This window comes from Rhinolophus sinicus, chromosome 1, assembly GCF_057876585.1.
Source record: "Rhinolophus sinicus isolate RSI-liver-muscle chromosome 1, RSI-T2T, whole genome shotgun sequence".
NCBI classification, from domain to species: Eukaryota; Metazoa; Chordata; class Mammalia; order Chiroptera; family Rhinolophidae; genus Rhinolophus; species Rhinolophus sinicus.
In genome coordinates, this window is record NC_142501.1 from 22358766 (window position 1) to 22420337 (window position 61572).

General features: G+C 38.6%; 1 long non-coding RNA gene across 1 annotated transcript; it reads right to left on the reverse strand.

The window, feature by feature from the left end:
- Nucleotides 1–31730: 31730 nt before the first annotated feature.
- On the reverse strand, nt 31731–58652 carry LOC148759019 (uncharacterized). Its single transcript, XR_016020367.1, has 3 exons — nt 58392–58652; nt 33393–33542; nt 31731–31804 (listed from the first exon to the last, which is right to left on the reverse strand). It is a non-coding gene; the product is annotated as an uncharacterized LOC148759019 (long non-coding RNA).
- Between the last annotated feature and the right edge of the window lie 2920 nt (nt 58653–61572).

The window sequence follows — 61572 nt, forward strand, 5'->3', positions numbered from 1 at the left end:
ATCTATAAAGAGAAATAATACCCTATACCTGATTCTCACTAACCCCTGGGAATCACTTTCAATTTTTGTTTAGTTGTTCGTTATTTATCTCCATTTAAAAAAAAAAAAAAAAAAAAAAAAGCATGCTCTTTAGGAGACTGGCCAGGTCAAGTCTCTATAGGTCCTATGGCTCAGTTTGTAGGGTGACATGTAATCCTATTTTCTATATGACTCTTCACTTCATATCTTCTCCCCAGCTATCGAGCTACGTTTAAGTGTTCCCAACTATAGAATCTCATATTTCAGACTTCCCGAGAGTGAACTTCTTGTCTTATCCTGGGTGGGGAGAGCTATGTAAGCTGTTGAAAGGTTCTAATGATCCAAATTGGAGTTTGCCAACTATGGCCTGTGGACCAAATCTGACCTGCTACTTGCTCTCGTAAATAAAGTTTTATTGAAATATAGTCATGCCCATTCACTTAACTATTATCGGCAGCTGCTTTTGCACTATAACTGTAGAGTTAAATAATTGTGACACAACCCATATGAAGCACAAACACGATATTTACTAACTGGCCCTTTACAGATAAAAGTTTTCCCATCCCTAACTACATTTATACAGACTTTCAACCAATCAATCTATTTCTAACTCATCTTGTACTAACAACCTCAAAATTACCTGGTGCTATCTATTCCTGAAACTTTCCAGGAATCTGTAGTACAATATTAATCATCCTATTCCTTATCATCTTTTCACCACTATAAGTAGTTGAGTTTATTTTTCCCATCTGATATACAAGTTACTACTTACTCATCTGAATTCTACGTTCCAAAAAATTGTTGGTATCTTGGCTGTTCTAACTTACATTCTTAAAGGTTTATGCTTCTTTTCTTATCCTACCATTATTTTTGTGGGTTTTAGGAATTATTTATTATTATTATTTTTATTAGTTTCAGGTATACAAAACAATGTAAGTTAGACATTTATACCCCTCACAAAGTGATAACCCCCATCTCCCAATCTACTAACCCTATGACATAATATATAGCTGTTACAATTCCATTGGTTTGAGGAATTTATCAGTTAGTACTTCTCAGAAAATGAACCACTCAAGGTATCTCAAGCAGGAAGAAATTTATTTCAGGGAATAGAGATGTTTAGAATACTGTGCTGAGGGCTGGAGTTTCAATGATCATGTAAAGTCTTTGCTTGTTCTCAGTTCACCATTAGCTTTCACAAAGGCAGGAAGTACAGGAACCACCTGACGTGATCACTGATGCTTACAACTGTGAGTTAGGTGCAACACTGAAAACCATCCAGAGGCAGCTGCAAAACCTCAGACCCACTGAAGCTACACCTCTGCACATTCCTGAGACAAGGCCAATAACATCATGTCTGCCTCTCTGCAAAGGAAATGCTCTGGCAAAGGATTCTGGGAAATGTGTTCCCAGGTTAGAGACACAGAAGGAGAATGGTGATGTATTGCCAATAGTCTAGCACAAGGAGTTAGCAAACAAGTGATTTTAATCTTCCATATTTAACGTTCCATCCCCACATTTTCCTCTCCATCATCAAGGTTTCTGTAAAGCCACTGCTGCCCACTGGGTGGACATTGTGCTCTGGGTCCACAGATGTGGGTAGGAGACTTATTGTGGTGTGATGTTAGGCAAATCATTCAGCCTTGGATTCCACTGGTCAAATGGAAAGAAAAGAAAAATACACCTACTTTATGAATGCTGTAAAGAGATAGTGCATGTTAAATGTTTAATAAACTGTAAAGTGCCACATGAAATCAAAGTAGATCTATACAGATAAATTAATTTTGGCTCATGTTTCTGACTCCAAAGAATAGCAATGTATGTCTCCAGGGAATGAATCTACCTGTCAATCTTGTCTCAGACTTCTTTTCATCACTCTCTTTTTTTTTTTTCATTAAAAAAAAAAATACTATTTCAAACCCTAAATGTAGCAAAATGTCACTACACTTATTTCATTCGTCATCAGCCTATGGCTGCTATGGCAGATGTTCTGACAGATAATGAGAACCCTGGACAGCTCTAAGACTTGAGGAAAAGTAGCTCAGAGTCTACTTTCTATTACAAAGCCTTGTTTTTATGCAGAAGCCTCAAGGTTATAACATGTCATTTTTATTTTTATAATTCCAACTAAGGTTTCTTATTGCCAATATCAATCTCAAATCTTAAGTGTATGCTACAGCCAAAAATAAAATCTGTTACTATCTATAGTGAAATAATAAAAATTCGTGTTTCTACTGATTTCAAAATGGTCCCATTCTTCTCTTATTCAATGCTAATCTTCTGCCTTGAATATGACTGCTAGAAAATTGAAGTGTATTAAAATATGTAGCACAATTGTCCCCAATGGAGATGGAATTTCTGTTATGTGTTCACTCTTCTTTAGATGGATGGGGCCAGAGAGCCACGTTGGAATCATACAAGGTGGATTTTCTTGAAAGGGTGAAGATAAAGGGCTTATAAATCAGTGAAAGTAACTTTATTCAGAAGTGTAGACATAGGGACAGCTCTCCATTATCAAAAAGAAGTTTGTATTCGAAGCTTGTGTGTTTTGAGAATTTTAAAGGAAAACTTCCCAAACCCTGGGAAGATCCTTGGACAGGAGGAAATGAGAATAATAATTCTAGGCTCACAAAGGGGCAGACGCTTGAACCAATTCTTACACAGAGTCTCCAGCAATTATTATGTTCTGATACAGGACTTCTCAAAGTATAGTTTGTAGACCCTTGAGGATAGTCAGTCCATGAGATCAAAACTGTTTTCATAATATTGTAAGATACTATTTATCCTTTTATTTTTTTTATTGTGTTGACTTTTTTACCCATGTGGTGTAAAAGCCATGGTATTGTATATCAAACTGCTGACTCCTAAACATGAATCGCAAGGCAGTGGCACCAAACTACTGGTAGTTATGATAATCTTCACAGCCACACACACATTAAAAAGAAAAGCCAGCTTTACTTAAGAATGCTTTTAATGATACAGTAGAAATTAATCTATTTATTAAACATTGACCTTGAATGCATGTCTTTTTAATATTCTGTGTGACAATATGGAAAATACCCACAAAGCTTATCTGCTTTGAGCAAAGAGTGACGATTATCTGAGGGAAAAGCATTCAAGTGGTTATGTGAGTTGCTAGCTGAACTAGGTACTTCTGCTTTGGAACACCATTTTTTTGCTGGGAAGAATGACTGACAAACTAGAATTGCCCTATCTTGAGTATTTGATGGATATTTTCTTAAAAATAAATGAACCTAGGGTGATTCATCCAGTTTTGCCAGGGACTTTCCTGGTTTTAGTGTTGAAGCTCTAGCACTTTCCCAGGAGCTCCTCAATCTTGAGCAAAATGAATAGTTGGTCACCTAAATGCACCTGTCATTTCAACCTCTCAGGAAAACATGGAGAGTATTTGTTGTCAATGATAAAATTTGAGATTTCAAGCAAACAGTATAATTTTGGAAAACTTGAGTTGGAAACTGTGAGCTTGACAGATTCTTAAAATATAAAGACTTTTCTGAGAAGGTGAATGAGATATTAATGAGTGTAATATTTATTAATGAAATGTTATAAACATTTGGAAGATCTGCATATCTCAATGAACTAGTAATTTCCAAATGGTCAATGCATGATGTTACAAAGTACTGCTTGGAGAAGAGATTCATTTAAAGTATGAGATGGATCAATGAATTTTAATCTTATAGAATACCAAGAATTCATGAATATGGTTTCAGGTTCTACATTACAACTAACCATTAAAAACTACCACTTTTTTGATTTTTGATATTGTATCAAAGAAGAATGTCCACAATTATCTGAAAAAGTAATTAAATGCTTCATTCATCCTTTTCCAATTATGTGTCTGTGTGAAGCAGAATTTTCTTCAATGAAAATAACAGATCATGACAAAGTGACTCCAGAAACTGGTATGAAATGCTGATGTCTCCCATTAAACAGCCATTAAAGAGATTTGCAAATAATGCAAAACAATGACACTCACTAATTTTTATTTTACTTTGGAAAATGTACATATTTTTTCACACAAAAAATATATATGTTAACGTACTGGATTTATTGTTTCTACTTTGAAATAATTAATAAATGAATATTTTAAATTCTTTTGTTTTCATCTCAAATACAGTAAATATAGAGGGCTGTAACTTACATAAACAAAAGCTTTTTGGGGGCCTTAATAATTTTTAAGAGTGTAGTAAGTCCTGACACCTAAGAGTTTAAGGACTCCCCTAGAAAGTGGTGTGCTTACTACCCGAACCAAGACCTGCCGCTAGAGGGTGCTGTTCTTTTGGGCGCAGCAGTAGAGAACACCCAGCTGTAGAGAACACCCAGCTGTAACCATTGCCTTCTGAGCCATGCCTCCGCTTCTCTTTCAAGAGACCCACACTCCAACACTCCTCAGTTGCCCATGCGAATTGCCTTTCTTAACCAGCTTCTGTGCATTAGCCACAACTGAGTAAGTCCATCTACCCAGCCACCCACGCCTGAGATGCCAATAAGCTAGAATGGAAACCTTCCATATCAAGATATGCATATGCCTCGTAGACCCCTGAATGTACTGTAAATACTAGGAATAACGGCATAGGTATGTGGCATTAGTGCTTTGGAAGTTTTATTATATCCCTAATGGGAATGTGTGAGGGTCACCAAATTAATTTAGAGAGAGAGAGTCATCTTTCTCTCAAAACTTATGGATACGTGTTTTTCTGTCTTCTTTGTCAAGTTATTTAAAGATTGTGCAATGTGAAAAAAAGCGTGACGATGCCATTATTGTCTTATCCTTTTAAAATATTAATAGTAAATTCGTGTTCTCCCTTCTTCTACTTCATCTGCCTTGCCAGTTTTCAATCCTGGATAAACACGAACTTTCATTTGTCTGCCCCTACTCTACAATGGCTGAGCATAGCTACAGATCACTCCATAACCATGCCAATAGGCATTATCACCAATGGATGGTTTTCCAGACCAGCTGCATTCACAAGCTCTTCAGTAATTTCTTTGCCACTGGTCAGAACCCTTTCTCATTCTCATTTAGCTGTTGTCAGATCACTATCTTTCTACTCCATGCCAAGTTTCTTCAAAGATAAAATCTACAACAGTGTTTCAGAGAGACACTATATTCAGCAGAACTCAATTATGTTGGTGAAAAAGGATCCTGAGGACAAATACTTTTGGGAAACACTGGACCAAACAAAAGGAGATACAGATCTTTTTTGTAGGACTTCTAAGTAGGACTTTACCAGGCTAGCATACATTAAGACTCTAAAAAGGGTCAAGATGTTTCCCAAACATCTGACCACATAATTCGTTCTTTAACAGAGCATCTAGGAGATTTGTGTTCCATGGAACACACTTAGGGGAATATCTAGTTCTTTTGGCCATCCCTACTTCTATTTCTTCCTAATTATTTGCTTTCTAAAAACAGTAATGACTTTCTAATCACCCTTAGTTAAGTAATTGTAGCCCTAATATTCAATATAGCATAATGGTAAAACACATGGATGGTGGAATCAGACATCGCAGGTTGGAATCCTGGCTCAGCTACTTACTAGCTGTGTGACCTTGGGTAAAGTACTTAACCTCTCTTTGTGTTAATATTTTCATTTTAAATGGAAACAATAATTGTACTTATTTCTACTGTAAAGATTAAATGAAACATACACAGTATTCAGAACATAGGGAATAATATAAAAATTGTTAGCTATTATAATTAACTAATATAGGTTAGCTTTTGGAGGGAAGAGACTAGTCTTATTCATTTTTGTGTCTTTCGTCTATTGTACAGTTCCTGGTACAAATAAGAACAAAATAAATGCCTGATGAATTGTAATACCTACTGTACTTACAGAGTTTTACAATTTACAGCATACTTTTGCATATATTAACTCATCAGATTCTGACAAAATCTTACTAGAGAACCAGCGTAAGAATTAACATTTCTTTTTTTCTCTACAAGAATAAAAAGAAACAGCAAAATGAAATTATACAGTTTCCCCAAGATTACATAGGTCAGTAAGTGACAGAATTAGAACTAGGACTTTGATTTTGGACAATTATCTAAGAGTCCATCTAGTATATTTGAAAAAAATATATAGAAAGTATTGAGACATCCCAATTTTTGACAAAACGATGTTCTGCCTAAAAGAAAATTATTTTAATAACATGACTTTAATGATATGACTTTATATTCTTAAATGTGTATTATTTATTTGATTGAAGAACCATCTAGAATCAAAATTTAAACAATAAGAATAAACAATTTCATGATGTTATTTGGTTCTGAAGAAAGAATGACAATTTGAGTTTTATTTGTCATGCAAAGCAGAGAGGCATAAAAGATGAACGACAATTTCATTCTCTGAGAAGAAATGAAATGTCCCAAATCAAACTGCTCTTTTGAATTCTATGAAGAAATTTAAAAACAAATTAACCATGCAAAATATCAGTAAATACACTTGTGGTGAGGGAGATGGAGACATATGAGAAATCACTGCATTTTAAAATGGGCAGGATGCTCTAACACAAGCACCATTTTGCTTGTGAAGCAGTGTCCAGCCAATATCATACCCAGCAGCCCCTATCTGTCCATAGAGAAGGGTGCTTAACTATAAGTCCATATAGTTCACTTGGTTATATGCTGTTTTCCCTTTGAACCAAATTAGTCCTTTCTCCTCCTTACCAGCTCCTTATGTATTCACCTTGAGGTATTTCCCTGCTCTTCATCTTCATCTTCACTCATCTTCTCTTGGCATGTCTGAACTTTGAACCAGGAGTTCTAATGAAGGTCAGACACAGTAGCTGTCTGGGCTATCCTGCCCAATCTTGATACCTTGATCCTGATTCTGTAAGTGTTTGTTGGCTGGGATTTGCTGAACCTGGCCTTGGTTCCATTTTCTTTCTTTTTTTTTTTTTTCTTTTCTTTTTTTTTTATTATACCAGCAAGGTACTTTGTTTTATAACAGGGTTGGGCAAATGATAGGCGAATCTGGCTTATAGATTGTTTTTGTAAATTAAGTCTTATTGGAATACAAACATGCTCATTCATTTTTGTCTTGTCTGTGGCTGCTTTCACACTACAATAACACAGTTTATTCTTTGCAATAGAGATCATATGGCTCACACAACCTGAAATATTTAATATGTGGACGTTTAAAGAAAAATTTTGATGACCACTGTACTATACTAACAGAAGCCCCAGATGTGGTATTTTGTTTATATTGCTACTCCCTCTGTTCTGACCTTCCAGCCAGGCCCAATACCATCCATAGCTCTCCAACTTGCCCTAGCATGGGATGACGACCCATCAATTTGCTACCAATGATTACCAGCTAGCAGAAGCCAATTAGCAGCATCTATGTTGACTTTCTTTTTTTTTTCAAGATCATGACTCTAAGTAGAGAAGTATCTTGGCAATTACTTCTTCTATGTTCTTCCAATAGAGATTTTTCTGCAAACTTTTGTTTATGTCCCATTTCTATTTTCTTTAACTTTCCAATCTACCTCTGCCCAGTCTTATCAATGTGTTCTCTCTTTATGGAATAGGCCTTCCTGAGATACCCAACTAAGGATATCCCTCAGGCAATACCCTGGACATCTACATTTTTTTCTCAGTCCTCTTCTTTTTTCTGAAAACTCTTGACTTTAGAGAAACTGCTCTCAGAAGAAAAGCATTATATTATACCAAACATCAGTATAACTGTGAACTATTGAAGGCCAGTTTAATATGTGAACTTTTCTAAGGTAGTTGTGCTTAAAGAAAGTTTATTGCCTACGCAAAGTTATGGTCCATTTCAAAGATGTTCTTAGTTCAAGTGGGAATCTTCTTAGCATCTTTCAGATTTCATTAGAAAGCAGCTCTATGGTTGCCCTACCCTTCACCAAGACTTCTACCAACATCCTCAGTCTGGCCATCCAAGCTGCTAACATCTGACCTCTAATCTTTCCCAAACTTCATCTCCTACCAAGGGAATGTACTAAGTCGTTATACATACTTTCCACTTAACAATCCTTTTCTTGGAGGAAAGAGCAACTCATTGCTTTCTACCAACGGATGCACCTCATCTCTTTAAAATTGTTCATAATTTACTTCTCCCAGATGACACACACAAGATGTATGATTCTTATGGGTCAGAACCCTTTAGGATTCAGCTTTGAATCTTAATAGGCCAATACAATGCCCAGGAATAAAAATAAATAACCTTCACCAATTCAACATACTCATCTCTGCCCTTGAACATGTTCAAGCACATCATTACACACATCCTCAGCTCCCCCTGCTTCACCGTCACCATTCAGCGCTGTCCTTCACAATCCAAAATTTGCAATGGAAGAACCACATCTATTTGCACTTACAAGGTGAATTATTTCAGAAGTGTTTTGCAATCATTTTGAACATCTTATGAATATGTTATATATGTTTCCTCAAAGACTCTTTCCAAGCATTTTTTTCCTTTTTATCACACTTTACCTTACACAATGCCTGAAACACAGTTCATGTTCTTCTAGCTTACGATCTTCAAAATTACACGTTTGATTGAGATATTTCTAAGATGTCTCTTCTATCAAAAAGTAACTCATTCCATGCCACTTCTGATGGCATCTCACACTCTCTGTATAGCGTTATTTTTTTATATCTTGTAGGGTCCATCTCAGAACTCTGACAACTGCCTCTTAATTTCCTCTGGTTACCTCAAGGCTTCAATACATTCTCCACATGGCCACCAGAGCTAGCTTCTTAAACTTGAAATACGTTGGAATGCCCTCACCGTTTGTACCCACTTAACCAAATTCTAACCCACTCTTTAAGAATTACCTGATATCTCCACTAATCCTTCCTAGATATCCTCTCAAAATTAATTTCTTTGTCCCCGAAAGCATCACAGCACTGTACATCTTTATGATAGAAGATTTGAAATTCTGAAGGAATACACATACAAACATATGCAAGGACCACTAGCCAAATAGGAAAGAAGGTGTTCAATCATTAATTGGGCCAAAGCCTTTATGCTTCCAAATCAGAACTACGGTAATTCTTGGTCGGATCTTGTGACTTAGGCCTCTTTGGGCCTACGGAGAGCCTTTTTCAACTAAGTCTCACTAGAACTCCCAAGTAGGTCTTGAGGAGAAAGACTACCAGCAAGACAGTGGGGATTTTTTGTGGCAGATCTTGGCTCAAAACCCCTCCCACCTAATCCCCAGCCACATAGAGAAATGAGAAAGAAGAAAAGGCTCTGAGGTATATGAATGACAATTCAACAGAAAACAAACCTACCATTTAATGGGATCTAATTAAAATCCTGTGATCCTACCAATGGGATCAGCATTTTCTCCTCTTAGGGAGAATTGGGAAGAAGTGGGCACATAGCCCTGGAAAAGAACAGAAATTTAACCCTTGCTCTTTTATTCTCCATCTTTTTATTCTGTTAACCTTGGAGATTTATGGCCAAAGTCCATTGTCCATGAGAGGCTTGACTGTCTCCTTGGAGAAAATAAAACAATATCAGGGAAGCTGGGCTCCCATGATATTTAACTCTGTGTTTTCATGCTCCAGGAACCAAAACCATGGGGGTTTTACTTGTTGTTCTCACAGTTGCTAAAATTGGGAGGAACAAGACAGTAATTAAGTTAACTCTAAGATTATACTATATCCTGGGCAATATTTAACTCCCATTCTATTTCCCATTTCAGGATATACTAACTACCCACAAGCTTTGGCATTTAACCAGGTCTACAGGATTTACACAATGACCATCATATTGGACACATTGGATTGCATCATTGGACAGCATGACCAAAATCATACAATGTCAGCAATATAACAATATCTCAGATTTGAACTCCCTCCTATTCAACTTCCCTCAGAACAATTCAGTCCCCTCAGTGAAAAACACCTCTTCTGGTTGTTTCATCTTCCAGTTATCAGATCCTTATAGAAAAGAACTTCCCCAAACTTTCCTTTCTCATAGTCATTTACTTAGAAGTAGCCAGAGAGTACTTCACTCAGATGTTTGCTCCACCTTCATATTCCCATTATTTATGGATGTGTCTGTCTCTCTGATTATACTGGGCATTGTTAGATGGCTGAACCTGAAACTGTTTAATTTATTTTGGTATTCCTCAGAGACCTGGCATGGAGCCTTCCATTTGGTGGGCAAGATACATGGCTTGTCAAGGAGGTAATGCAGGTAGTATTCAATTGTTGCGTTACTATTGCTGAGTTGAACTCCATGGATCCAGCCTAATTCCTTTACCACTATGAAACTGCATCAAATTCTTGAGAGCTTTGAGATTGAGATGTTTTACCATCTGTAGTAACTGTTCTCCATCACCATGACCCATATGATCATTTGCCCCGTCAGTCATCAAAAAGCTCCAGAGGACTGAAGGATCAAATCCAACACCACGAAGATCAGAATCAGACCCTAGCCAAGTGGAGTGCCTGACAGTGCCAAGAAAAAAAAGAAAAAAGAGGTGCCCAGTTATAGACAACATTGTTGTTGTTGTTTTTATCCTTTGAAAACAGGAATAGTGAGGCTGGAGCCATTCTGGAAGTGAAGCCTGATTTGATAAAACTTGCAGTTCTCTGTTATATTCTTTATCAATTCCAGTGTAAAAAATTGCGCCAAGACTTAGTGGCTTAGAACAATATGCATTATCTCATAGTGCATGTGAGTCAGGGATCCAGGTGCAGCTTAGCTGGGTCCTCTGGCTCAGGATCTTACAGGAGGTCATCAAAATGTCAGCCTGAGTTGTAGTCATCTCAAGTCTCTACTAGGGAAACAGCTGCTTCCAAGCTCAGTCACATGGTGGTCGGCAGGATTCAGTTCCTTGCTGGTTGTTGGAATGAGGGCCTCGGTTCCTCCTTGGGTGTTGGCTGGAGGCCACTCTCAGTTCCTTGACACTTGAGCCCCTCCAAAGAGAATCCCAACATGGTAGCTGGCTGAATCAGAGCAAACAAGCAGGCAGCACCAGAGAGAGAGAGTGCAAGCGGGGCTGAAGTTACCATCTCTTTGTAAACCCATCTTGGAAGTAACATCCCATTCTTTCTGCCATATTCTATTCATTAGAATTGAGTCATTGTACTCAAGGGAAGGAGATTACACAAGGGCATGAAAACCAGGAGGTGGAGATAATTAGGGACCATTTCAGAAACTATCTACCATATGCCCATTCAAGTATAAGTATGTGCCTGCAGCATTTAGCCTTCTTCCAGTCTCCTACCCCTTTATTGCTCTTCTTAGGCTGCTTAGGCCCAAGATCACATACCTGGCGCTCTTAATATCCATGCTGGAGCCTCTTCTACTTCCATGGGCTACGGTCAGGCTAACACTTCATTCCATCAGCCAAACCATCATGCCAAAAAACTGTCATGTGTTATTTCCCTTTAGATTTTGGAGAACTTTAAATGTTTTAGCCTGCAGCTAAAAGCAAATTCATTGTTCCCTTTGGAGAACAGAGTTACAAACACTGCTAAAATATAGGCTTAAACAATACTAATCATTTTTATTACGTATTTTTCTTTGTGAGCAAGAGTAGGTAGTAATGATTTTTCATTATGCATATCTTCTTGCATTTTTATTGCATATATTGGATTGCTTCTTATTCGTGACAAACTCAACAATTTCCGTATGTGGATATATGTCTCCACCAAAACAAAGATTTTATTCCAAAATGTTCTTGTGAAGAAATTAATGCTTTTGATAGAGGCATTTGTGTCTGCTTCCTGTCGTTAGCACAATGAAATGAAGATTAATTTTACTACAACTTAAGCCAAAAGTAATACTAATATTCCTTCCATGCATTGCTTCCACCAAAACCATGCAATAAACACCCCTAGAGTCCACAATCCTTCATGATAACTCACAGCAGACTTTAAGGGCTCATATCAATTCAGCTTCCAATTTGTAGGCCACCTCTAATACTCTTCTTATGATGCATTAGTCCTTCTACTACAGCCCAAAAAAGCCGAGGAGTAAATGGAAGTCAGCTCTGGGCTATAAGGAAGAGCTTCCAAAACATCTTGACTCACCTAATGAAAGATTATTTGGGGAGAATAAATGATGATTGCAATAAGCCAGTTCGCTTCTTCACAGATCAGTCCCTTCATTGTCCCAACCTAATTAGAGTAATTTGTGTTTAAGGAGATATTGATTTTGCATAATAGTTTTCTCTTGTATTACACACATGACAACACTCTCCTTACTTAACCTGAAAAACAATCTTGTTGACTAATATGCAGAAAGTCTTGCTCAGAAGTCTACCCCTGGCATCCACATCTCAAAGAGAGAAGAGTTCAAGTTGCTGTTGATGGTGTTATTGAATATATAAATAAACCAAGGAAATAGCAGAGGGCCAGGGAAGGAAGGGATGCATCTGTCTGACCTTGTTAGAACTGCTGTGCAGTGGTACTCCACTGCTCAATTAAAACAAATTTTGTAGGATTTCTTTGGCTGGGCCTCCTGTGCTCTCTGAGTGATAACTCTGGCCCATCCTGGGGATAGGTAATATTGAAAAGTCTTTTTATTTCCACAAGCTTAAGCCAAACTCCTCAAAACAAGCTATTGCAGAGCTGGGCTAATGCCTTGGATGGCAGCTCATGCGTGGATTCCTCCTTGGTGAGTCCAGCCACTGCTCTTACCCAGTTGATCTGTCTTTTAAAAGCCTGCTTCTCACAAAAGACAGAGCTGGTCTCCAGGGTCTGGGAAAATAGAAAATTTTAATACTGTGATGGGAAACACTGTCAAGACCTGGAACTCTATAGTGAAGCATCAAACACCAGTGTGTAATCACAGATAAAGTGAAGGAATAGGGCTGTGAGGGAGCAGCAACAACTACAAAATTAAAATAGACCAGTAAGCTGGAATTAAAAATGATGGAGAAGGAATCAGACCCAATTCACTCTTCAGCGAGTGATCAGCCAATGTTCTAGTCATTTTTGAACTAGGCAGCCATTTCTCCTCCACAGGGCCTCACATGGAGTCTTGGGGTGGGTGTGTGAGCTTTAGGCCTGATGCTCTTGACATTTTTGCTAGGGCTCAGAAAGTAGATTGACTTGCTTACTGAGAAGATTATATTAAATGCAAAATGTTGGCAGTTCTTATATGGATTGTTCCTTGTGTTCAGTTTTCGGATTTGGAGGGGTGCTGCATTTCATCAAAGCCATAGCTTTAAGAAAATACACCGCTGGAAAGAGTTGTATCATATTCTTTTAGGTATTCATATTTATCTTCCTCTTGAGAGACTGACAGTTTTCACCTATCCACCTTTGTATTTGTGTAGTTCTTATCACCAAACTACCTTGAAACTCAAAGGATGAAGATAATATATTCTACCCACACCACGTGATTAGAATGAGTTGTCCCTGCTGATGGTGAAAAAATGAGAAATACCATAGGCAATGCCTTATTTTGGGGCAAATGCTCTTTAAATAGACATTAAATTATATATATAAGCAGGTTTCAAAAGCATATTAATATATCTGACGATGCACCACATAGCAAAGAGCGTTTTTGAGTTTTCAAATGTTCTGGGACTGCATCTTCCAACAGAAATTGAGATTTCATTAGCATTTAGGACTAGCCTTCCAGGGATGTTTACCAAAGGGATGAAAGCAGTAAAAAAAAAACACACACACACAAAAAAAAAAACCCACAGCAGCCTGTCCACAGCCCTGCACAAAGGTGCTAATTAGCAATTGTTTTCCTCTGTGGGCAGTGGCCCAGTGTGCAGGCTGTGTGACCATAGACCTCTTTCCACTATGCCTAGGAAAACAAACAGAGAAAGGAAAAGTACTGAACCATAAAACCAGAATTTCTTTGGGGGAGCGAGTGATAAGAAGTCAGGGAACATCCTTAAGTTAATAATTGCATTTCTTTATAACAGCATGCAAGATAAATCCCAAAACAGAAAATGCAAGATTTGAGGCTACTCTTCTAGGCATAATTGACCCCAGTGAATCCCTGGACAATGAAACTTATTAACTATTCCAGGAACAGCCTCTAGAGCCAATGAAACCAAGTGATTGCTACCTCCTCCCCCCCATGGAAATGTAACTAAAATCATGGAATGTTTTCAAATCTGGGACCGTCACCATTGAAATGGTCAGCTTTAGGATTTTGAGATGACCAGTGTTGACCTTCACACAGAGGTCTTCTGACCTCAAGTGCTCTAAAGCAAAGCCCAACGTGAACCCAGTGTGAACATGGGTTCACAGGAATAAGCAGTTCTTGAGTCAACATAGAAGCTTCTGTGCAGTTAAAAAGGTGATGAAGTCATCACAGAAGAATGTGGTGAAATCACCAAGGAATAGTATTCTGTTTTTATAGAGAAATGCTTTCCAGTTAAATGTTCATGATCCCTATATAATAAACTATAAGCATACTAATTTAGATGAAGTTTACTGTCATCCCTGGTGGGGAGGGAAGGAATCCGTGTTCAGTGCAGTAATTTAACAGCACACTGTGCTAATCTCATTACTTTTGCATATTCTTTAGTAATGACCTAACCAAATAAGAAGCACTTGTATGTTGACTCTATGGGCTCTCTAAAACTGATGTCTATTTAATAAGCGACCCTTTCCACATCTATGGTGCCAGAGTATGGTTGAGTAATATCAACAAGGGCATATCTCCTCAAAGCATGGCTCTATGCTACAGCTTAAAAGGCAGACATTGAATGGCTTAAAAAACATTCATTGATTGATTGATTCATTCATTCATTCATTTGCCAGCCACAGCACTAGGTAAAGTACCAGGCAGTCTCCACCACTGAGGTTTCTTTGTTTTAGAGATCTTGGTTGATTTCAATAACTGACCATTTAGGCTACTTGTTTATTTTCTCTTCTCATGCTTTAAATTTCTTCTTACATTTTAAATTCACCAATAAAGAGTGAGCCTAGAAACCCCCAACCCTGGTCTCGATTCTAATAAAAGCAGAACCGCAGTCCCAGACCTGAGAGTCTCAGGCCTCTCTCTATACATATCCACGACCTCACTGTGTGGTGCTAGGTGTGATATATAATTCCCAGATCTTGTAAGTAATAAGCCTGTATCTTTTCAAAGTTTCCTGATGATTATCGTTAAAGGGCATCTTACAATCACCCAGCTACAACATTGATTATTGGTTGGCTGAGACGAGTACAAAAGAGCCTTCTCTAAATATGCCCTAAGCTGGGTACATGACATACAATGAAGAGCAGATACTCGTGCCCATTAGCCGCATCAGACTAACAGTCTATCTGGGAAGACAACCACTGAGTGAGTAACCAGTTCTCTGATTACCATCATCTAGAGGGCAAAGGTCAGGTTATGCAGTGTTAGTCTGGGGGCTCAGGAAACCCTAGCCCCCAAAGGAAGGTCCATGTAAGTTGAACTTAAATGGAGACCATGAGTGTGGGCAAGAGGGTTCCAGGCAGAAGGTCTATCTAGCACGTTGCTCTTCTGTGAGACATTTACTCTTCTGTAATGCTTCCTTGGGACTAACACAAAAGGCTTTTAAGGGGTAGGGGGCTCATGGGAGACAGACAATTCTTTCGCAAGGCAGCTAGGATGCACATTCCAAATGAAATCTTTGCCAGTATCTTTCCCTTTGTACTTTAATTAATGTGTGCCAAACACTTTCTATCTTCTCAGATCTGTGTCCATATCCACTGTTTCTGGAGAGCTGACAAAAATAGTTGTTTTGGGTTTTTTCCCCCCTCCTTTTCCATTAGCCATGGCCTCTTGCCACGTTGAGTCTCACAAATGGACACAAACCAATCAATCACCTTTATAACAATGTCAGAATTCATTCTTCCCTACTGTGAAATGAATACACTGACCTTAACACAAATGTAGAAATAAATAAATAAAATCTATCCCCACCATGGACTCCTGGCTGCCACACAGATTTCCACACATTTCAGTTTGACAAGGCTGACATTGCTGAGAATTTCTTGCTTCCTTTTTTTTTTTTAAAAGCTGGAAGCAGATAAATATGCCCCCATATTTACTAATAAGAACTCATTTGCATAGAGGCTCTGCCTGTCAAGAAGTGTAGATGGGAAGAGCCATTATCTGTCCAGAAGGAAGAAATGAGAGAGATGGATCAAACATAGTGAAGAGGGAAGGAATTCTCATTTTATATTGTCTTTAGAAACAAGCAAAAATGAGTTTTCTTAATCTACAGACTGTTTAATACTTAACTGCTTCATTCAGTGTCAACCTCTAGTTTGTGTAGCATAACCCTGCATAAGAGTAGAAGTCCTGAAATTGGCAGATGTCAGCTCAAGTCCTGGCTCTGTCATTCTCCAGCTCTGTGGCCTTGAGCAAATCACTTAATCTCTTTAAGCCTCAATTTCTTCATCTGTAAAACAAGGGCAATAATTCTTACCTCTTAGAGTGCTGCAGTGGACTTCTCTTGTTTTTACCAGCTTGAGCATCCATTTCTACTCTTTTGATAACAAAACTTTTGTTATCTTTGGAGAAGTACGCTTTCCAATTCAAATCTGCATCTGAACTCCAAGAGCACTGCAACCCTTGGCCATGGGAGCTGTTTTAAGGTCATGCATGTGACAGGCTAGGATAATGAGACTCCTATTAAATATATTTCAGGGAATTATTAGGAAAAATGATAGCTGGGTGCTGGAATAACTAAGCTGATAGGAAGTAGACCTGAAGCTGCTGGATGCCTTGGAGAAAGCCTGCCTAAGCACGAACCTAACAGACAGTAAGGGAAGGGAACTGGAGAAAGACAGATTTAACTCCCTGGATCCTGCTATAACTCTAGACTTTCTGGTGCCGTAAGTCAATGAATTCTCCTTTTTGTATTGAGTTGTTTGAATTAGATTTCTGAAAATTTTAATTGAAATAAACTTAATATATTCTTGAGTTATGAGAATTAAATTATAATGTGTGTCACTACCTGATATATAAAAGGGCTCAATAAATGCAGTCATACATCATGTTGCGACACACACGTGTGTGTGCGTGCATGTGTCTATATTTGTATATGTTTCTCCCTTTTGCATTTGAAAGAAGCCCAAAGAGACAAGAAGCAGGAAAATACCCAAGGCTTCAATACATGGCTCTGCTCACAGCTACCGTATCCAATAACCCCATGACACTTCCAATCCTGTGTTCAGGGAACAGATCATTTTTTTGGAATTCTCACTCACTTCTTTGTACAATTTGGCCACATGATGTGCAACATTAAAATTTAAAAAGAAAGAGGAAGGAAGGAAGGAAGGAAGGAAGGAAGGAAGGAAGGAAGGAAGGAAGGGAGGAAGGAAGGAAGGAAGGAAGGAAGGAAGGGAGAAAGGAAAGAAGGAAGGAAAGAAGACAGGAAGGAAGGAAGGAGAAGAGGAGAGAAGTAGGGAGGAAGGAAGTACCAGGCATTGATATGTTTTTAAAGGAGATATGGTTGTCTTGAGGCTCCTGGTCTCATGATTCTGTAATTCTTCCACACTCCAGAGTCGTCTTCTCCCAAGGATTCCACACTTGTATCCATCACATTCCATGTACCCTCCATCTCCTCTATCAAAACCTGTATTCAGAAAAAAATATTCTGAAACACATTCAGGAGCACATGACTAATAATAGTTTAAAAAATTACCCTTTTCATGGAGGTTTGCTTTTTTCAAGCTCACAACAAAAACAAAAGTATCATCTTCAGGTGTCAAGAAGAAAGGAGCTATCAATTGTGGAGTAGCTACTATGTGCTGGGCAATTTATACCTTGTGCTATATTCATAACTACATTGTGAGACAGGGGTTATGATACATATTTTACAGATGGGGAAACATGCTCAGAGAAGTTCAAAAATTTGCCCAAAGCCACCTAACTCAAAAGGGATGGATCTGAATTTGACTGACCCAAAGCTCATGTTTTTGGTTAAGATTAATACTCTGGTTTCTCTTCAGATCGCATAAATCTCTTGCCTTTGGTTAAGATTATTCCTGGTGACTCTGGAATTGTGACTGTCACTAGCTGAGCATCACAGTGACTCTGGCTATGGAGGTAACAGACAGACTCGGAGACTGTTGACTCAACGTCAGGATGACTTGGAAACAGGACAGGGGGCAGCAGAGAGACAAAGCAGATTCTATATGAGGAGATGAATTTTAAAATCTAATCACACGAAATATCACAGCACTTTTAAAAAAAATCTTCAGTTAAACTGATTTTCTAAACTGCATACCAGCACATAATCAGTTTGATTCTTTTCTTTCTCTTTCCTGTTAATTTTATTTTAGCTTCAAGCCTTGGGGAGGGGGTGGGGGACAGGAAGAATTCTCTGTATTCTGTAGTTTCCTTTCTGCTGTACTCTGCTTTCTCAACATTGTAGTCTTAATTTGATCAGCAGTTATGAAAAGGGAACATTAATCCTGGGGAAAGGGACATTGTTAGGGGCCAGACAGTTTCGGTATTGCTTCTAAAGTGAAGTGTTTTGTGCTCAGATATGAGTTTTGCCTCTTGGGACACTGTAACTCCTTGATGTGACAATGGAAAGAGAGACAAAGTTGCTAAGAATTGGACAGATGACATCTGGTACTGGGGAGGCCTGTCACAGACTTTAGCAAATTCTAGACTGCAGCGCAGCTCTGGGGCGCGAGGGAGCCAGAAGATGCTGCCGTGTGTGTGTGTGTGTGTGTGTGTGTGTGTGTGTGTGTGTGTGTGTGTGTGTGTGTGTGGTCATGAGGGGATTGGTGGTGAGGGGCAAGTGGAGAGGGATGGAAGAAAGGAGCACAAAAACGACTGAACTCCCCCCATCCATTGTGACAGGGCAGTCTCCTGTGCCTGAGAATGTAAGCCTAAGTAATTTATCAATTATGATTATAGCTGTCATTTATATAGCACTTAATAGATCCTAGGTACCTTCCTAAGTGTATTATGTATCTTCTTTTTATCCTTACAGTAAACATAGGGGTAGGTATTATTTAACAGATGAGAAAAATGAGCTTTAAGGCTTAAGCAACTTGTGTAGAACTTGCCAAACTCTTAATCACCACACTATACCATCTCCTGTGTATCTATTATGTACCAGGCCCTGAGCTTAGCCCCAAGGATATAGACATGAATAGAAAAAAGTCACAACACTCTTAGTCTAGTGGAGGAAATAGGTGAATGAATCAACTGTATGACTTCAGTACTTAGCACAGTGCCTGGCCCATGAGAGACATGCAATAGATATTTACTGAGTAATGGAAGGATGAATGGATAGATAGATGGGCGGAGGGATGGAGTACAATGTCATATGATAGCTGCATGAATAGAGGTAAGTGTGGGGTGCTGTGAGTGCATAGAGAAGAGGGAACCAAACCCATATATAATAGGTGATGCTTGAGCTGAGTTTAGAGGCGGGGTAGAAGTTCATCTGGTAGTGAATACCAGCATGTAAGAGTGATGCTATATTGTGACTTCACCCTCCCCCTGCTCCAGCAAAGCAGCTCTAAGCTTTTTCCTGTCATCTGAGAGCCATAGACTGTAACGCAAAGGCCAGATCCAAACCTACTACTAAGTCTCCATTCACTCTTTTTCCCAGGGCACTTCCAAGCCATTTCCTGACTCTGGCTTTCTCCCTTCTCTTCAACACGGTGGGCTAATTCCCAGAAGTGACATGTATTGGCTATGAACCAGACATCTGTATTTCTTAGACTACGGATCATTAACCTTTTAAAAGCAGAGTATTAAGTTTCAAGTCTCCATAAATAGTCATGATAAGAATCACAACAATCATTAACAAATAAACAACAAAAAAATCTTGCTTACATTGTACAGTGCTTTATATCTTTCAATGTACATTATTTGATACTTATAGCCCTGTGAGAGATAAGGCAAATAATCCTTCTACCATTTGACATGGATGAGATTCATGCTCAGAAGAGATGAGATAAAGTACCTGTTGATCACCTCTCTGTGCTGAGTCAATACTGGCAATTCAACAACCTTATCTCATTGAGACTTATGGTAGCCTGGTAGGTAGGTGTTTGTGTTCCCATGTTTACCATTGAGTAAACTGAGGCTCAGGGAAGATAAACAACTTATCTAAGAGCACCCAAGTAATAAATGGGAAAGGTGTGACTGAACACCAATGTGTCTTAGCCTCAGTGTAGTCCTCTTTCATTTCAGTATCTTCCTTCCTCATTTCTCAAGAAAGTCAAAGAAACAGGACTATTCGCTAAGAATCCTAACTCCTTAGAGGGTTGTCACATAGCCTGCTACAAATGTTAGACATCTCTGCAGTCACTGATCCAGAGGCCACCAAAACCCAACCAACTCTGGCTATTGACCACAACTGCCTGGGCCCAGGGCCAGTTCTTGATTAAACTGTGAAGTATTCAAAGCTTCCAAGTTTGTCTTGGTCTCTTCAATTACCTTCCAGGGCCATTCTCTCCCATCTTCTTTTTTCAACACTCCCTCACTCCATTTAATATTCTCTTCCTATTGCTGCCCTATGTATTTTAAATAATGCTTTGGTTCTTAAGAATCAGGGTGTATGTGTGTGTGTGTATTGGGAAGATACTTATTAATGCTTCTAAGAATCATACCACATGTAAAAGTAGCATCCATTGCCACTTGCTGGTTATATCATTACAACCATCCACAGCCAATCTGATTTCTTATGTTGAGGGCAGAAGCACCTTGAATGGTGAGAAGCCACTTATAAGTGTGCTAACGGCAATTGAACTCTTTGGCTATATGCACCACGCAGAAATTCTGCTCCCTAAGAGCTGGGGCAAATAGAAGCAAAGTGAGAATTCTGGGCTCAGAGGTCCCCCGAGGGGCTGGAGTGTCTCCCTGCTCCCACTGCAATGAAAATGGTATCATCTACTCTCAAAGGCAAGGGGAAACAATACATCTGCTAATCTTGGGGAAGAAGAATGAGGAGTAAGACCGAGGGAACTATAGGAAGTTGGCAGACTTAGTCCCATAAGGACCCAGTGGGCAAAGAGAAGACATGGGAGGGCTGGAGCAAGGGAGAAGCATGATCGGATTTGTGCCCTTGTAGGGTCTCTTGCTATAGTATGAAGTTAGAGTGAAGAGAACCAAGGGAGGATGGGAGACCAGTTAGGAACCCATTGCTGCTGTCACTCAGGTAAAAGATTATGGGGAATATGAACTGGGGTAACAGCAAAAGAGCCTGAAAGAATAGGAGATGGTAGGGAGAGGATGTTCAGCCCAGATACAGTCCTAGGAGCAAGACTGAATAAGGACACTCAGCCCCAGAGAAATGAAGGTGGCCACCAGCGTCAGTTGGGAAGACAGGCCCCGTGACCCACTTAACTGAATTCACCAATTACTCCATGTTTGCAGGCATGTCTATGAATGACACAGAGTGAAATAGGAGGGAGGTCTCCGGCTCTCTCACCAGTTTTCTTTGCTATCCTGTCCTGATGATGTTAACACCTCTGGTCTCATAGAACAATCAAGGGCATTTTCATTGCCATGTCTGCTCAGAACTTCTGATTTATGTGCTGTCAGGAAGATCTATTTCCTCAGTAATAGTCATGTTTCCACTGGTTATTTCCTTCCCCTTGGGACCTGAGATTGCAGCTAGCTCTGCAGCCTCCTGAGGCATATCACCTAAATGTTCCCTTGGAAATTGCTCCTGCAAATATTCTCAATCAAAACCCAATAAAGTGGCTGAGAGCTTGTATTACCCTGAAGGCTGAGAATTGCACACTAAAATCATATTCCAGCATATTAAGCAAAAGGCCAACTTCAGCCCCATTCCAACAATACAGATCTTTGAAATTATAGCTGGGCCTTAATCAACTAAAGACAGACTTAGTTGTTGAATGAAGAATATTTATCTATAATTTTGAGGTATTTAAAAAGACTAGCACATGTTAGACATACTAAAACTGTATTGAGAACAAGAGGGTGGTTTATCAAAAATTATCATTCATAGAATATTTTCCTTTACTAAGATTTTATAAAAATCCCATGTTATACTTTCTACAAGAGCAGGTGTTTATAAAAGCCTCCCCTCCAAAAGTAATCATATTTTTCTTCACGGAAAAGTAAATAATTAGGGAACAGTCTATACTGCTGTAATAAAGATTATCACACAGTCTCTCAAGCAAAAGAAAAGTTTTATTTCTCTCTTGGGGTATAAGTCCAAGCCGGTGGGTGATTCAGATGTCACTCAGAGTAGGGATTTCTTCTGTTTTATTGATCTCTCATTCCCTGGGATGCTGTTGACCAACATGGTTCATGCACTATTTTTATATCAGCTCATGGGAAGGGAAAAAGAGGAAGTGGAGGCAAGCAGTTTTTTTTCTTTTTCCCTGAGGATGAGACTTAGAAATTGTTCCCATCATTTCTATTCACGTCCCTACTGGCCAAAATGTAGTTATATGTCCATACCTAGTTGCCGGGGAGCTGGGGCCTGTGGTTGCTAATTGCGTAGCCGTGTGCCCTCCCTAAAGCTAAGGGATATTGGGGAACAATTAGTAGTTTCTACCGAAGTGCTTCATTCCTAACTTCATTCCTCAGCTTCATTTGCTGAGCCTTTTTTCCTGTGCTTTGGCCACACTAAACTTTTTGAGATTCTGGGCATCTCCATGCTGTCTCATGTCTCTGCTCCAGTGTGTGCAGCTGTCTCTTCCAGGAATACATTTGCTTTCCCTCTCAGCCAGCTTAACTCCTGCTCAGCCTCTAAAATCAATCTCAGATGTTACTTCCCACAGGAGAACTTCCTCTGTCCTCTGTTCATTCTCTCAGTGAGTGGAAAGTGTTTCTTTAAGAGATACTGTAGTGCCGACCACTACAGTATAATGTATTGTAATTTCTGCATCTTCGTCTAGACAAGGAGTTTCTCAAACCAGGCTGCACTGTAGAAGGGAGCCCTATGGCAAACCAATGTAATTAGAATCCCTGAGGCCAGGGCCCAGGCATTAGGGTTTTTAAATATTTCCCCAGTTGATCTAATGTGCAGTTGGGACTGGAAACCACAGAACTAGCTTATGGGCAGAAATTCTATCTCTGAATCATTCATACTTGAAGTATCAGTTGGCATTCTATTGACATTCAATAAATGTTGAGTGAATAAACAAATGATTGAATGAAGTATGGCTTCCTGAAAAATCAGTTAAACTAGACCCCAAACAAGAATTAACAATTCTTATCATTTTCTTGAACACAGAATATTAGCACTAGAAGGGACCTTCGAGATGAGAGATTCATCATGTCTGACAGATGTGGAAACTATATTCCAATAAGGTCTCATTGTAAGTTCAGATCAGAGACACACCCCTGGGCCTCTGATGGCAAGTTCATTGAATGTCAACTATAAGACACCTTGGTTTTATGTACCTACCTACAATTTTAAACACAGAAGAATTCCTCTTGCTTCATCTCTCAAAGCAGGGCTGAACTCTAGCTACAAGACCCCATTGAATCGAATAGAAACATTTACCATTCTCCAGGTTTGTGATAATTTCAGGCTAGTTATTCGTTGTTTGGAACCTGCTCATTATGCTGTTGTACAACATAATGAAGACAAATGTCCACAGTTTAGGTACAGATTTGGTTAATGACAAGATGTATAATAATACAAGATAATAGGGCCAGGCCATTGCATCCTAATTAAATATTTTAGTCAGATTCTTTTCCTCATTAATCTTCTTGTATTCGCCGTGCTTTATGGCTATTTTGCCTTCCACCTTAAGTATATATACACGTATAATTTTAAGAACAGATATAGTCTCCAGGTTTTTATGGGAATTGGGCTTTCTCGTCTCTGTATCTGTTTATGTGCAGCTGTGCCACGGAGTTTCAGAGGGAAGCCTTCACAGTAACCCAGACAAGGCCTCTAATTGGTATGCCAGCCCACACAAACCTCTCTGATTGCATTCAGCAACTGGCAGGGACAGAAAGCATTTCCAAGGGAAATAATATCTCACTGTGAATCTGGGAATATCTATGTAAGCAATGAGCAGTAAACACCAGCCTTAATTTTAATGTCCTGCATTATGCAAACTTTTCAAAAGACGAGGACTCATATTCAAGCCCACCCGGTGGGACAGCGACGCTATCATAAGACAGTTAAGGGAGTCAATGTCAAATTTTCAACGGCTCGTGGACGCTCTCAGAGTTTTAGAGCATTGCCATTTCCCGATCATCATTTTCTCTCATAAGCAAAAGTATTTACCTATTTAAGAACTGTCGACGGCGGAGATTTCCACGGGCTATCTGGCTGCCAGCAACAACCCCTTTTAGGTCGAGTTTTGATGGGGCAGTATTTAGGTTCTAATGGCCCTTAAAAGCTCCAAGGTGCAAATGTGAAACGATGAAATCCAGACCTCGATGCCGTTTGCAGAATGATCCTTGCAAAGCTTCTGAGAGATTTGGCGGCTGATGAGGCATCTCCATCAAAATGTGCGCCCACAAATGCGTTCTCTGTGATACCTGTTTCATTTAATGGTGATCATTCTCACCCGCCACTTCCCTTCCCACAACTAAAGATGATTACTCTGACAGCAAGCTGTGTCTCACCCATCATTTTCTGTCAATTTTCTTGCCTCTGGAAAGGATTCTGTTTGGGTTCTTAGATTAATTCTCTAGGCAAAATATTCGCCTCCTATTCTTGCTATTTCTGTTCAAAATAGATATCCTGGGAGAGTTAACTGAGCAAACAAAACTTAGACTATGATTTAAACACAACCCACCAATTGCAAGTTTTTGTGGGGAGTAGAAAAGGATTCAAGAATAACTTTCCTATTGAAACACACACTAGACATGGAGCATTACATGAATTTAGCCATCCAGCTAACCCTCCAAATCCATGGGTTTCACATCCATGGGTTCAACCTACTGCAATTGAAAATACTGGGGGGAAAACATCAGAAATTTCCCAGAAGCGAAACTTAAATTTGGCACCCACTGAGCACTACACCGAATGCACACAAATGAAGTCATGTATAGGCTTACTCTGCGGTAGGCTACAGTAAATGTAACCAACCATTTAGTAGTCACCCTTCTCTGATGCCACTAACGGAGCCCCAGGACAGCATTCACAATATTTCTTAGGACTAATTTCCTGGGGTGAGTGGATTTCACATACTGTTCTTTAAAGGCAATTCTTGATGGGTTTATTTTTTTTTTCTCTAACACTGAGCACATTCAACTTCTATAAAGATGATGAATCCTCAGTGCCCAAGACTTTATCCGTCCTCAGCTGAGCTTGGGAAACATCTTGACCTATGCAAAACATATTGAGTAATGTGAGCAGATGTGACATTTAAAGGGACGAAGAAGACGGCCAAAGGCAACAGGGGTAGAACTCAGCCTCATTTGAAAAAGGAGACCAGTGTCAATTGCAAAGTCCTCATCTCAGTCCCTTAATCAGTGGAGTTCCAACAAGGGTGCCTACTTTTCACTCCTTCCCTCCACCCCACAAGGCAATACATTATTTGGGAAAATCTAACTCTGAGAAACTAGGAAAAAGATTTTTGCTGTTAGTGGTGTTAGATCATGAGGTCTGAATTTAGACACATTCATTAAATTTATTAATACATGAAGGTTTCCTAGGGTAAATGATGGGATATAGAAGGGTACACGTAAAAATAGAAATACATTGACAAGGAAGGGGCTCGGTGTACATGCTGTATGGACATGGTGAGGAAACTGGAGGTATGTGAGGCATTCACAGCCACTTTCAAATCGTGTCCCATTGGCCATGGTATTACTGAAACCCGGGTGTGGGAGCACCAGAAGGATAAGGAATTGATTCTATGCTCCTGTGATTATGCTGTGATCAAATGTGAGACATTTCCTCAAGGGCTGAAAAGTAAGCAGCGTGACATATTATCTCAGCAGTGTGTTTGATTCCTACATCTTCCTGAAATGAGAGAAACTCTGATTAAAATTAAAAAGTTATGAGTTTCTCTTCTTCTACCCTCCCCATCCACACCATTCCCTGGAACATTATTTTGGTAAATAGCTATGCTGTCTATTCTTTTACTCTTCTTTTAGATATTCACTCCACAACACATAAATAGGCTCTGAAAAAGTCCTGTTTAACCCATATTAACTTATGTGGCCATAGACCCTTCCTTCTTTATGTAGAACAACCGCAAATACCCTATTAGTCCTGTATCCTGCTGACAAGACTCTTTGTGAAATGCTAGGCTAACTAAAAAATCTTTCTCCTGTCCTTACACCACTACCTGCTTGTTAAACCATTGGTTCCTCCCCACTCTTTCCCATCTTATTATTCTCTGCCACATTTCTCTTGCTCTTTTGGATTCTCTCCATCTTCACTCCACTGATTACTCTAAACTTTTGTCTTGTGGGCATAACGTTGTTATTTATGTGGCCTTTCTTTTAGTACTACTTTGTCCTCTTTCAAACTTGGAATTCTATCCCATTCCACTTAACCCCTTCTCCAAATCAGAGGGTTCCTTCCCAAACAAGTCCAACGGTCCCAATAACGCAACTTGTCTTTAGTTACTTAATTACTGTAGGGGAGGAAAACTTTTCCCTTCTTGCCTTCTATGTTCTTTGGCTAGTCTAATAAGTAAGTTGACATAAGGCAGATAAACAGGGGAAATTTTTTAATTTTGTATGTACAGGAGCCCATAGAATTATAAAACTCAAAGAAGTGACTGAAGCAGGCATTTTTATATCTTTTAGGGAAAACAAAATGAAAACAAAAACAATGATTTGTGAAGAATTGACAATACAAAGCGATTGGGGCTTTGGGGTTTGGGGAGGTAAATTAGTGAAGAAGTAACAAGTTTTGTTTATACTGCCTTTTGGCCCCAAATTCCCTATGTCTGGTGATAAGGATGCCTTCTACCCTCTTGGTTTAGGTAGGGTACTTTTCACATAGGAGATTTATTTCCTGCTTGCAAGGGCACAAAGAAGTGTCAGAGTATCCGTTTTGTACTGGCTCTTTTTTAAGTAATTTAATTCAAAGTAATCAATATGCTAACATGGCATGTTTTGGGGTGGCATATTCTGCTCTCTTTCATTACATTTACTGCCTCTGCCAGCCACACTTTGTTCTTTCTCTAAGGTCCTTCTTGTCTTTAAATATTGCCATCTTAGTATATCATTATATTATATTTTCCTTAATATTTCTTTTCTACCACAATTATTTTGCTTTTTTTCTCCATTTTATCTTTACTTTTTCTATCCAAAAAAAATTGCACGGAGACAATTTTTGTCTCCCACTATATTATATGCCTGCCTTTTAAGAATTTCATAGTACAATATCATATGTTTATCAATAAATTATTGTAATGAAGCCCTGCACATATTTATTTACGTGTGGTATTTGATTTAGTTGATTTCATGGCAAGAGGGCCTACCCATATTTCTCTAATCCTTTTTAATGAAATCTAAAATGACTTCCCATATTTGTTTGGATTTATGTAAAATATTTGGGGCCTTATAATTTTAAGATTTTTATTGTTCTGCCCAAGTGCTCTCACTTAAAAGAAAACTCTCAGGGTGTTTTGATTTCTTTCTGCCGTTCCATTACACAACAATATATGCCTGGTCACCTTTAGCTTCTGAAATTCTTAGTAATCATACAATCTGTTGTAAGGGTCTTTTTTTATGGTAGTGTTTTCTTTCCAAGTGTGCTTGGTATGTGATTTTCATACAACAGTCAGTACACAGCTTTGAAGGGGGCCAGAGTGGCCTCTTTTTTTTGTAGATTGCCTTTAAGGCTTATAAAAAAATAATGTAATAGCTACCATTTATGGAGCATTTACTATTTATTGCCAAGCTTATGCACTTTACAAATCTTATCTAATTCCTTGCAATGTGGACATTTTTATCCCCATTTTATAGCCAAGAGAGCTGAGTTTCATGGAGATAAAGCAATTTGCCTAAGGTTATATAGCTTCTGAGCTATAAACCCTGCTTTACCTGAGTCCAGAGTCTCTTATTAAGCCATATTACTGTATCTTGAACTGAAAACCACCAGTTTTTTTCCACTAACATGTGTCAAAATAGCAACATCAGGACTCTGTTAATAATGGAACAGTCCCACACTTGGAGAACAAAGACTTAGAGATAATATACAACCACCATCATGAGGCAGATACTGGTCAGACAGCTGTCTATATCCTGTAGTAGGAACAAGTTAGGTTAGGTCCTTAAAGCATAGTACTCAAAAAACATGGGGATGGATTATATAGCAGTCCAAGCTGGTGGTCATATTACACACACACACACACACACACACACACACACACACACGCACACACACACACACACTGAGGAGGGGGGTGAGTTTATTGGATTACATAACTGAAAGTCCAATAGCAGACTTGTCTCCAAGCATAAACAAATTCTTAAATAGTATGTAAATTGAATTGTCAAGAAGACCTCTCTCTCTCTTCATTTCTTGACACAACTCTTCCTAACTTGGCTTCACTCTCAGGCAGGCTATTCTCTACAGTAGCAGGATGGCCACAGCAGCTACAGGCTTACATTGAACCAGCTTACTGTTCCTATTAATAGTAGGAAAGAGCTTGTTTTTCCTTATTGGCTTAACAAAAGTCCTCCAATTCAGTGGGGTAGTGTGAGTGATGTGTTCTTTTAAACTAAGCAGAGGATTGAATATACTGATTGTACATACCTGGACCCTGGGGGGAGCTGGAGGGAAAAAAGGATTTGGGCCCAATCTAATCACATGAACTGAGAGTAGGGAGCTGATGTTTTCTGAAAGAAGGTAACATGGATTCTGGGTACACATGAACAACAACTGTCCACCATTCTTTTATAAGAAGGAAGACAGATCTATAACAGCTGAGAAATATGAGTACCGAGGTGAACTCTATACCTGAGCTGCTGAACAAGGTTTCTTAGTGACAAAGAGCAAGATTAGTCTTTTAGCTCTACCAAGGAGTCATTTAGCTTTACTAGGAAAGAACAAAGAATTATAAGGTCAAGTAACCAGACATTCATTCATTTATACATGCATTCATCCTGCAAGCACATATCCATTCATTCTGCCATTGAATGTTGATCTGCTATGTGACAAGCACTGTAATAGGTGCTCAGGATGTAGATGAGTTCCAGTACTTTCCATTAAGAATTCAGTCTAGAAGGAGCAAGAGAGGATGCTCAATCACTAAGTGTAACACACGGAGTTAAGTATAATATTCCATTTTCTCCCATGATAGTCTCTTCTGGTAACAATGCCCTCAGTCTGAAAAGCATTTTCTAAGGAGAAAGCAAGCATAGCTCATGTATTAGGAAACCGTCATAATCAATCATGTGCCTGCTTCACTTATTAGCAGTCTATTTGTTCTCTCTGGGGTTCTAACAAGAGTCTTCCTCCTTTTTTAGGAATTTTAAATCTAACCATAGGTAATTCTCCTGCAAATGAAATAACAATAGGGCACAGACATCCCCTAAATTATTGCCACTCAATTTTGCAATGAATAGCAGAGTAGAATTTGGCTTAGATCCTAACACTGGCCTCCTTAATTACTTGATATAAAGTGAAAGATAAGTCATTTAACATCTCTGGGCCTCTGTTTATGCATCTGTAAAATGGGGATGGTAATTGTGCAAGAACTGTTGCGAGAATCAAATGAGCTATTGTATATAAAGCTCTTAGAAAAGCATATGGCTTGAAGTGAGTATAAATCAATTGATAATAATTGCAATCATATTTTTATATGTTATCATTATTATTATTGAATTAAATTGAAGATCAGAGAAGGCCAGTGGCTTGCTAAAGATACCCTAGCTTTTAAATGGCAAGGTCAGGGCTCAGACCCAGGTTTCCTGACTGTTGTGAGAGGGCTCTTTCCCTGGCATCACTGGGCCTCACTGTCACACAGTCTACATTCCCAGCTCTGCTTGGCTCAGACTAGTCCGGAAGTTCTTTATATTTCCTCAGCACATACCTACTGGAAGGGTAAGTACAGCATTGGCAAGAATAATCATAGTTGGCATTTGTAGAATATTTTTATTCTTTTCAAAGCCTTTTTGTATATGTTACCTCATGCGGAATTAAACATTTGCCATGGATACTCCATTCATGGATAATCAAAGTTGGAGTTTTATACTAGTTATTAGATTTGACTTCAGCTTGCTTTCTGGGTGACCCACAAATTGCTTTATTTGGTGTAAGATGAATTTATTGCCACCAGTTTTCACTGAACTTAGGTCAGCCAAACTCGGGAATTTGGTTTGCATGTCTTAGGGAGAAGTAGGATTTATAGGGGCGGCAAGAGGAGCGTAGCAGAGGAGAGGCTAAGGATGCGACGTGAAAATGAAGTTGTTGCCAGTGTCCTGACAGGCACTCCCAGCAGGTGGGGATTCCTCCCCAGAGTTCTGAGAGCTCAGAATGAGCTAGGTGGATACATGGGCCATCCCAAAAAGATTGGTGGTGGGAACAGCACCCACTGTCCACACTTTCTTTATGTGAAGCAATGCATACAAGGCTCTCAGAACACAATGGTACCTATCACGTAACAAATGGCAGTTTGAGGATAAAAGCAAGAGTTTTTTCAGATAAATTTGAGTTCAAATGCCTAGTCTGCCACTTACCAACCAGTAAGTTTGAGCAAGTCATTTAGCTTCTCTGGTCCTCAATTTCCTCATGTCTTAAATGAGTATTGGGTTTTTTACCTCATAAAATTGTGATAATACAAAATAGATTAATATAGGACCTGCATGTAGAAAGTGTGTAAACATGGCCACTATTTTTCTATTAACTTGTAATTATTCATAGTACTAGTTACTACTTAAGCAGTTCTGAAGGCTGAGATGGGGTTTCATAAGACAGTGTTTCACAGCACTGCCAGTAGAGTGTTTGGCAAATGCTGCCTTCTTGGATGATGCTCATGGTGGACTCTAAGACCCCAGAAAACCTGAGAGGTTTGGAGGTTGGTGCAGCTGCCAGGAGAATGGTCCATGACCTCTAGTACAGGAAAGCAGCAGCTTCTGAGACTAAAGGAGGCTGCTGCCATGAGTCCTACACTAAATGGGAGTTCCCCAAGGGCAGACATGGGATCATGCCTGAGACATCCCATGTCCGTGAACTCTATAGTAGCTCTTAAGAGATCTGGGTCTTAGGAACTGCCACCAGCCTCACTGGGAGCCCCACTTGGAACTGGGCCTCTTTGGAATCTCCTTTGTAAGAAACTATTGCAGAAAAGCCCAAAGTCATAGGGACCAGGAGCGACCAAATTCCATATTCCAGAGCTGTAGGAAATGTTATTGCTGAGGAGCTCCAGCCCACTCCACCCTGTCAAAGACACTCAAGTGCTGTGCATATGTGTTTGTGTCTGGAATGTGGTTTGGTAAGGAGCTGATCAGAGAGAGTTATTATTTTAGGGTTTCAGTGCCCCACTGGGAGACCTGATGGGTCTGAAGAACCAAATTTGGATAAGCCCCTGAGACTGCTGAAAAGACCCTAAATTATAACCTGGCTGCAAGTTCTTGGTGTGACAAGTGGCTTGAGAAGGGGGTGGAGAGGGGATTCCAGTAACAAAAGAAATGAGAACGCTTGTATTTTATATGATTGAAAATAACTTTAGCATTCTGCATGGAGATTTCAGAGAAAACTTAGCTCTAAATTATCCCGCTTCAAGGGCAGCCAAACTTATTGACTACCTGAGTTGTGTAGAATAACCTTTACCAGTTCTGCAATAATAAGCCTGCCACAAACTTTACAGACTGTTTTTAAAAAAAAAATTAAAGTTCATAAAGAGTCTTCTTTCTCATGCCTTCACCTTCTGTGGTTGTTAGGAATTGAGGACATAGATTTCTGAGTCTCTCTCTCTTCTATGGCCTTGGACAAGTTCATTATCTCTCGGAGTCTTGATTTTCCATTGGGGAATAAAAAAGTATATATTAATGCCTATTTCAAAATGTATGTTGTGAACATTCAATGAGAAAAACACAGATAAATCATTTTTTATAATGCTTGGGAATGGTAAGAATTATAACACTAATAATAATAATGTTTATTAAGTGCTTAATATGTCCTACATACTGAGCTTACTGCTTAAAGCTCATAACAGCCCTCAGTTTAGGCATTGTTATTTAGTAACAGTAGTAGTAGTAGTAGTAGTATAGTAGTATTGTTATCCTAATTTGACACATGAAGACACTGAGAAACTTTGAGAGGTAAACACATTTGCCCATAGTGTCGTTGCAAGTAAGTGGGAGGGCCATGCTTCAAATTCAGGTAACCTGATATTAAAGAACATGCACTTAACCACTTGACTACCTTTCCTTGATATGTTATATAAGTCTTCCATTCAGTAAGTATTTCCTGTGCACCGATTATGTGCAAGGCATTGCAAGAATTTAATCATGAACCTCCAGTAACACCTTTTTTTCAAATGACAGGTTATTAGTTCAGAGCGAAGCACAGTAATTGGCAAGAAAATGCTAAAGAAAAATGGCTGAACTGTTGTCTGCTGTTTTTGGAAAATGAGAAAGTGACGTCAGGAAACAGGAAGCAAATGAAACCCGATGGAGCAAAAGCATGAGAAACACAATAAGAAGCTGTTTGTAGTACAAGCTCTGTCTGTATTTTTGTTCCTCTCTAATGTCATATATTTATAGCATATCCTTGGAGAGATTTTGGAGAATAGAAATCAGGTTCTAATTCCCCTCTGGGCCTAGCACACTGTCAGACCTTCGTAGTGCCTACAGATATTTGCTGTATCAAATTGAACTGTGAATGCATTTGGCATCAGCCTGCTTGCAACTCCACGGGGGTCAGAGACTTTTAAGGAGCCAGGAATGTGAACTTGGCACAGATCACCATTTCCCCAATTTGTTCTGTACTTCAGTGGTAACAGAATCTGCAGTAGCCCAGAGCTTTCTGCAGTGGGCAGCTATTTCTTTAGGTGAAATGGAGTCTGTCTGTGGTCCTCCAGGCACAGGTACTTTGTTCTGAAGCAGCCACAGCCAAGGTTCTGGCCAGGGGGAAGACCATTTGAGATAGAGACTCGGGAAACTCCTGGGTGGGGGCACCGAGTAAGTCAGGAAGCCTGTATCCTGTAGAACCCAGGTTCAAGGACACAGCCTTCCTAGTGAGAGACGCCAGGTGTAAACTCTGCTTGTCAAGCAGACATACTTCTGGACCAAACTGAAGATTAACAGCAGAGTCAATGTGCCCGAGACTGTGGCCCCGCAGGCTGTGGAACCGTGAAGTCTGCCTCCTTATTTCTCCCATTCAAATCTACAATCCTAATGCTTTTGTTTACAAGAATACTTTCCAGTAACACCAAAACATGAGTTCTTTTCTGTTTTACTATTTTAAGAAGGAAATCACTCACAACTATAGGGGGGGAAAATCCCACTTTCCTGATGTGTGTGAGAAAATAATCCATGGCATTCCGAGCAAACAAACTAGACCCTCGTAAAAGTTCTAGTAAAAGGAGAGAGGCTTACTTGCATCTTTCGAGCAGCAAAGCCACACTTTCCTCCTCTCACTTTGGATCTCCGCTGCTGACAGGTTCCACAGGACCTGGGCTGAAAGGCAGCCGCCATATTGAAATCTGATCATTAAAGCCAACCTCTTGGGTGTCACATAGGCAATCTCTGGAGTACACAAAAGAAATGGAAGGGGGAAGTTATTAGTTTCCAATTAGCAACGAACAGCAGGAAGCTTATTCACTGTCTATAATGATGAGCCACTGCCTGGCAATAATAACTCGAAACTATTTCAGAACATTCTAGATTAGCCAAAGGAAGTTGAAGAAACAAGTCTTGATATAGCCCAGTATTACTGACCAGCTACCCCACTGAGTCTCCTCAGCAGTTATCTTCCCTCCATTTGACTCCACGTGGGCCAATGTGTGTGGTCAAAGCTCTGACCATGCCCTGTGTCCTTCATAAGGGACTGTGAGAGAGACCTAAGAGACAAAGTGAAAGCCCAGGTTTAATATTATACCTGCCACCCAGGAGTTGTGGGACGTTAGACCAATTACTTAGGTGTTTGAGCCTCAATTTTATTGCCTATAAACTGAAAGTAATAACACTTACCAGATGGGGTAAGTAAGAGAACTAAATGAGCTAATCTGTGAGGGTCTGTCCTCCAATGAGCACTCAGGAGGTTCTATAATGACAATGGTAGAAGTGAGGTCCTATACCAGAACATCACAGGAGACAAAGCAACGAGAATCCAAAACCCTTTGGTGACTCCTGAAGGCTAGAAGCCAAGGCCTTTCAGCATTCCAAGGAAAGAAGGAAGGAGTCATCCCTTCTGGTCAGGATGCTTTGGGAAAGCATCATGAAAGACATAACATTTGAAATGGACTTTGACAGTTATGTCAGATTTTACCATGCAGAGATAAGGGGAAGGGCATTCCAGGTAGTGGAAATAGTACAAGGAAAGGCAAGGAGATGGGAAAATGCTGTAATCTGGGAAAAAATAGAATAAGACAGGTAGTCCATAAAAATAAATGTTTTTGAATGAAAGAAAACAGGTATAAGGCTAAAAAGATAAGCTAAAACCAAATTGTGGAGGGCCTTAAGTGTTGGGTTGATAAGCTTGACCAGTATTCAGCAGGCAGTAACGACTAGTTCATAGTCTTTTCACAGAAGACTGGTACCATCATAGACATAAATGATACAGTAATAGATCCTTATCTTCGTTAATTTTCTAACTAGGCATACAGCAAGGGTATCTTAGTTTGGAATAGAAGCCGGAAGGTGATATCTGTAGAGTAAGAATGCCAAGGACCACCAGAAACAATGAGATGAGGATTTCATCAATTAAGTTTTGCAGGATAGTAAACCACCCTGAAAATTCAATGGCTTCAAACAATAACCATTTGTTTAGCTCTGAGGACAGTAATTTGGGCTGGGCTTAACTGTGTCTGGAGTCAGCTGCCAGGTCAGCTGAGGTGTGGTTTATTGTAAGCCAGGGCACCGTGGCTCTCCTCCAAGTGACTTCTCATCTTCCCGCAAGCCAGTCTGCGCTTGCTCACCTGGGGGAAGCAGGCTTCCTAGAGAGTGAACAGAAGCATGCACAGGCCCTTGAAGCCCAGGCTTGGGACTGGCATATGACTTCTGCCACATGCTGTTGATCAAAGCAAGTCACAGGGCCGGCTCACATTTAAGAGGTGGTTAGAGAGACCCACTTCTTGGCAAAAGGAGCTCCAAAGTCACATTGCCAAGTGGACTGGACAAAGAGAGAGGACTAATTTGTGTCCGTTCTTGCAATGTGCAATGAGACTAGTAGGATTTAACCAGTACAACTGCACCCGACATACTTACACTACTTCCTGATTACATACTCTGGCACATAACATTGAATCTTAACAGACTTCTCCATAATAGCAGGATGGTGCTGCATATGAAAAAGCCCCATAAATATGGGGCATGCAGAAATCCTAATGTGATTCTATTGCAGTAAGTTCTAAAGACGAGTAAAGAGCTTATGGCCCACTGACCAAATGTAACCAAATGTGTTTGTAACTTCTTACTCAGGACAGAAAAAAAGCAAAATTTAATGGGCTATGAGGGAAGAATTGATCCATGAAGCAATTTGATGGCAATTGCCAACAGCTTACTGAGAATTAAAGTAATAACAGAACACTGTTCACAAGAATAACCTCCAACATTGAAAGTGAGATCATTTTGTGAGGAATAAAAAGAAACCGCCAGCATAGTAATGCCGAGACTAAAAAATTTAAAGGAAATTTCAGGGACTCTTGATTCCCGTCCTTTTTCTTTCTACTTCTTCTTTTATTTTTTGTAATGCATGAGGAAAAGCAGACACATCATCACCAAACTCAGCATGCAATTAAAAGGGCAGTCAGGACCAGCCATAATTTTGCTAAATCAATTTTTCTCAATGACGTGAGAATCCCTCTGAGGTTTGGAAGTAAAGTCTGCTTTTAGTGTATCCATTTCTTTTTCTCACAAGCTTCTGCACATCAAGAATGGTATCGTCAGACTGCTCATGAATGCTAAGTGCCAAACATTGATTTCCATTTTGGGGAGGGAGTGGGAGACAGTATTCAGTCAACGAGTTGGTGGTCTCGATCAAGTTCTGAGCATACTGGTACCCATAGCCCCACTGTGCCGTGACAATGGGACCCTTTGTTGGCAGTCTTGGCACAAGCACTAAGGATTAACTGGGCACAGTGCCTCAGTGACTCTCAGCTGCAGCTCTGCTCAGTTCAAAACACAACTAAGTTACAGGGGACAGCCTGAGAAGGCTTCATTTGTCACTGCCCATGGCTCACCACTGCTGGGGACAATCTGTTGTTTGAAAGTTGTACACTGGGTTTTTTATTTCAGACATAAGCTACACATGGCTCCTTTCCCTTATGATGAAGGCAGCTAGTTCCATTATTTTCTTGCCAAGAGGTATTTCCAGTCCAGAGCATGTACGGGAACACATTTTATTGGGTGACCCACAGCCAAGAAGTTAGTTTCTTTATGCCTTGGCTTTCACTGCAAAGTGTGCAGGATGGAAACAAAACAAGTTTTTGGACGATGATAGCAAAAGCATAAATGATCACAGACTAAAATGTAGTAAAGGCGGGAATGCTTTTGGCGGGGCATCAGCTTAAGATATCAACCTTGGTAAATATAGACTCAACACCCAGCACACGTTGGATAGATCATTCCTATATTTCCCTCTCATAGGAAAGAATGCCTTCTTAATGCTCAGACAGATTTTCTCCTGATACAAATAAAGTTCATTTCTTCTCAGAAAGCCATAGAGAAATCCCATTTCCTCCTCTCCTAAATCGTCATATAGGGGAAGATAAAACTTAAGTTACCCCCCTTATCTTTCCATTAATGGCTGACCTGTTTTCTCTGGTCATTTTCTTTCTCTTTGTTCAACTGTCCTAGGTATTGTTTTTGCTAGTTTTTTTGAAGTAGGATAACACTAATCTGATCAGGTAACTTTCCCATTTAAATCCCTTCGCTGACTCCTCATTGACCTCAACATAAAGTCTAATCTTCTTTCTGTGGGACACAAGGCAACTCATTTTCTAAGCATTTAAATTACTTACCTTCGTCCCTTTGTGCTCTCTTGCACTTGGCCTCTGAACACTCTGTTCCACTAACAGAAAGTGGATCCTTTATCCCAGGTTTGCCTTGAAGGTAGGCAGGGTCCCAGGCATAGTCCCAAGGATTTCAGTCTATATAAACATTGAGTCTGCCCCATGCTGGAATCTTACGTGATGTTGGAAAAAAATATCACACTGGTCAGCAGGAGAGATTTGCTTGCTAGACCTCCCTCCTGGAATTGGGTGCCAGTTCTGGGGTCCAGGATGACCTCATAGGCCTAAGTCCCAGAACTCCTTGGGGCATTGGAAAACCCCAACCGCTGGTTTGGACAGCACCCCCTGTGGCACAGAAATGGGTACCTGGGAAATTTTGAGGAAGGTGTTTCTAGTGGCTGGGACTCACAAAGTACAGGTAACAGAGGGGAACTTAGCACTTCAAAGCATGGGGGTGGGGAGAGTAACATTTTTCCCCATTACATCATCTGCCCAGCACAGAGCCTGGGATAGATAGAAGATGCATAATAAATATTTATGGGAAAAAAAACCACTATGTAGGTCTGCAAAGATTGCTAGAAGAATCAATTCTGATTTCTTCTACCTCATATTTATTTAATGGGACCCAGAGCAATGGTAACTTTTTCACAATAGCATAACATTCTTCATTCATATCAAGTTTGTGATCAATTACAATCATTACTAAACTTATGGTTAACCAAGCATTCAAGTTTTTCTCTTGAACTTTTGTCTTCTGAGTGAAAAAAAAAAAAAATCCAGATTTCAAAATATCAGGATGCTAATTGTTGTTTTGTTTTTTTCTTTCATTTTAAATTACATGTGAAGGGAACATACCTTTGCCTCCAATGTTCTGCTGTATTCCAGTTACACTGTTGGACAGATTTAGGTTATTTTTTCATGATAATTGTAATATAGTGGGTCCAGTATGAATCATATAATTTCTCAAGGCATAAGTGTATCTTAAAAAATGCACCTTACAGAAAAAATTTTAAAGGTGGTGAGTGTATGTGGTGTATGATCATTTTACTATACTTTCTCTCTTGTACTTCATTAAAATAAACAACAACACAAAAAAAGTAGAAAAAGTCATGTTCAAATCAGAAAAGAACATGACCCCCCCCCAAAAAAAAATCATAAAGCACATCTGGTATATATTGTGAAATATAAAAGAATATATATAAGAAAGGAAGGCAAGAGCCAAAATACATACCCTCAGACCCCTGGCAGCAAAAAGATTTTCTTAAAAACAGTAGTTTTCTAAAGATCTACTGAATGATGAAGGGAAGACAAAAGAATGTCAAAATTCTGAGGAAAAGAGAGTAAAGGTTTTTAAAATTCAGATGTACAATTTTAGTAAGCTTTAACATGTGCATACATCCATAAACTACAACAGAAATCAAGACTATGAAGATAACTAACCAGCCCCAGTGTTTCCATTTCTTTTCTTTTCGTCCCTCCAACACACATAATTTCCAGGCATTCATTGATTTGCTATCTATCAATATAGATTAGTTTGCAATTTCTGGAATGCTAGAATATAACGGGAATCATACGGTATGTACTAATTTTTGGTCTAGCTTCTTTCATTCATCATAATTACTTTGAGAATCACTCAGCTTGTGTGTATCAGTAGTTTCTTTCTTCTTATTATTCCATGGTTTGGATATAACCCTATTTTTGTTGTTATTGTTGTTATCCATTCACCTATTAATTGGCATTCGAGTTGTTTACAAATCCTACTGTTCCCTAAAAAAACTGCTATAAATATTTGAACATAAATTTTTGTGTGGACATGGGCTTACATTTCTCTTTGCTAAGAATATAGGAGTTGAATAGTTGGGTCACATGGTAGGTATATGTTTAACTTTTTAAGAAACTACCAAACTGGTTTCCCAAGTGATTATGCCATCTTAGATTCCCACCAACAGTATCTAAGAATTCTAGTTGGTCCATATCCTGGCCATCACTTGGTAGGGTTAATCTTTTTAATTTTAGCCATTCTCATAGGTGTTCAGTGGTATCACACTGTGGTTTTAATTGGCCTTTCCCTAATGACTATTTATGTTGAAAATGCTTTCATGTGCTTATTTGTCATCCACATATCTTCTTAGGTGAAGTATCTGTTCAAATCTTGGCCCATTTTTAAACCAAGTTATTTAGTTTCTTATTGAGTTTTGAATATTCTTTATGTATGCTGGATACCGGCCTTCTATCAGGTATGTAACTTCAAATATTATTTCCCAGTCAGTGGCTTGTCTTTTCATTCTCTTATGAATGTCTTATAAAAAGAAGTTCTTAATTTTGGTGATATCTGATTAATTTTTCTCTTTTTTGGATCATGCTTTTGGTGTCGTATCTAAGAAATCTTTGCCTAACACAGGTCACAAAGATTTGCTCCTATATTTTCATGTGAGAGTTTTTCAGTTTTAGGTTTTCAATTTATGTCTATAATCCATTTTGAGTTAATTTTTGCATTTTGTCTGAGGAATGGATTGAAGTTCAAATTTTACATAAGCATATCCAGGTTTTCCAGCATTTAACATTTGTTAAAAAGGCCATATTTTTCTCCACTGAATTATTATTGGTTCCTTTGTTCAAAACACAGTTGACCATATATTTGATTCTTTCTCTGGATTCTCTAATCTGTTCCGTTGATATATTTGACTACATTTATGCCAATACCACATTGTCTTAGTTTCTATGGCTTTATAATAAATTTAAAATCATAAAGTAAAATTCTCTAGATCTTTTTCAAAGTTGTTTGAGCTTCTTTAGACTTTGGCATTTTCATATGAATTTTAGAATTAACTTACTAATTTTTATTTTTAAAAAGGCCTTGCTGGGGTTTTGATTAGAATTGTGTTAAATTTATAGAATAACTTCAGAAGACTTGTCATGAATTTTAAGTCTTCCTATCCAGGAATAAAGTATATTTTGCAATTTATGTAGGTCTTCTTTTCTTTCTCTTAGCAGTATGTTTAGTTTTTATTGTTAGGCCTTATGCATCTCTTTTAGAATTTTCCCCAAGTATTTTATATTTTTTATGTTATGGAAAATTGTATATCTAAAAATTTTTAATTTCTGATTGTTAATATCATAGAGGGATACAATTGATTTAGTGTATTGATCTTATTTACTGCAACTTGCTAAACTCACTAAACAGTTTTATTAGCTTTTTTGTAGACTCCATAGGATTATAGGATTGCATAAAATGATCATGTTTCCTGAGAATAAAGGGAATTTGCCTTATTTATTTCCAAATTAAAAACATTGTATTTCTTTTGCTTGCACTGGTTAGAACTTCTAGTACAGTGCTGAATAGAACTGGTGAGAACAGACGTTTTTGTCTTCTTTTTTATCTTAGGGGGAAAGTATTTGGTCTTTCACCTTAAAGTTTGGTGCTGGCTATTTGTTTTTATTAGATGTCCTTTATCAGATTGAAGTTCCCTTCTAGTTCTAGTTTGCCAACATTTTTATTAGGAATGGATGTGTGATTTTGTGTAATCCTTTTTTAAATTGATATGCCATACGACTTTAATTTTTGTGGATATAGTAAATTAATAAACTACATTGTTTGGTAAATTAATAACATTACTTAATTACATTTATTAATTTTTTAATGTAAAACCAATCTTGGATTCCTGGAATGGACTCCACTGGTCAGATTCAATGTGCTAAATTTTGTTAAGAATTTTTAAATCTATATTCATCATTGATGTTCATCCTTGGTTTTCTTTTCTTGCAAAGTGTTCTCTGGTTTGGTGTCAAAGTAATGATAGTCCCAGAAAATAGATTTGGAAGAGTTGATGTAATATTGGTATTATTTGCTCCTTAAATGTTTGGTAGAATCACTAGTAAAACCCTTTAGGCCTAGAATTCTTTTTGTGATAAGTTTTTTTTCCCCTTCAAATTCAATTTCTCTACATTGAGTGGTGCTGTTGAGGTCACCTGCTGCTTCACAGTCTACTTTTAAGTGATATTATATTATTTTATATACATTATAGGAACTTTACAATAGTATACTTTTATTTCTCCTCTTCTAGCCTTTGCGTTATTACGTCATACATTTTACTTCTGCATATATGTTAAGCCCCACAATACCCTACTGTTATTTTTGTGTTAAGCAGGCAATTAATTTTTAAAGATATTTGAATAATAAGAGACTGTTCACTTTTTTATTTTTAGCCTTTTTTGTGTGTGTTTAGTTTGGAATGGTTTTTATTACTGTTTTCAAGTTCTCTAATCTTTTCTTCTGCAATGTGCAATATGTCATTAATCATACCCAGTGTATTGGAGGGAAGGAAGGGAGTGAGGGAGGAAGAGAAAAAATAAAGAAAGAAGATTCTAATTATTTTCAAAGAAAGTTGAGAGGATATTTTACCAATAATACAAGTACAGGATGGTGTGACAGATCTCTACTTTTCCTCCCTGAATCCATTTCACTCTTTTTCCTGGTGGTATCCACCTAGATGATGTATTTTCCTTCTTCCTTTGTTGCTAATTGTGACTAAGTTCTAGTCCATTTAATTCAAGAGGAAGTAACATATGTAAGGATGTCCTGTACTTTCTTTTTCCCTCCCCATGTGGATATGGCTGTAACCCAGCTTTGACAACGCAGATGAAAACAGCAACCTAAATGATGGCACAGTGGCAAGATGAAGGAAACTTGGGAACCTGAATGACTTCAGATAACACAGTCTCCCCAGCCATCTCATGTCAGTTACATGAGAATGAAATAAAGTCCTGCATTATTTAAGTCACTATATTTGGGGGCCTACTGACAGCAACCCAGATTTACATTAATAGCCTACATGGTACAAAAAAGTAACAAAGAAAAAGAAAGCTAACAAAATAAAATATTAGAAGACAAGTTGAGACTATGTCCCCGTGCATAGAGAAAAAAAAAAAAAAAAAGATGGAAAATACAAGAGAATTGATCATAGATACAAAGTATCAATTCAGAAGATTCAACATCTGACTACCAGGAGTTCCAGACAAAGGATGAAAAATATGTATGGAAATTAGTAAAAAAAAAAAATAATAATAATATATTGATTACATTTATATAAAAGACAAAAACAGACACAATGGATCTTCCTGGTAGACATCAGAATAGTGGTTATGTTGGCCGAGTGATTAGATGAGAGCAGGGGGAATGCTTCTGTAGTGTCAGAATCATTCTGTTTCTTGTTTTTTGTGCTAATTACAAGGATATTTTCAGCTTGGGAAAAAAATATTAAGTGTACTCATGATTTGTTGATTTTTCTCTAAATAGATTATATGTAAATAAAATTTTTTGAATAAAACAAAATGAAGAAATATGAACAAAAATGTCCAGCATTGAAGAATGGAATTTTACTTTAAAATAGTGTTCCAAATACTACAAAAGAATCTACAACAAGAAACATTGTATAATTTCTTAATTGTCTTAACACCAGAAATAAAGAGATCTCAAAAGTTAACAGAGAAAAGAAGAAATAAGCTATAAAAGAATAAGAAGCAGAACATGATCAAATGTCTCACCATGAGTAATGACTATCCCAAAGCCGTTTGTTAGTTTAGCATTTGCAACCTTAGAGAATGCTTTCTGAACAACCCACACATTCCTGTAAACACTAGACAATATTATCTCCATAACATTTTTCTTTTTCAGAGGACTCTTATGTCTTCATATATGACAAGAGCTAACTATTTTTCCATATTCCAGTTATTGACCCCTTTCTCCATATAATGGGCCATTACCAGTTTGATTCTAGAGGGTAAATTCTGCTAAGAGACAGCGTTTTCTTTGAAATGACACCTTTTAAAACTAAGAGAGCAACTGGTTTGAAACAATTAAAGAGTTAGGCTTTCTTCATAATGACAGTGTTATCAGTGACAGAATTAGCTGACTGTTATTTCTTTGCCTTCAATTAGATACTGAGCTATTTCAGCCAGAACCCCTGGGACTCTATTCCTAATAGCTGGTTGGGATTGGGGAAACTGATATAGAGTCTCTTGCTGTGTAAATTCTTGGTATTTTATGGCAGTTACCTTGGATAATATTCATTAATCAAAGAGAGCAGTTAAACAGACATTTGTGTACTCCTGTCTATTCCCCGTTTGGATCCTATGGTCCAGCCTCTGGCAAGCCGCTGAAGTTGCCATTTTTCAGGGATTTGTTTGTGGAGTAGCCAATTTACCTCAGGGCCTCTGTGGCCAACATTAAGGGAAATAAATGGCAGTCATGTCATAGCCTGTCAGCTGCTACAATTAAGTGATGTTAAGTGCCATGACTGCAGAAAGGGGTGGTTCAGAATCTTAAAACGTTAGAAGTGCATGTGACTATCCAATGCTGTCATTTTATACGGGAGAAAATTGGGTTCAGGGATTAACAGGTTTGTTCAAGGTCACACAGGTACCTGATCAGGGCTTTATGGTATTGTGATTTCTTTATCCTCCTCCTGCTTACCACACTCAGCTGCTAGAATGATCCTCTGCCAACCAGTTTCATTACATCACTCCCCTGCTAGGAAACCTTTTGTAGCTCCCTATTGTTTCTAGTGTCAGAGCTGTGAGGGGTGAGCAGCTGGCAGAAGCCCAGTGCTCTGTCAGGGACGAGGCGCCTGCAATGAGAAATAAATGGTCAGCTCTAGCAGCAGCTGTAGGAGTCACATGACTAAGAGGCGGAAAATTTGGGTTCAACTCCCACCTGCATCACTATAATAAACTGCTTCAATTTGGGATAGGCCCTTCCAATAATCTGGATCTTGATTTTCTCATCTGCAAAATGAGTGAATTCAATTAGATAGATGACAATGGTCTGCTCCAACTTGAAGATGCCATGACCACATAGCTTTCTTGAAAGCTTCAAAGTTGAGAGTTAACATGTACACATGGCTTTTCCTCTGAGCACTTTCTGATCTTCCATGGTCTACGGATTCAAAATGAGAAGATTATAGTTTCCCAGTCAGAGCCTTGTCATTTTCCACTTGTGAAGGACAGTATAACTAGGGGAATAATTGAAATCCCACATTATCTTCTTCCAAATGACCTTATTTCCCACCGCCCTCATCCACTTTAGCTTGTACTGACTTTACTTTCCCATTTGGTTCTTCCCAGTCTCTTCCTCTCTCTTCTACAATTGTCCTCCTTTTCATAGATTTGCCCTTTCCCGCTTCCGTCTTACCATTTCTCTTTTCAGTTTTCCCCTCTTCCTCTTCCATCTTCTTCCTTTCTCTCTTCTTTCAGTTTTCCTAGTCTGTTGACAAACATCACCTGTCTCCCATTGAGGACAGGGATTATTTAGCAGACTGGGAAAGCAATCAGTCAATCACATGAGTTTTCTTCCAAGTTTAACCCAGTCTAGGTTGTCATGGAGCAAAACAGAGATTCCAAAAGGGATCGAGAAAGGCAATTTTTCCCCAGGGCAGAGAAATAAGATTGCTGGCAGGAAATGACCATGGCCTTTGCTCTCTAACTTAACAGAATCTTTAACCAAACTTTATTGTTGTTTCATCCAGAGGGAATGACTGATGTGTGTAACATTGCATTGAAATATCCAACTGAAATAGGTGGCAAATTTGCAGGCAATCCTATTTCTCTGGTTCCTCATGAGTCGGTGTCTAACAAAGGAAAGAAAGGACCTGTCTTACTTCATGTTAAGAAGAGTTACCAACCAAAGCTTAAAGCAGGTGAACGCTCTAAACTCTGTACATTATCAGTCACCAGAAGGCTGCAGCATCAGGTTCCTCAAGCCTGTCCTCCTGCCTCCCTTTAACCCTTAGCAAGCAGTGTTTTCTTCAGTGAGAGACAAAAAAGGAAAGGGGCTAGAAAAACAGAATACAAAGGCAGAGGGGTGGGGAGCGAATGCACCAACAGGAGTGAAAGATAATGGAAGGTGGCAAAAAGTGAAGGATATTTGGAAGGGAGATATTATTCTACTGGCTTTACAAAAGGAGTTTTTTTCAACATATGCATGCTGAAAACACAAGGTTGGTGGCATGCCAGTGAGTGCAATTCCCAAGGCTCAGTCTCCATTGAATGCAATATCTTTTTCTTCAGGCCCTGCCTTTGCAGTGGCACTGGTTACAGTTTGGGCTATTTCATCCATTTGTGACCTTTCTTTTCTGACACCATGCTTACAGGCAAGTGTTCGTGCCAGTTAACCTTCTCTGTTTTCCCCTGGTGACCTTATGAATTTCCATCAGGAAAAATACAAAATCGCCAATTTGTTTTTTCATTACCCAGAGGATAAACACAAAGTGGGGAAGCCTTTTATCTTGCCACACCGGCAAACCTCCTCATTACTCAGCTTCGAACAAACATTTGCTAAGAGTTAATAAATCCAGTGTGTGGCTTTCTTTGTGCAGGGAATGGCTTGCCATCCAAGGCAATCTCTCATTAAGGAAAAAGAAATAGAACATACTCATATTTTATTCATGGTCTCAGAATCCCAGGGAAACAAATCCAAAAATGTATAGACACAGAGAAACCCAAAACAAAAAGGCTCACACTTTCTAATTTCAAATGACACCTTCTGACTTTCAGTCCCTTGAAGAAGATGCTGATTCGCGTATACAATGGTCCCAACATCATTTCTATTTCTGCCTGCCAGTCTGATTGCCAGAATTGAGCCAGTGACCTTTCACCTCAAACCACAGTTAAAAGGAACGCAGGTTTATTAAAGCTTAGCCCTGATATATGTCCAATGGGTAATACATTTTATAGTCGTCAATCACGAATATCCTCTCAAGACTATTTAGACTTCCTTTTCCAGCTTTCCTCTTCAGAAGTGTCCTGGCAGAATCCACACTAAAAGCATCAGCATAGCCATTGCAGCAAGTTTTAATTTACCAATGATTCCTATTCCTGCTAGCCTAGGAAGTCTCTGGTGATTTATTGGACTTGAGCAGAACTCTCATCCATTATAGTTTGTCTTAACTTAATCAAAGCTATCTTCTCCCTTCGGAGCATCTCACCTACAAACTCCACGGTCACCATGATAAATGTGCCCGCTTGACTTCTTTTTCTGATTAGTGTGAATGAAGCATCACAAGCAACTTGATACATTCTGCTAATGCCGTGGCTTCAGCGTTGATTTGGCTGGAGTTATGTTGTGTAGAACTAGTTATGTGGGGAGCTGGAAGGTGATTGCTCTGGGGTTTTGATTGAGTGATGTAATTGATGACTGGTAGCAGTACAGAATTCACAGGGATTTCTCAGTTGTTTAAAAAACCAAGAAAGCAAGGCAATTTCCTTATTTGTTAAGGGAGACCTTCCCATCCCTCTACCAACAGGAATACACATTCCACCCACCCACACCCAACACACACACACACACCACATATTACAAACATCCACACTTTGTGCAGAAAGCATGATTAACTTAGAACAGTCTTTAAGTCTCTCCTGAATGTACTGATTGATATGAAAAGGATGTATCTGAACAAATAAGAACCGGAGGAAATAACATATATATTTTAAATATTTGTGTACATAATAAATTATAGCCAAAAGAAAACAATCATGATATAACCAGGCCTTTTTCTGTATGGCAGAAGCATCCCCTTTTTTGTTTTTTAAGCGACGTATGTAAGTGTTTAAGATTAATCTCTAGACTTTGCTGGCAATGTCCTCTTGGATAGACAATAGTTTGAATCTGATAATTATGAACTTAAAATGTTATTCTTTGACTAATTCACTTGAATTCTCTTCTTTGTAGATGCTGAGGTGCTCCACAGAAGTCACTGTTATATTCATCCTTGCAACCCCAGCAATTAGGCTCTTACTCAATCTGCTCAAGCTATTCATAAAATGCAAAGGGTTAAACTGAATCGTTCACATTTAAGATGAGACCCCGATTACTTTTTGTAGTCTAGTAGCTCTAACATGATTCCTAGGATAAATATGAACTGATGAAGCCTCCAGTAGACTGCTTCACTTTTAAATCATAACTTTGTTAAAGAGGAACTTTTTTCTGAATCCCACTAGCCAAAACTGCCCCTTGATCTGGTCAACCCATAGCATTTGGGACAGTCCAGAAAGACAATATATATTCCTCTACTATTGTTTGTAGTAGACATATTTTATTCTGTTAAACACATCATAGTAGCATGTCTCTGCAGTATGGAATTAAGAAGAAAACCTGCAGAGAGAGGTCACTGAATGACAACTTGAGAGTGTACATTAGGGGTCAACAAATACAACACAGGCCAATCTGCTTACTGCCTGTCTTTTACAGCACATGACCTAAGAATGGTTGTGATATTTTAAAAGGAATTTAAAAAACAATAAAGAAAACTGAAATATTTATGGAACACTTAAAATATTTATAAAGAAGTTTGCTGACTCCTAGTTTAGACAATATTCGAAAGCTAATCTTTGAAATTTTTGAGTAAAATAGTATGGTCAAGGCTGATTTTTCAGTATGTTAATCAGGAATCAGTGGGGAGAAAGAATTGTTCTAACAGACCTACTATAAAATAAGTTAGTGGAGAGAATGAGGAAATGAATGCATCATCTTCTCTAGCAGTGTATAAATTCCTTAACGGTAAGGAATACAGTTATAGATTCTTGATTTTTTTTCTGGGACAACCATAATATCATGTAATTTTATCATTTCCTGAACAGGTATTTACTTGACTCCTACTCTTATAGGAGAATTTAACAGGATATAGAATATTAGGTTGTCAGTTTGAAGATGTTATGAAGGTAATCTATATTTCTATCTTGTTTCACATCACATTTTCTATTTGTTTTTTATGTTCAGCAATTTCACTAGGATTTATGTAGGAGTAGATTTATTTTTATCTCTTTCTTTTTGCAATAGCTTTCTAATCAGTGTTTCTTTAATCTGTGGGTTTATGTGTTCTTTAAGAAAAAATTTCAGCTCTTATTTTTTAAATTACCCCTCACCTCTCTCACTCCTTAAAACCCTTATGAGAGGCATTATTGGAATTTCTCATTTTATCTTTCACATCCTTAAATCTCTTTCAATTTCTACTTCCTCCTATCTCTGTTTTGCATTCTGGATGATTTCTACGAATCAATTTTTAAGTTCACTGATTACCTTTTTATCTATGTTTAATCTATGCTTTAATTTGTCCATTTAGTTTTTCACCATAAAAACTCTATTTGTTTCTTTTTTTCAAACCTTCCTCTTATATTTCATAAGCCCTATTTTCCCATGATTGATTATGTTTTTCTTTTATCTCTTCAAATATTTTAAGCATGTTTATTTTATTGTTTCAGAGTGTATTCTTCTATTTGTAGTGGTCTTCTGAAGCTCTCTGGGGGGTAGGTTATAAGTCTTAAAGAGAAAAATTATGGGAGTGGGGAAAACATGGGATATAGCTTGGCACCAACTTAATATTCATGAAATAAGTCATGATTAAAACAAAGGGATGAAAGTCTGGAAAAATAAGTTGGGATACAATTTTAGAACATTTCCTTAAGTTTGGAAATAGTAAATATTTTTGAAGTTTATAATGTAAGTAATGGAGAGCCATGGAAGGTTAAAATGAGGTGATCAGGTTAAAAAAAAAAAATGCTTTAGGGATCAGTGAATATCAGAATTTTAGAAAATTGTGGCATTTTTTTTCCAAGACAAATGTTTTAATTACAGGGAACAGAACTTAAGAGATAACTTACTTCATCCAAGAGCATATAGCTAAGGGAAAACACTGTATAGAAGCAACATTATAAGTAAAACTGGAGGAGGCAGGAAGACAGATTGGAAAACCTAAAACAGTCAACACAATATTGAAGAAGGACAAAGTTGGAGGACTGACAATACCCAAATTTAAGACTTACTATAAAGCTATAGTAATCAAGACAGAGTGGTATTGGTGAAAAAAAAAAAAAAAAAGATCAATGGAACAGAATAGACTGCCCAGAAATAGATACAACACCAAAAACATAATCAGTCAAAGAAATAATTGATAAGCTAGACTTCATTAGAAATTTAAAAATTCTGCTCTGCAATAGACAATATCAAGAGACTGAGAAGACATGCCACAGACTGTGAGAAAACATTTGTAAAAGACACATTTGATAAAGGGCTGTTACCAAAATATATAAAAAACCTTTAAAAATCAACAATAAGAAAGTAAATAATCTGATTTTAAAAATGGGCCAAAGATCAAAACAGGTACCTAACCAATGAAGATATACAGATTGAAAATAAGCATATGAATAGATGCTCCACATCTTTTGTCATCAGGGAAATGCAAGTTAAAACAACAATGAGAGAGAGAGAGAGAGAGAGAGAGAGAGAGAGAGAGAGAGAGAGAGAGAGAGAGAGAGAGAGATATCCAAGATGGCAGAGTAGATAAACATTGTGCCTTTTTCCTTTTCTGAACACATTAAAATTACAACTAAATTATAGAACAATCAACCTGGAGAACCATCTGAAGTCTGGCGAAACAGATATTTTATAACTAAGGAAATAAAGAAGAAGCCACGTTGTGACTGGTAGGAGGGGCGGAGATGCAAAATGGACTGGCCCCCAACTTCCGTGTGGTGCTTGAGAATCAGGAGGGATATCTTGGACATGGAGGTTTCCCCCAAGAAGTGAGGGACCCCAGCTCCACACCAGGCACCCCAGCCTAGAGTACTGGTGCGAGGAAGAGAACCCCCATAACACCTGGCTGTGAAAACCAGTGGGAATTTTGACTGTTCAGGTCGGATGGAAGGCTGGGGGATACCCAGATGTCCTCTTAAGGGGCCTGTTCACAGATTCACTCATGTGCAGACATTCACTCTGGGCTGTCAAGGACGGACAGTACTTTGGGAGGTGTTGAGGCATGGGAGGGACAGAATGAGGTGAGTGGCTTCGAGGTGAGGGCTGGAGGACAGTCACCATTTTCTCGGAGGCGGCTTTCTTCCTTGTAGCCAACAAGCGGGCACCATCTTTCCTGCGTTGAGCCTACCCCCACAGGCAAATCTGAATCTAATTGGTCTGGTGAGCCCCACTGATCCACCCCACTGATTCAGTGGGAACCCACCTTACCCAACTCCCCCAATGCTGGAGGCACTTTCTTTGTGAGAAGCCATCCCTGTCCACATCACACTCTTTCTTGGAAAACTATCAGAATCCATGGGCCCCAGGTGGGCAGCAACTGGCCTCGGTATACTCTGAGACTTTTGCTGAGTAGCTCCAGGCTCAGCACAAGCACCAAACCAGAATCTACATAACCTGGTGACCACAACTCTTCCCACCCTAGTGACTCCCTAAGAGCCTGTCTCACCCAACTTGCATACCACACAAGGCTTTATCAGTGGCTGAACCTTAAGGGAGCTGGCAGGTGGCAGCATGCCTTCAGGTGTCCTGGATTTTTGCAGAGATATTCCAAGTCCGGTACCAGTGGCAAACATCCTCAGTTCGCAGTGTGGTCTCTCCCATGTGCCTCTAGGTTTAGCACAGGCAATGAACAACCATGAGTCACTTTGCAGCTCCTACCAGTGGGTCACAGGTAGTGTGTAGTCCCCAGTGGGTCACAGGTAGTGTGTAACTGGGCCTGCACTAGAGCCCCTCCCAAGAGGCTCCAGAACCAACATACTTGGAGGTTGGCTTCAGACCACAGCAGAGTACCACCAAATTAACCCCACAAATGGCACACACAAAGGGTGGTCCCAAAGGACACCAGAACTCACTGGAGCAAAGCCAATTAAGTGGGTAAGCCCCCTGTATAGCAGCCTATAAACTGTGGACATGGCCAAACCCCATAGCCAATCAGCCTGAGGGTCAATTCCACCCACTGACATGCCAAAAGCAATCAAAGTTCAACCATAACAGGAGGGCACACACAACCCACACAAGAGACACTCCTGGAGCATCTGGAGAAGGTGACCAGGGAGAGTGTGCCAGGACCCCAAAGGACACCTACTACATAAGGCCACCTGGCCAAAACTGAGAGACATAGCAGATCTACCTAATACATAGAAACAAACACAGAGAGGAAACTAAAATAAGGAAACAGGGCAGCCAGATGACTCAGTTGGTTAGAGCGCAAGCTCTGAACAACAGTGTTGCCAGTTCGATTTCCACATGGGCCAGTAAGCTGCGCACTCCACAACTAGATTTAAGATAACGAGCTGCTGCTGAGCTTCCAGAGGTGTGGCCGGATGGCTCAATTGGTTAAAGCGCAAGCTCTCCACAACAAGGTTTCCAGTTCAATTCACACATGGGATAGTAGGCTGTGGCCCCTGCAACTAAAGATTGAAAACAGCAACTAGACGTGGAGCTGAGCTGTGCTCTCTACAACTAGATTGAAGGACAATGACTTGGAGCTGATGGGCCCTGGAGAAACACACTGTTCCTCAATATTCCCCAATAAAACTTAAAAAAATAAAATAAAATAAAATAAAATAAAATAAAATAAGGAAACAAAGAAATATGTCCTTGATGAAAGAAAAAGAGAAAACTCCAGAAAAAAAATTAAATGAAATGGAGGCAAGCAACCTAACTAGAGGCAGAGTTCAAAACAATGGTTATAAGGATGTGAAAGGAATTTATTGAGAACTTCATCAAGGAGATAGCAAGCATTATAAAAAGATATAGAAACCATAAAAAAGAACCCGTTAGAAGTGAAGAATATAATAACTGAAGTGAAGAATGCACTAGAAGGAATCACCAGCAGACTAGAGGAAGCAGGGGATCAAATCAGTAATTTGGAAGACAAAGTAGCAGAAAACAAACACTTGAAACAGCAAAAAGAAAAATAATCCAAAGAAATGAAGATAGTTAAAGAGACATCTGGGACAACATTAAGCATACCAATATTCACATCATAGGGGTACAAGAAGGAGAAGAGAGAAAGCAAGATATTGAAAACCTATTTGAAGAAATAATGATGGAAAACTTCCCGAACCTCACAAAGGAAATAGGCATACAAGTTCAAGAAGTGCAGAATCCCAAACAAGATGAACCCAAGAAGGCCCACACCACGACACATTATAATTAGAATGGCAAAGGTTAAAGACAAAGAGAGAATCTTTAAAGACAACGAGAGAATCTTTGCCTTTAGAAAGCAGCAAGAGAAAGGCAACTAGTAATTTATAAGGGAGCTCCCATAAGATTATCAGCTGATTTCTCAACAAAAACTTCGCAGTCCAAAGGAATTGACACAAAATATTGAATGTGATGTAAAGTAAGGACCTACAACCAAGACTACTGTACCTAGCAAGGCTATTATTTAAAATAGAAGGACAGATAAATATCTTTCCAAACAAAAAAAAATAGAACCACCAAACCAGTATTACATGGAATGCTAGAGGGACTTCTTTAAAATGGAAAAAAAAAAAAAAAAAAAAAAACCCTCAAAATTATGAATAATAAAATGGTAATAGCTACATATCTATCAATAATTACTTTAAATGTAAATGGATTAAATGCTCCAATCAAAAGACATATGAAGGCTGAATAGGTAAGAAAAAAAACTCTTATATATGCTTCCTACAAGAGACTCACTTCAGACTGAAAGACACACACAGACAGTAAGTAAATGGATCAAAAAAGGTATTTCGTGAAAATGGAAATGAAAACAACCTAAAAATCTGGGGTAGCAATACTTATACCAGACAAAATAGACTTTAAAACAAAGTCTATAACAAGAGACAAAGAAGGACCCAGTAATCCCACTTGTGAGTATTTATCCAAAGAAACCCAAAGTGCTACTCAGGGGGACATGTGCATCTATATGTTCACTGCAGCATTGCTTACAGTAGCCAAGATGTGGAGGCAGCCTGGGTGTCTGTAGGTGGATGAATGGATAAAGAGGAGGTGGTACATATATACAATGAAATATTGCTCGGCCATGGAAGGCAATGGGTTCTTGCCAACTGTGGCAGCATGAATGGACCTGGAGGGACAGATGCAACATGAATTCATTTATATGTGGAATCTAAAGAACAAAATAAACAAACAAAACAGAAACAAACTCATAGACACAGAAAATATTTCGATGGTTGCTAGATGGGAGGTGTATTGGGGGTATGGGTGAAGAAGGGGAAGGGATTAAAAAGTACAAATTGTTGTTACTCAGTAATGATGGGGATGTAGGATATAGCATAGGGAATATTGTCAATAATATTGTAATAACTGTATGGTGTCAAATGGGCACTAGATTATTGGGGTGATAGATGAGAAGGGGTAGGGGGTAAGGTAAAAAAGGTGAAAGGAGGGCCGGCCCGGTGGCTCAGGCAGTTGGAGCTCCATGCTCCTTATGCCGAAGGCTGCCAGTTCAATTCCCACATAGGCCAGTGGGCTCTCAACCACAAGGTTGTGGGTTCTACTCCTCAACTCCTGCAGGGATGGTGGGCTCTGGCCCCTGCAACAAAGATTGAACATGGCACCTTGAGCTGACCTGCGACTGAGCTCCCGGATGGCTCAGTTGGTTGGAACGCGTCCTCTCAACCACAAGGTTGCTGGTTCGACTCCTGCAAGGGATGGTGGGCTGCGCCTCCTGCAACTAACAATGGCAACTGGACCTGGAGCTGAGCTGCGTCCTCCATAACTAAGACTGAAAGAACAACAACTTGAAGCTGAACAGCACCCTCCATAACTAAGATTGAAAGGACAACAACTTGACTTGGAAAAAGTCCTGGAAGTACACACTGTTCCCCAATAAAGTGCTGTTCCCTTTCCCCAATAAAATCTTTAAAAAAAAAAAAAAAAGGTGAAAGGATTAAGAAGTACAAATTTGTAGTTACAAAATAGTCATGGCAATGTAAAGCATAAGGAATATAATCAATGATATGGTAATAACTGTCTAGTGCTAGATGGGTACTAGGCTAGTCAGGCAGAACACCTCTTAAATTATATAAATGTCTAACCACTACATTGTACACCTGAAATTAATATAAAATAATATTAAATGTCAACAACAACAACAATGACATACCACTGCATACCTATTAGAATGGCCAAAATCTGGAACATTGACAACACCAAACACTGGAAAGGATGTAGAGCAACAGGAATTCTCACACGTTGCTGGTGGGAATTCAAAATGGTTTCGAAGACAGTTTGGTGGCTTCTTACAAAAGTAAATTATACTCTTACCAAATGATCCAGCAATCACCCTTCTTTGTATATACCCAAAGGAGTTGAAAAGTTATGTCTTGACAAAAACCTGCCCATGGATATTAATAGCAGCTTTATTCATAATTGCCCAAACTAGGAAGCAACCACGATGCCTTTCCATAGGTGCATGGATAAACTGTGGTAATCCAGACAATGGCACATTATTACGCGCTAAAAAGAAATGAGTATAAAGCCATAAAAAGACATGGAGAAAATTTAAATTGATATTACTAAGTGAAGAAAGCCAATCTGAAAAGGCTACATACTGTATGAGTCCAACTATATGACACTGGATAGAGTAAAAAAGATCAGTAGTTACTAGCAGTGGGGGTGGGAGATGCATAAGCACAGCACAGAGGATTTTAAGGCAGTAAAAAATTCCCTGATAGTATAGTGATAAATATATGCCATTATACATTTGTCCAAACCCATAGAATGGACAACACTGAGAGGGAACCCTAAAGTAAATTATAGACTTTGGGTGACTATGATGTGTCAATGTAGTTATTCCTTGGTAAAAAATGTACCATTCTGGTGAGTGATGCTGGTAACAGGAGAGGCTATGCATGTGTGTGGGGCAGGCAGTATATGGGGAAGTTTCTGTTCCTTCTTCCCAATTTTGTAGTAAACCTATACCTGCTCTAACAGAAAAGCAAACAAACAAACAAACAAACCCTTTAAAGAAAGATCGATTGGGAAACTCTAATAATTTAGTTGTGAAATAAAGAGATCTTGTACTAAGTCAGTGATATAAGGAATAGCTGAAAGAATAACAAAGAATGATCTACAAGGCTCCTGCATGAATATGTGTAGATATCGGGATAGTGCATATGCAAAGATAAGTTCAAATCGAAAGCTGAGACAATTGTGAGCCCATTAACATTACTGTAGAAATAAAGATTTAAAGAAATGTTAAGATTTTCAAACACATAATAAAGGCAGAGGGTAGAAAAGCCTCTTGGCACATGGTATGCATTCAACACATGTTTACATTATTTTATTATTATTATCATTATTATTATCATTAAGTTGTTTACTGCATGGGGGGAAATGTGGTTTAGTGGGAAGAACTTGGGCTTTGCAGTAAAAAAATGTATAGGATACTGGGTACATTGCCTCTTAATGTCTTAGGTTCCTCAGCTTCCTGCTTCACTAGAATGTTTCATGGATCACATAGGACAAAGTGATATATAAGGGACTTTGGAAATATAAAGCATTGTTATTCAAACGGAAGATAATATTTGTCCTGGCCGCAGTATTGCAAGCAGAGTTAAATATCTTCAACTTTCAGGCATGCATTTTGGAAGAAGAAGCAGAGTTCCAGGCCCAGCTTCATCCTACGAACTCTGTGGCATTGAGCAATTGTTTTCTTTTTTTTAACCCCGAACTTAAGCTTCTGGATCTATAAAACATGTATAATTACAGAATTTATAGGGTGAAAGCTATTGGGATAATGCATGTAACACACATGATGAGGCATGCTGTTGGCACTCAATGTTAACTGTTATTATCACCATCCATTGTGTGGCTGCAATGATCTTCTTACAGTTATGTAGTAATTGTGGCTCGTGAAGGCAAAATTCTGCCTGAATTCTAAGAACCAGAAGATCAGAAGGCTTTTAAAGCTGACGCTGAAGGATAATTTAATCAAGGCTGAAGAAAATAAACAAAAATGTTTCCTAGCCCATCATATACATATGAAGTAATAAAAAGCAGTGCATTACTGTTTACTTTTGTAGTTGGAAGTAAAATTGTATGCGGAGTGCCATATTTTATTTGCTCTTCTGAATTTTCGCACTGAGTACATATTACTTCTCTTAAAAGATGTATTTTTAGAAAGTGCAGTTCTGAGAAGCCAGCTTCCACTTACTCTGTGTCCAACACACAGTACATGCACTGAATTTTCTCAACCTCTGAAGGTTATGAAATGTAAGCATAAAATATTGAAATGAATCACTGTGGACACCAGTGCAGCTGTGTAGAAATTTCAGAGTTCACTGTGGCGTAAGAGCAAGGAAACTATTAATTTCTAATAGTCTATATGAACCTGACAATTGCATGTACCTAGCAGGTGTTGCCCAGGAAGCTGTGTTTCCTTAGAAGTAATGACATGCCATTATTGGAGCCATTTTTCCAAGTCTCTAGAGTGTCTGTAATTAAGAGGTTTAACTGTACTTAAAATGATATAAAGTGTCATTAGTCCCATACTAAATCATTTCAGATTACTGATTTATTTGCCAGTAAAATTAACCAGGTAATTTTCTCAACCTGGCTAATGTAAGGTTTCACATATGAGCACTCCTACTGATAAAGCTTGGGGGCTTTTTAAAGCAAAAGAAAAAAAATGCTTTGAAGCTCCACAAAACTGTAATATTAAGCTTTATTGTTCTTTTCTCTGAGGCAGTATCTTCATTGAGTGGGTTGGACTAGAACAGTGGCCTGCCATGTCATTTGTAAAGTGTTTTATTTTTTTTCCCCTTCATATTTTCAGTGGAACTACTCCTTCAAATAAAACTGTAGTTGAACACTCAGGACAGTTCTGGCTGAAGGAGGAAATCAGCAGAGCCCCTACTGACCGTTTCCCACCCTTACCTAGACCCATCCCTCCTTTAAATCTCCAGAATTACCTGGACTATATAATCTTTAGGCCCTTACTAGTTCCATTATTTTACGTCTATGTAAGCTTTCCATTTCAGGTGTCTGGTTCATTGTCATTATTTCATTCTCTACACCCTCCCCTTAAAACAAAAATTAAAAGAAGTGAAGTACGTCTGATTAATATGGAAAAGAGAACTAGGATGTAGATTTCTTTTAAGTATATGGTCCACAGTTTATAGTCTTAAACAAAATGAAAGTAAAACAAAATGTTTAGAGTTAGCACATCCTTTCTGTGCCAGCAGTTTGCAGTCTGGTAAGGGGGTCAGTCAGGTGCTCAACACAAAATAATTACGTGTTTTTATTTATGTTCTCGTCAATTCATTGTTCTGTTGTGTTTAAGTTTTCTAACTATGGTTGTTCTAGTAAGGTCAACTACTTAGGTTTATAGCGGTAACCAATTCATCATTGTACATAGACTTATGCCAACTTCTACTGGTATGGTGAGAGATACAGTGCTTTGATTCATGTAGGCAAGAAAGTGATATAAGATATATGAAAAAGAATTATTAAATTTGTTTGATACCAGGACCCTGAAATGTGTACCATCATAGCTCACCTCTCCTGAGTGAGGTCTGAAGCTTTCGTTACTTTTGAAAATTCTTATGTCTTAAATGACTGTTTATACCCCCACTCTTCCCTGTCCTCTGATACTTTAATTGCATATGTGATAGACTTTTTATTGTGTTTCACATGTCTTGTAGATATTTTTCAATATTTTCTGTTCTTCTTTCTCTGTACTTCAATCCAGATATTTTCTAATGACTAACGTTGCAGTTCACCAATCTCTCATCAGTTGTTTCTAATCTATGATTAAACTCATCTACTGAATTTTTAAATTTCCCATTCTAGAATTTCCATTTATTTTTATTTTTCTAGTATCAGTGTTCTGCTGAAATTCCCCATCTTTTCATTGTTTTTCTTTAACATATTAACCATAATTAATACATTTGAATCATCTATGGTTCTCTTTCTTGATCATTTTTCCTCTTGTCTTTTGGTCATTTGCTCTTATATTCTGACATGCTTGATAATTCTTGATTGAAAGTAGGCATTATGGACAAACAAATAATAGAGATAATGTGACACTCTGCATTATGTTATCTTCTTCCAGAGCTACACTGTCCAATATAATAGCTACTAAGCACCTGTAGTGATTTAAACTCAAATTAATTAAAATTAAATTAAATTAAAAATTATTTCCTCGGTCATAATAGTCACATTTCAAGTGTTCAATGGCCACATGTGACTAGTGGCTATCTCCTTAGAAAGCACAGATATAGAACATTTCCATTATCACCAAAAGTTCTCTTGGACAGCTTTTCTCCAAGAGATGTATTTTTGCTTCTAGAAGATAATTACTCCAGTGTGTGACTGAGGTGAGTAGAAGCTCATCTTTACTCTATGGGAAGGTTGGTCTGTTTCTGGCTGCTCTTACTCTTAGGGTGAAGCCTTTCAGGGTTCCCAAATGAAATCCTGAGTTATTCACCAGTCCTCCTCCTTCTAATATTTTGTCTCTACAGCTCCATTAGACTGCCCGTAGGGTTGCTCAGCTTCCTAATTCCTGGGCTATCACTTTCTGCTTGGTCTCCCAGCCTCTATCCCTGGTACCACTTGTGAATAGGCAAATGTCTTAAATGGGAAACAACAAAAACAAAACCCAGTATCAAATATTGAACTTACCTCAATGTACACCCTTTCTGTAGCTCAGCTTCTCAAGTATTTTCAGACTTAGTATATCTCAGATATCTTCAAATAGATTTTTTATTCCAGCTTTACTTGTTATTTCAGCAGGAGGTTGGTTTCATACAAGCTCAATTGTTACAGCTCGAAGCAGAATCTTCTCATTCTCTCTCCAACTCCCTGCTATCAGGCTTTCATCCTCCTGTTGAAATATTGAAAGATTAAAATATTGAAATATTGCAGTCTAGGTCAGTAATGACCTCTTTGTTATCAAATTCAACGGCCAATTCTCAGTTCTCATCTCATATGAACTCACAGCAGCATTTGCACTCCAGATGTATACACTGTATTCAACTTCCTACTTGACTTTTCCAATTAAAAATTTAATAGGCATCTCAAATTTAATGTATCTGGTTATAAACTCTTGAGCTCCCATTTTGCTTCTCCTTCAATCTTCTCTCACCTCAGTAAATGACAGCTTTATACAGAATTCTAATTGCACTGGCAAAGTCATCTCTGACTCCTCTCCAATGGCTTTCCATTTCACTCAGAATATCATCCGACCTCTGTACTGTGGCTTATGGGCCATAAGGGATGTGTCCTCACTCTACATCAGCTTCATCTCCTGCCATTCTTCTCCTCCCTCATTTCACTCCAGTTATGCTAGTCTCCTGGCTATTTCTTGAATACTCAAAGAAGCTTCCCTCATCAGGGCCTTCCACCTGCTGCCCCCCTCAGTTTGGACATGCTTCACCCAGATATATATAAGGTCTTTGGTGAAATATCATTCCTCACAAAGGTTTTATCTGATTGTTCCATAAAAATTAGTACCCCTTTCATCACTCTTCATCCCTTTACTTTGTATTACTTTTCTTCTTTGCTCTTACCACTCAACAAATCACATATTTATTGGCTTGGTTTCTATCTTCTTTGCTAGAATGTAAGCTCTCTCAGAACAGGGACATTATCTGTTCTGTTACTGCTTTATCCTCAGTGCCAGCAACGTAACGGTAGAAATAATGCATCCCTACTTTACAAGTTAGGAATGGGAGAAACACAGAGGTTAAGCAAGCTGATCTGAGCCACCACCTGGTGAGTGGGTGGAGCTACGACTGGACCTGGCAGCCTGACTCTTCACTACTACGCTGTACTCTCTCTAATGGAGGAGAGGTCGTAGTTAATGGCTTGGGCCATGTGGCTCCACAAACTCTTTTTTTTTTTGCTTCCAGTATTTGAGCCTAAAACAAAAAGGCTGAGGCCTCTTCTTAACCAGTATTTCCAATGTCAAATCAAAATAAGAAAACTATCCAAGAGAAAAGGAGTAAGAAGAGGGAAAGGAAGAAGAGGTGGGGGTAGAGGGGGAGAGAGAGAGACCATGCAGCCTCGTGCAGTTTCAGATTTTACTTCTTTTCACTTCATACCACAACTTAACCTTTAACTGACTAAATTTTCTTGTTATTGATTCCGATTCAATCTAAGGAGAAGAGGAGGAGTAAAGGGAGTAATAAACTCTCCCTAGAAAACAAAACACACGTGCTCTCTTAGTAGTTACCATTGGTAGGATGGAGAGAAGAAACCAAAAGAAGATGGATCCTGGCTGGAGAACCGAGGAACCACATGATGCAAGAATACTGTCTGTTACAAAGACTCGGAGAGCATGGAAAGATGAATCCAAGGCTAATGAATAATAAAACCTGTCTGCCAATGGTTAGACTATGAATGGGTGTGGCATAATCCCAGAAATTTAATAGAGTTTACAATCCCCTGAGGTTAAGCTTTTCTAGAAATGATGCAAAGTCTAGTTATAAAAGAAGGCATATGATTTGTATCTACATGTGCTTTTATTTTTAAATGTTTGCTCTATAAATGGCCCGAGGAATTTACTTCCTTTTGAGGCACCTATTCTATCTATGGACAATTATGTAGGTGTTAGATAATTATTGACACATAAAGTTAAACTCTGCTTCTCTATAACTTTCCCAAAGAATGCTACTTTTGCTTCGCAGAGTCACACTGGTAAACTGTGGTCATTTTCCTGAATACCAGTTCTTTAGGTATTTAAAGACAGATATCATATTCCCCTACAGATCTTTCCTGTTATGTTCTCTAGTGTCTTCTTTGGTTTTAATTCTCACTCTAGGTAAACTCTAAGCCCACATTCTAATCATCACCAGCTAAACATTTGGATCAGGAAGTCAGCTCGCTTAGACCTCAGATTTAACATGACTAAAACTGAGAAGAATCACTTCCGTACTCCATAGGCAAACCCTTCTCCCTGACTTTCCCATTGTCAAGGAATCATCTTTGACTAATGTTTCTCCAGTCCAATCCCCAATGAAATCAATCCCCATGTCTTTGTGAACTTTATCCTATTTATTCCTTTCTTCCCACTTCCCTTGTCTTAGCTGGAATCCGCACTATAATTACCTCTCCCTTGGACTTCTAATTGGTCTTCTCACCTCCAACTGCCCTTTCTTCCAATTCATCAAACATCTCCCAGCTAAATTAATTTTCTTACTCAAAATTGCCAGTGCTGTCTCATGGCCATTAAATAAAATTCAAATTATTTAACTCAGTATTTGATGTAATCTACCTTGTGGTCTGACTCTACAGTATTTGTTTTATACCAGATCTCTAAATAAAAAAAAATGACAATAATAACAATTAAGATATATTTGCTACTTCTGAATCCTTTCTATGTTTTATATAGATCCTAGGTTTTAGAACTATGCTTTCCAATATGGTAGCCACCAGACACAGGTGGCTACTGAATATTTGAAATGAACCTAGTCTGAATTAAGATTTGTACTAAGTGTAAAATACACACTGAATTTTGAAGACTTAGTATGCAAAACAGACGTATTATAACTCATTAATTTTACGTTGATTACATGTTGGAATGATATTTGTATATATTAGGTTAAATAAAATATATATTTAAAAATTACTTCTATCTGTATCTTTTTCATTTTTATAGTGTGGATCTTGGGAAATTTTAAATTGCATGTGTGGCTTGTATTTGTGGCTCACATTATATATCTATTGAATAGTTCTGCTTCAGTATGCAAATATATATGCATAAGAACAAAAGGAAGGAGACAACTGTACTGAAATAAAGGAATTATGGGATTGGGTTGGGTTTGCTTATTTTTTTCAAAATAGTCTTTACCCTTTAAATTTT